Consider the following 71,452-nt stretch of genomic DNA (forward strand, 5'->3'; position numbering starts at 1 on the left):
CTGTGCGGTCAGCACAGATCTTGTTTGGAATTCTCTGTCTCCCTCTCTCTCTGCTCTTCCTCTGTTTTCTCTCTCTCCCTCAAAAACATATAAATAACTTTAAAAAAAAAAAGGAATATTTAGTATACTCAAAGTACAATAGGAAGCTTTCAGGTATTTAGAAATGGGGAGAGGAGGTGAGGGAGAGTGACAAGATCCAATTCACCTCAGTTAAGGAGACTAAGTGCTCCTCCTTAACCTGCCAGGAGACATTGTAGAGTCAAATGCTCACAAAGTAGTGAGTCTGTAGTTAGTGGAATAATGTAACATAGTGTTTATGAAAATAAAGCACATACTTGTAAATCACACATACGTACGTGCATGCACTCACACACACACACACACACACACGCACACACACACTACTATCACCTAAGGTTCATTCATACTAGTAGTAGATGAGTTCACATCAATACTCAGCAGTTCTGTGTCTTTCAATAACTGATTTTTAATACAGTGCTTGCTATTCTGCAAAATTGATAAATGGTGTTTGTAATCACCCTCTTTTATTGCCAAACCTAATTGCTCTCTTTGTTAATTATAGAACCTGGGTTCCTCCTGAGGAGAAACACTTCATCCATTTGCCAGGAAAGGCAGTAATATTTAAGCAAAATGTTGATTTGATGTTCATTGATGAACACTAGCCAGTTGATAAATCTTCAAAGAAAAATTTATACCTACATATAAGCACAATGGATTTCTGATATGCTAATAGGATCGGTCCTATGAAGAATCTCAGCAAGATAAATATACTCTGGGAGCAAATGGATTTTTTTTGAAACGACAGATTAATGGTTTTAATGACTTTTTCCAAGTCTTCCTTCCATAAATATGGTGCCTGAGAACAAGTCACCAGGTGTGTGTTTAAATTATCATTTTATGACTTAGATGAATCTTCTATTTGTTCATTAAAAAAATAATAATAAGTGTGATCCTTTATAATACCTTCCCAGGAATGTCATAACAAATTCTACAAACTTGTTGGCTTACAGCAAAAGCAATGTGTTCTCTCACAGGTCTGCAGGCCAAAGTCCAAAATCGCTGTGATAGCACGCTTTAGAGGAAAATCTTTCCCCGCCCTTCCAGCTTCTGTTGGCTCCTGACATTCCTTGGCTTGTGGCAGCATAAATCCAGTCTTTGTCTGTCTTTACATGGCCTTCGTCTCTGAGTCTGTGTGTCAAGTCTCCATCTTATAAAGACACATCACTGGATTTGGAGCCCATCCAAAATCCAAACTGACCTCATCTCAAGATCCTTAATTATATCTACAAAGATCCTGTTTTCAAATAAGGTCCCATTCATAGGTACCGGGGATAGGACTTGGATATATGTTTCTGGAGGACACAGTTGAACCCACTACACTCTTGTAAGCTCTGTAGTTAATATTATGATTGGTTACAAATGAAAGAACTCTCAACATAATAACAGCTTAAACAAGAAAAATTTATTTTTCTCCCAAGGTAAAGCTCAAGTAGGAGGAAATGTCAATATAGCTCATATATAGCCCATGTTGTTAAGAACTCAAACGGTTTCTATCTTGTTTATAATAGGATGGCCTCTCTTCTTAATTTGCCTTATGGACCAAGATAACTGCCCTATCTCCAATCATCGCTTCTGCATCCCAGACACCTAGAAGGTAAAAAAGATAAAGGGAAGAATACAACCTTTTATTTTAACAACATTTCCTGCAAATTTTTCATATCACTAGTATTTACATCTTGTTGGCCAGAATTTAGTCATATGGCAAACCTAGCTGCAAGGAAAGCTAGGAGTTCTTGTTTATTCTGGGCAGGCATTTGCTCCATTAAAATTTAAAGATTCTATTACTGAAGAAGAAGAAGAAATGGAAAATAGTATTGAAAAACACCTAAACATCTCTGTCCCAATAGTCAAATAACCTCCCAAGATTGTTTTTTTAAGAACTAAACATCCTGAATTGCTATGTTCTATAAAAAATTGGTGCCTCTATAGGATCTGAATTTACTCTAACCTCTGAAATGATCACGCTTTTACAATAGTTCCCCTTTATTTTTTATTTTTTTCCTTAGTACTACCTATTTGCTTGTTTGACCTCCATAGAATACTGTGATGTCTCTACCAAATGTACCAGTTAGAAAGTTATTACATTTATTGACGAGTGCAATAGTCGTTTCAATTGCCTTGATTGCTAATCCATTATTGAGGTAATATCCCCCTATATCTTATTGGGGTAACTGTCAAAACTGACACAAATGAAAGCAAATGATTCAAGTAATAGGGGACTGCATCCCAAAGAAAGAAACAAGTGAACTTGGGGAAAAATATATAGAAGAAGCAGCAGCTTCCATTTCAGTAGGAAATAAGCAGTTTGTTTCACCCCCAAATGTGGCAAAAGAACAACTGTTTAACAATAGAAACTTAAGGCCAGTATAGGTAATGGTGAGGGGGCATCTCATCTGAGCTGATGGAAGAAAGAAATGCTTCAGGATCTCCTAGAATGGTAACACTCAGAGTTAATTACAGACCACGGCATCAACTGGAAGAGTTAGCTTAACATAATACAAAGGGGGTGGGGGAGGAAAATCTGCTCTAGGAAATAGGATTTATTGGAATGAGATCAGAAACGACCCCCAATAAGCCAGCCAGAGTAGTGGGTTGCCCTAACTCCCTACTAGAGACCAAAAAGCTAAGACAAAGAAAACCAGAAATGAAAGAGCTGTGACGTAGGGAGACAGATTGTCAGAAGGTTCGACCAAAGATAGATTCAGTTGTGTTGGGGGGCCTGGGTGGCTCACTCGGTTCAGCATCTGACTCTTGGTTTCAACTCAGGTCATAATCTCACAGTTTTGTGAGTTCAAGCCCCTCATCAGGGTCTGCGTTGGCAGTGTGGAGCTTGCTTGGGAATCTCTGTCTCCCTCTCCTTCTTCCCCTACCCCACTTGCACTGACTCTGTCTTTCTCAAAATAAATAAATAAACTAAAAAAAAAAAAAAAAAGATTCAGAAAACTCTTGTCAGGTATTGCCAACCACAACCACAGAATAGAGTATCTTCTGGAACTTTGTCCTAAGGAGCAAGCAAGCAGAGGATATCTGCCAAGTAGTAAGTGAAGAAAACATGTCTTAATACCTTCATAGGTGGAAGTTCCAGCACAACCTGCTGGTGACATCCATTTACTAATAGTGAGGACAAGTCCCAGCGAGAGAAAAATTGACTACTACTTTCTCAAACACGTGTACTTTTGTATTTAAAGTACCATGCTAATGCCTTCATTGATCCACATCTGATAGCTCCAGTGTTAATCCTAAAAATAAGATGGTTTCTGTAATAAAACCAACAGCTAACTCATTTCAGGTCTTCAATTTTTCTGTTCCTAGTCATACAACTTGTATACACTCATCAATGAAAACAGTTTTTATTACTCCCTTGAGTTTAACTAGAGAGACAATCCTCTTATTCTGAATCATTATTAAAATGAGCAAATCCATATTTCCCATTTATAAACCTATGGAGAAAAATCCTCTGAATTCAGGCAGTAGTAGAATTCACGTGTTTCCAAAATGCTAGAGAGTGAAAGGTTTTTTTTCAAAGTCGCAATTTGGAAGGCAGATTTCATAGTCCCCAAGACATTAAAAAAGAAAAATTAGCTTAAGTAACATTCCTACCATTACCAAAAGTGGCAGAAATGGCTGTGTGATTAAAGAGAACTTTTGTCTATTGTTGGATCAGACATCCATCATCAGACCAGCTATAGGTCAGGTAATTTTTTTCTTTCCCAAATGTCCTTTTTCCCCCACATCTATAATAAGGGGAGGAAAATCCCTTACAAACACCAGAGTTCACATAAAAATCATATAAGGAAACAGGTGTGAGGGCACTTTGTGCGGCACAACGTAATATATAGATGCAAGATGTTCATATTTCAACAAAAATGAACACTTCCCTCTAGGAGTACTTTGCTCACTCTGACTCACCACAGGACCAGAGTAATTGCCAGAGTGTTGAGAGGATTTTGTTTTATGTTCATTGTTATATAGTTCGTGTTCCCATTTCATCTTTTAGGTCTTTATCTTGATTCTTTGATTTGTTTGCTGAATTTTCATTTGCTTGCTCAGGAATAAAAACCTTCTGTTTGTGATCCCTCCACGGCACAGTTTTCTCATTCCACAGCATGGAATTGTTGGTGTGTCTTTAAAGGCTCCTTTCACGGGAGGGCATGGCTTAAATAAGGAGAGACTTCAGTTGTTCTTCCCTTGCTGATTAACTTAGCAAGTCTTAGAAAGACAAGACAAGTTAATTCTGTGGATGAATAGCGGGAAGAGGAGAGCATGGATCTTCAGCCTTGCATTGTGCCTTCAAACGCTGGGAAGGATTTGAGGCACCTACTGAGACACGGGGTGTTTTCCCTCAAACAAGACCCCATCCACCCTGGCCTAAGATTTTCCCGGACACTAACAGTCACTGGGTTTTTTGAAGGACCTCAACTTGAGCACTGAACCAATAAGAAGTAAGACAAAAGAGTCAGCTAATGAGTGAAATTACCAACTTTATTGCCCATACCGACTGGGTTAGAGGACTTAGGTTACTGTGAGAACCCGAATGAGCTTGTTCATTCTCAGTGTTCAGCCTCATCCTGAAGGGACCACGAGGCTGACACACTTGCCCAGGTCACTGTCTCCACTTCTCCAAGTGGGAAGTGAAAAGAAAGAGATCAACTCCCCTCATGCTCAGGACTTTTAATAGAATAGCTCCCCACAATCAAGGAACTTTGAGTAATGGCTGTCCCTAGGCAAATGCTTCACCAGGAGGAGCAAGGAATTGGTCCAAAGGTTGGGAGTACACACAGATGACCACACTCACAGAAACAAGGAATGAGAGTAGGTACTTCTCTGGAATAAATACTAATAGCTAACATTTCCTGTGTGCTAGGAACTACTCTAAAAGCTTTAGCTAGATTACTTGATTTAATCCTCACAACAAGCTTTTCCTCTAAGGAAAGTGCCATTGTTGTCTCCATTTTACAGATGAGGACACTGAGGCACAGAGAGGCTCAGTAAGTGAATGAGAGAAAAGGAAATCATGTCCAAGTAGAAAGCTTACCAGGAGGCAAACAACATTATATCACCTCTAGAAATTCATGAACAGTCCAGCCCAGATGGAAGAGCTTCTTTTCTTCTCTGTTCAGGGTTTCTACTCCCAATACAACTGAGACTGTAAGAAAATATCTACACATAGTGGTACTCAGGAACTGGGCTGGCCTTGATGGACATGACAGGAAGGACAGGAAGAATGTTCTTCTCTCTTCAAAATGTCTCCCCCTTAGGCTGGCGTGGAACCTGCATGAAATCCCCACTGATTTCTCTGCTGGGGTTAATGCATGCAAAATCAGTTGTGAAAAAGAAGTCTGATTAAAACAGGTATAACCATGATGTATAAACTCCTGGCAATATATTCATGTGAAGGCGGGGGGTTAGCTCTAGGGAAAGAGCCCTGAGGAAATGAGGCAGGTTGAGTAAGGGTGAGAAGAAGGAAAGAGAGTTCTCAGGCTGGGGAGCTCATAGGGCTCACAGGTGTCCAGGAAGCAGGGCGAGGGCAGCAAGGCTGAAGGAATGTCAACACAAAACAGAGAATGGTCCGCCCCTCTCTCACACCTTCACTTGATTTGACTTGATGTTCCCAAGCCTTTTGAAGGGGGAGTTTTCTTATAAAATCCCTGTCACTTTCCAGAAGGCCGTTATTGCCTGTCTATATCAGAACAAGGACACTCATCTGTCCCTGAAGCTCTTCAACTATCCACTGCCACCAGCAGATACCCACTCCCCTGCGAGTCTGTGAAGTCAGGAATGATAGGACATCATTTCTATATAACATCAGTTCTATAATATCAGTTCTTCCCCCTACTGTATTAATTTCCTGTGGCTGTTATAACAATTTATCACAAACTGGGTTGCTTAAACAGAAATGTATGCTCTCATAGTTTTAGAAGCCAGAAGTCAGAAACCAAGGTGCTGGCAGGGCCGCACTCCCTCCCGAGGCTCTAGGGGAGAATCCTTCCTTGCCTTCTCCGGCTTCCGATAGCTGTCTGCATTCCTTGGCTTCCTTGGCTTCTGGTCACATCGCTCCAATCTCTGTCTCCATGTTCACATTGCCCTCACATCAAATTCTCCTCTAGGTCTTCTCCTCTTCACTCAGTCTCAGATTTTTTTTTCTGCCTTTCTGATAAAACCACCTTACTAGATTTAAGGCCTGCCCAGATAATCCAGGATGATTTCATCATCTCAAGATTTTTAATTTAAGGGGAGCGCCTGGGTGGCTCAGTCGGTTAAGCGTCCAACTTCGGCTCAGGTCATGATTTCACGGTTCGTGGGTTCAAGCGCCACATCAGCTCTGTGCTGACAGCTCAGAGCCTGGAGCCTGCTTCGGATTCTGTGTCTCCCTCTCCCCCTGCCTCTCCCCCTGCCCCTCCCCTGCCCGCGTTCCGTTTCTTTCTCTCTCAAAAATAAACATTAAAAAAAAATTTTTTTTTAACTTTTAACTTAACTACATCTGCAAAGACCCTTTTCCCAAATAAATTACCTTCACAGGTTCCAGGGATTAGGATGTAGCCATATATTTTAGGGTACTACCATTCAACCCACCATCAGAAGAACAAGTAAACAAAATGGGAACATAAATGGAGGAGTACGCTATTTTAGAACCTCACTCCACCCCAGCCATCAAGGAAAATACTAAAATGAGAGGTTGTATAGCGACGCCTCATAGAGCATACCAGAAAAGAACAATGGGTACCTGTCCCAGCAATTTTGACAGCCGGGTGTGTGATCTTAGATGATTCATTTATGCTTTCAGAGCCTCAGTTTTCTAATCCGTAAAAGAGGGGTTGTGTGGGATGTTCTTTGAGGACTCTTCCAATCTCACCATGCTCTATACAAAGTCAGTCCTACCCAAAAGGGAAAAAAAAAAAAAAAAAAAAAAAAAGGAAAGAAGGAAGAAACTTGGCAAAACTAATCTGAAGAAGCAAAGCAGACTTGTTTGCCACCAGGCATACCCGTTTTTCTTCTGTGCTGTAGGGAGACTCCGTGCCAGAAAAGCAAGCGCACGGGTTTCTGGAGACTTGGTTCCATCTGAAATTTGTGCCAACTCTATGAGATCTTGAAAAAGTCATTTAAGGGGCGCCTGGGTGGCTCAGTCGGTTGAGCGGCTGACTCGGCTCAGGTCATGATCTCACGGTCCGTGAGTTCAGGCCCCGCGTCGGGCTCTGTGCTGACAGCTCAGAGCCCGGAGCCTGTTTCAGATTCTGTGTCTCCCTCTCTCTCTGTCCCTCCCCCGCTCATGCTATGTCTCTCTCTGTCTCAAAAATAAACATTAAAAAATTTAAAAAAAAAAAGAAAAAGAAAAAGTCATTTAACCTTCCAGAACCTGTCTGGCTTTTATGGAAAATAGGAAAACTGAAAGAATGCCACGGGGAAATAGTGCAGACCCACGTGGAGAAGGTATGGAAGGCATTTAGCGGCAGCAGCCTGGTACATGTCGTTTCTTTCTGTTTGCCCTGCCCAGGGGAGAGTAAATAGATCTGATCTTAACCAAAGTTGCAAAGTGTTTGAACTTCACTTTTCACCTGCTTCCCTGCACTTTTCTTTTCCCTCTTACTGGTAACCTTTCCAGGCAAGGAATTTGTCATTTATAGATGTTTATTGATAAAACTGAAATGATTCATAACCAAAATGCCACCTGTAGCAGCCTTCCAATTATTTTGTATCTAACTGCGGAATGCAGGCCACAAGATATTTGGATGTGAGCAACCAGGTGACAGAAGACCAGGGAGCAGGAGCAGAGAAGCTGCTACTAAAGTCCTCTGACGTGAAACTCGGCCCCTCTGCTGACTCAAAAAAGGACTCTCTTCAGGTAATTTGCATGCTAGGACTGAATGCAAGTGCATGCAGACTCCCCTCTTTCTTACAAAGTCAGGCTGAAAACTAGAAACTCATTCTAATCTGCTGTGATTTAAATAAAATAATGAGAGTACATATGCTTAAGAATAAGAAGTCTATTCCATTGTCATGTTCACCTTCCCCAAATTTACTTATCGTGACTACTTCTTCTTCACCCAAGATATCAAGATGTATGATGAATGTTTTCTGAGATAAATTTGTGTTGTGTTAATATTCTATGAGGTTTTTTTTTTTAATGTTTATTTGTTTTTGAGAGAGAGAGAGAAAATGACAGGGTTGGGGCAGAGAGACAGGGAGACAGGGAGACACGGAACTCAAAGCGGGCCCCAGGCTCCATGCTGTCAGACAAAGCCTGACACAGGGCTCGAACTCACGAACTGTGAGATCATGACCTGAGCTGCAGTCGGACGCTCAACCGACTGAGCCACCCAGGCGCCCCTGTTTGAAGAGGTTTTATTGTCCAAACCTTCCCCACAGCTCTGATTCAAGAGTACAACAAATCAGATTTCTTGTTTCTTTTCATATAAATACATTTCAAAAGAAAGTGGCAAACGATACTGAATGTAATCCAGACCGGCTAATGTTCATGTGGAACATTATATTCAGAGGGAGATCATTTTTTTTCATAAAATCTAAATTTGTTGTATTTCCAATACAGTTTCAATACAGTGGCATAATTAGCCAGACCTTTTGACATAGAGTATTAAGATGAATGAAAAGGGATTAGTTTTTACCTTCCCAGGGCCAAAACAATCTAGTAGTTGGAATTAGCACGAGACGTCATCTAAAAATATTCCAACACGTCATTTTATGCTACTAAGACCATGTCACTTATTTTTTTTAATTGGTCTGAGACAAAGAGGTTTTCATTAACTCTTACCAACAGTATTCCAAAGAAGAGTCAGCTTCAAATAAAGCCATATACTTTTTTAATTATGTGTAACTGTGTCAAGGTGTTCTTGGGGAAAAAAATATATAAAGCTTCCTCATAACCCTTACTAAGAATCTTACCATGGGGACTTTGCTCTTACTTAAATTAAGAGTCAATCCTTTATTAAATATATCCTAACTGGCTATCACTATTATAGGAAAATCACCTCTGTGAATGAGGAGATTAGGGGTAGGGGAGGCAGGGAGAGTCTGAACTGAATTGTTTGTTCTGTTACAATTCAGCAACACTTCAGAGATTGCTTTGCAAAAATATAAGGTGTTACTTTAAAATTTTAAGCATTATCCTATATCAAATGTAGTGTGCAGTTAAACTTTGTGCTAGAGCTTACGGATTTTGTGAGCTCAGTAAGGAATGAGACATCTTTGATAAATAAATTAGAAGTATTTAAAGAATTTATATTTCAGTTCTCTATGAGTCAGAGAGTTTTCCCAGTTTGGTTATTACTTATCTCATTTTTTATTTGTTTTTGTAGTTAAAACTATAAGCAGATAGGACTTACAAGAAATGTTGATACATAGCATATGTATATATGTGCATAAATATTTATCCATACATTTATACAGGGTGACCTATCTAAAATCATAATGCTTTACATGGACCTCCTACTAGGAATGTTTATATATTAGTTTCTCTATATGTGAAAAACAGAATATAGACAGAGAGAATATGCTCATAATTATGTGACTGTTTTAAACTCTTTCTTAATTAAAAATGGTGAAAAATCAAATGAAACAAAGCACCAGCATAAAGTTGAGGCATTTTACTTCTAAGTGGATAGCCCTGATTTAGCTTATGACAACTTATTTGTTATAAGCTTTGTCTTAGTAAGTATAAACTCAAATATAAAGAATAAAAATCTGGCAAGAATAAAAACCTTAACAAAAGCCATTGTTGATAATAATAATGGGGGCACCTGGGTGGCTGAGTCGGTTAAGCGTCCGACTTGGTTAAGTGTCAGACTTCAAGTCATGATCTCGCAGTTGGTGAGTTCGAGCCCTGTGTCTGGCTCTGTGCTGACAACTCAGAGCCTGGAGCCTGCTTCTGATTCTGTGTCTCCTGCTCTCTCTGCCCCTCCCCCACCCACACTCTGTCTCTTTCTTTCCTTCTCAAAAATAAATAAACATTTCACAAAAATAAAAAAGGAAAAGAAAAAAAGAATGAAAACCACCATCAATGACTTCCAAAACAGTGAGATATTTTTTCAGCTCAACAGTAATGTTTATCAACTAACACCTAATAGTAAAATAAATAAATAAATAAATAAATGCGGCTATTATATCACAGACCCATTGAATATCAGTTGTTTTGAAGGTCTAATTTATGTCAATTTCATAGTTTTCAGATATCTGCTTATAATGTGAGGTAGGAAATCAGACATAATAAATCAATTAAAATCAATGAATTTTATCCAGATCAGTAATTCATCCTATTTTAGAGATAATTGAATTTTTTTCATTTCACAAAGAAATGTTTATTTTTGTTGTTTTCCCTCTATTCCTCAGCCCCACATATGTCTTTGTCCTTCACTATCTATAGGTCCTGGCCAGGTAGGCAGAAGCCAATGATCCAGTAACAAGTAGAATACAGAAATAAGTTCATAGGGGGCAGTAAATACTCTTAGACATGGTAATAAGGAGATAATTTGAGGGCCTCACTGCTTCTACCACAGCATCATGGCTCAAGTTCCTCTGCCCTGGCAGATTCCTCATTCCTCATGGGCTATACTATATGGCTCCCAAATTTGGAACTTCTGGGATGTATCCTCTTTTGAGGAACTCTCACAAATACCCTTACCTATGGGAGACTCTGGTCTACTGGTTTGGTGGTAAAGCAAAGTGACAACAGCCTTGAACCTGATCTAAACTCTCACCCCTGCCTTCCTTCAAATCCTGGGAGCCCTTTGAGGTCAGGATAAGCTCACTGATTGGCTTGTAGCTTTTCAATGAAATAATCCTTGGAGGGACCTGGAAATAATGTACTTTCCCAGTGTTTACAAACCTCCAAAAGATATGTTTAAAGGAAAAAATATAATAGCAACATTTAAGCCAAATCACAGCATTTCTTACAATACAAATGATTATAATAAAATGACTGGGGAGGTGAGACGTTAACTTAACCTGTAGTTAGAAGTAAATTTTCAATTTAAAAATGCAATACTGTTTAAATTCAATGTGGGAAACAAAAGACTCAAAAAACACTCTCCTGGGGCACCTGGGTGGCTCAGTCAGTTGAGCGTCCGACTTCAGCTCAGGTCATGATCTGCTGGCTCACGAGTTCAAGCCCCGCATCAGGCTCTGTGCTGACAGCTAGGAGCCTGCTTTGGGTTCTGTGTCTCCCCCTCTCTCTGGTTCTCTCCCACTCCCACTCAGTCTGTCTCTCTCTCTCTCTCTCTCTCTCAAAAATAAATAAACGTTAAAAAAATTCTTTAAAAAAAAAAAAAAACAGTCTCCTAAAATTAATCTGCAAACCATCCTACTCTCTAGTATGCTCTCATCTTCCCCCAACCAGGCACATCAGTATAACCATCTCTCTCGTCTTTGATTTTTCTGTGATCATTTCTATATAATTAAAAGATTTAGTCAGTCTTTTTTTTTAACTCAGCTTATGCCCATTAAAGATTTAGAAATATTGTTTCCATCATCCAGAAGTCAGCTTAACAAATGACCACAAAGTGAACCTACTAAATTAACTGAATCATCTGGTTGAACCACAATCCTAGACCCTGACTCTGCTTTTTGTTCTCATTTTAATTCATTCATTCTTTTTCCTTTCTTGATTTTTTTTTTCTCTCTCTGTTCAACACATTCCCATGTACTTGGAGAAGGTGGAGAATGAGGAAAGCATCTATGATCTGTGTGCCCTTTCTAACACATAAGAAGAAAATAAGTAAATCTTTCAAGATGAAAAACATTACTTTCATTTTTATTGACTTTTGTAGATCCTACTTGATTTTTGCAAATCAGAAACCAGTAGAATGACATTAATGCTTTGGGGAAAGAGGGAGGAGTTGTCAACGGTGGCAAAAAAAGAATAAAGAGCTATAAGAATACAGTTTTAACTCCTACAACTCACAGTACCTCTCCTGTGGGAAAGGAAGAGAATACAGAATATTCTCCATAAATGCATCCTTGAGAGAAAAGACTAGATACTTCAGGGGAGAATACGGAGGGCAAACATAAAAAATTTTAAAAAATTTTTTAAAAGTAAGAATCCTATTGCTTTTGATTCATAAATTGCCTGCAGGAAAAGGGACTTTTTCACATCTTCAGGTGGAAAAAAAAAGTTGCCATATGTGAATTTGTGTATATTTACACTCAGATAAGGACAATGATGGAAAACCATACTTGTTCCAGGATTACTCCAGCAGGACATTTAAACATCTTTCAGTGAGTCAGTGATTTTAGTTTCTTGGAAGTTGGGCTTGGGAAACACACTAAATACACCTGTCTGAACAAAAAGGTAGTTATTATAACTTCAGGAGTGACATAAACAAATGATCCAACATCCTCCCACGAGACAGTGTAAATATCAAAAGCGCTAATAAGTGGAGGCTGTCCCCTCATGACAGAAGGTGTGGTATGTGTACAATTTCAAGATAAGAATGAAATCATGGCACTTAAACAGTAACAGCACTGTTAGCTACATGTAATATTTGAAAAATATGACAACCATCTCAATCTGCTCAAGTAGCTCTCATAGTAAGGGTGAAATTTTATCAACATTGGTTAACTTATGGTGTATTAAAAAACTAGCCAGGAGATAAATTGATGGATTAAAAGATAAACTACTCACAGGCAGACAAACAGAAGGACAGATAGAGTTACAATCAAATGTGGACTTTACTCAGACGTAAAGTATTATCTTTACTCAGATAATAACTTGCCCCAAGAAGTGATGGGTCTGCTAGGAAAGCCTTGAACACAGAATTTTCTGACTTAGTTTTTAATTTAGTTCTCACAGTGTCATGCCGCATAACAGAGAAAAACTCTAAAAGACCCTAGGACACTGTTTTCTATCTGTTAAATGAGGCTAATGGTATTTTCATACAGTTTTTTGAGGGCAAAAGACATATGAAATATTTAAAAGACTCTGGAAGAGATGCCCTCTATTTTTTTTTTATGTTTATTTTTCTTTTTGATAGTGAGCGCGAGCTGGGGAAGGGCAGAGAGAGAGAGGGACAGAGGATCTGATGCAGGCTCTGTGCTGACAGCAGAGAGCCTGATGAGGGACTCGAACTCATGAATGGTGAGATCATGACCTAAGCCAAAGTCAGACCCTTGACCGACTGAGACACCCAGTCGCCCCAGAAATCCCTTCTATTAATTGGAGCTATTTGACATGACATCATTTTATTCAGTAATGGGAGTTCAGTCAATAGACAAGATATACAGAATGAATTATGAAGGGTCCTCAGGGGGCTCTTTGTTGAAAAGGGTAACTGACTATCTTTCTAGATTTCAACATAAGGTGAGAGAGGGGGGTCACCCTCTAGATCCTTTCCAATTCTTATTGTATATTGATCCTAATTTCTCTTTTTTTAACTTTTTTTTTAATTTTTTTTTTTTTTTTGAGAGAGAGAGAGACAGAGCATGAGCAGGGGAGGGGCAGAGAGAGAGAGGGAGACCCTGAATCGGAAGCAGGCTCCAGGCTCTGTGCTGACAGCACAAAGCCTGACGCGGGTCTCGAACCCATGAACCGTGAGATCCTGGACTTGAGCCAAAGTCTGACGCTTAACCAACTGAGCCAACCAGGCACCCCTGGATCCTAATTTGTCCTGCACATTTAGAGAAGTGCTAACTATGGGACCCATGGGATAGAGATGGAAAATAAGACAGTGTGTGCCCTCAAACTTTACTTTCAAAAACACCATAGAATTCTCAAGAGATTGTGTGACAGCACAGATTGAGAGCCCCTTTAAAATAGGGGTGCCTGGGTGGCTCAGTCAGTTAGGCATCCAATTCTTGATCTCAGCTCAGGTCATGATCTCCAGGTTTGTGAATTCCAGCCCTGCATCGGGCTCTGGGCCTACAGTGCGGAGCTTGCTTGGGATTCTCTCTCTCTCCCTCTCTCTCTCTCCGCCCCTCCCCTGCTCTCTGTCTTTTTCTTTCTCTCTCAATAAAAAAACAAACATTAAGAAAAAGTTTAAAATAGGGGTGCCTGGGTGGCTTAGTTGGTTAAGCGTCCGACTTCAGCTCAGGTCATGATCTCGTGGTTTGTGAGTTCAAGCCCCATGTCAGGTTCTGTGCTGACAGCTCAGAGCCTGGAGCCTGCTTCAGATTCTGTGTCTCCCTCTCTCACTGCCCCTCCCCTGCTCACATTCTGTCTGTCTGTCTGTCTGCCATTCTCTCTCTCTCAAGAATAAATAAACACTAAAAAAAATTTTTAGGGGCACCTGGGTGGCTCAGTCGGTTGAGCCTCCGACTTCGGCTCAGGTCATGATCTCATGGTCTGTGAGTTCGAGCCCCACGTCAGGCTCTGTGCCGACAGCTCAGAGCCTGGAGCCTGATTCCGATTCTGTGTCTCCCTCTCTCTCTGACCCTGCCCCATTCATGCTCTGTCCCTCTGTCTCAAAAATAAATAAACATTAAAAAAAATTTTTTTTTTAATTTTTTTAAAGAAAGTTGAAAATACACTCAACTACCATTTTTCATTATATGAACCACTCCTCATGCTACCTGACTCACATCACACAAAGAAATAAGAATTTTTGCCAGAAAACAGGAAACTGTATTGATTCTCCCATTTCTTCTTCTCCTGTGCTTCACAAAATTGGGAAGCTACACATCAACTTACATTTATCTGTCCCTTCTGGAAAAGGTCAAAATGAGCCAATTTTAAATCATTTTTGGCAATGAGACAAACTTGAATTGGGAACAACCTTTTGGATCAGTAAGTAACTGGTCTGCTGTGATGAAAGGGACCTTGTAGAAGGTTCCCTGGCATTCTTCCCTGGCTCACATTCTACCATCAACAACTAGTATACTGTCTAGCATTGCTACCAACAGACTGTGTCCTTGGGATCATTATCTTTCCCCTTTGTCTCCTGACACCCATCCACCCAGAGTTTCTTCTTCAGCACGAGAAGTCATCTTCCTTAAAATTTCAAATGACTTTACTATAATAACAAAGGCATGAGGGTGCAAACTAGACAGGTAGGTAATGATAGGTAAAATTTCATTTCTCCTTTGAGTTCAGCATGGTTTAGCACAATAACCAGATTCCTAACAGGTTTTCTACATTTTGCTCCTCACTCCATTTGCATGTTTTTACAATGTGGATGTCCTTGTCACTCAGTCCTTACTCGCATTTCTCTTTGGTTTCAAGATAAAACTACTCAAACCTCAATTTCAACATCTTATTCTCCCTGGGAGTATCTAGGAAAAAGTTCTTGTAAACTAGATTTCCGAGCTCTTATACTGGGCTTAGGTCAACCTGACAATCTGAGCATTAATTTTCCTACTGTTCAGAATGATCCCTGAATTCTCTTTTCTAGAATGACCCGCCCAGGACAAATAGTAGAGCTTGGTTTTCCTGTTCTCTTTAATTCAATCATTTCCCTTTCCTTCTCTCTAGCAGGTAAAGCATTTCTGACTTTCTCCATCCCCCATGTAATATATTTGCTTTTCTTATCTCTGCATTTTCCTCTCGTTTTTTTTTTTCAAATGTTCCACATGGACATTCTATATTTCTTTCTCCAGAGGATTCTAACCCTGTAGTTATGGTCACCACCAGTTCAGTGTACTAGTTAATATTTGGAGGTAGGCACATCTAGATTCAAATTCCGACTCTGCTACTTACCACCTGTGTGATCTAAAGTAATTTCCCACTCATTCTGCACACCAGTGGTTAGAAGCTAGATGACCTCGGGCCCACGACATAATCACTCCAAACCTCACTGCCCCCGCATTTGTAAAATGACAATTGCCTACCTCATAAGGTTGTTGTAAGGAATGAATGTGATGATCAATACAAAACCGCTTGGCATAATTGCTAAATAAACTAAGCAGCCCACAAATATTAGTTATTATCGTTATTACTAATGTAGACCCATACTGTCTACACTTTGTGGTCACTTTGTTCTCAATACAAATGCTATTATTTCTTCAGCCCAGACTTCAGCATACCTCATTAGCCAGAGGCTTTCTCTCATGGTCCATACAAAGTTTAGAGTAGAAAGCTGGGGGAGCTGGAAGGACTGCCAGACTTTTTACGCAGCCAGAGCCATTGAAACACGTCTGAATTTGAGGTGTGATGAGTCCTCACTCGTCCCAGCTCTTCTGTACGTCACAGCTTATGAACACAGCAGCTTTCACCTCCGGACACCAAAACCTAAACACTGAGATTATGATAAGTAGGAGAGCTACAACTAAAAAACACCATGGAACCAGAGACCTTCTATAAAACCACATGGTGAAGACTACAAGGGGACAATCCACGTAGTGCTTCAGGATCCCACTGTGTATGTGTTTGGGATGGGGGCAGGGGGGTGTCAGTGCTCCAATTAAAGAGAAATGCAGGATGGGAGATCTGAGCCCTGCATCAGTCACTTCACTGAATTCTGGCTTGTTTCAGCTGCAACTTCCAAGGTCCCCATCCTCCTCCATTGCTCTAAAATCCATTCCTCCAGAAATGAGAGCCCATCAGAGAGAATATCTTCTGTGAGAGAGGTGGTCCAGTTGCTGCAAACTCTTGCTAGAAATTCCAAGGAAGTTTACCAGGTATATCTATAGGGTGGTGTTGAATAAAGCATTTCAAGTACCGATTATTCTACAGGAAAGAGCTTAGCTTTTAGAGTTTGTTGTTTGTGGCAGTGGTGATGATGAAACCCAACCCACTTCCCTGAAAAGTAAAGGGAATACATAGAGTACTACAAATTATTTGTTGTAACAATCGAAATGGAAGTTATGAAGTGAAAACTGGGAGGTCTATATATTAAACTAAAAATTTTTATTTGAAAACCAAGATTATTCCGGCAGAAAGGCCATTTTAAAATCAGCACAGTAACTGGACTTTTCCTATAATGAATGTAGACTCAAACAATGATGTCTGTTAAGTGAAGTCTGTTAAAGACTTGCAAACCCTCGCAGATTATCTAAAACAAAAATAATACTATACTCCTGAATTTACAAGAGCAGTCAACCCAAAGGCTTTACCCAGTTCAGGGTGTCTCTCAATGGCTTTACTTTCTGAAATTGCTATCAGAAATTAAAAGAAATTCCGTGTAGCTACTTTTCATGGAAGTTCAGATTAGTCAAACTACATAAAATATATAAAGCCGTTTGTGTCTCAATTCCTATTATAAATGAAGTAAAACCATTGTAGACTTTGGGGGTCTTTTTCTCACTGATGATCCCAAGGTATTTATTATCCTCCCCAACACCAATAACCATGTTGACATACCCTTTCCTGCCCAATTCTGCATGTACTAAAACCATACGGTTATAAATAAAACTCCGAGTCATCACTTGCATTTGAATGAAATAATCCTGAAACGATTCTGCGTTTTACTGTGGCCTTACCTGTTTTGGTCCCTGTGGGCCTCCCACTTGAAATGATTCAGTGCCGAAGATGGCCAGAGCGGACTGAGGAATCCTGAAATTGGGGGTTCTGATTCCTGATGCAATCTCTATCCCAATCTACTGCATTAGTTCCTTCCTCTTTATTCCCAGTTTGGTAAAGAATGTAGGTGGAGATGCTGTGGGCACATTTGCACACATGTTCCAACTGATTTGGAAAAAGAATGGGCGAGAGAGGGGTATCCAAGTTAAAATCAGGCAGGCATTTCAGATTTCAAGAGACAACTGAAAAGGGAACATCTGTTAGACCCCTGAGTTGGAGGGCAGTCTGTGTTAGTTCTTCCTAACTCTGAGTGTGTGCACGTTGTGGAGCGGGTGGAGTCTTCCATCCTCAAATCTGAAAAGATTGAGAGATTTCGGAAGGCCCAGATGTGCCAAAGGTCAGAAGGATCAATACACAGACCCTACCACGGAAAGGTGGTGGGGAGAGAGGCCGATGGAAAACCGCTGCAAAAGGGAAGCCAATGAAAGGTAAGGAAGTTTCTGAATAATTAAAAAGTTAAGAAGAAGCAAACTCAGTTGCCAAGGGGGAAGGAGGTGGGGGTGGGGGGTAAAAAAATAAAAAAAAAAAGCAGTTGATGTGGTAATTAAGAATTTGGTGAGAGCCTGGGCAGGTCACCTCCTTTCTCAGATCAGAGCCCCATCAGAAATTCTTTCAAGTGTCCTTCTGCGTCGCCAAAGATGACAACAGCAAATCAATAAGTGCTTGAAATGAAAGGGGTTGTTGGCGAGCCCCCAGGCTACAGATTTCCCGCCGCCAGCCTTTTCTGAACTCCTAGCGTGCCTTTGCACCGCCTCTCTTAAGAAGAGCTACCTTTTATTCTTATTCTCAGGACGAAGGTAAGTGCTCAGTTAGCATATCTATTAAATGTCGGCTGTATTTCCAGCTCTCCGAGCGCGCTGAGAGCGCGCTGCCGCAGCTGGCCAGCCGGTCCGCTAGGCAGGAGGAGAGGGGAAGACTGGCCAGGCGGCCAGCGGGTCCACACACCTCCGGGGCTGGCCCAGCTTCTCCCAGGATTTAGCACTGCTGGGTTAGAGCTCAACAGTCTCTGCCAGAGCAAAGGGCCTGAGTGACCGCGGCCACCAGAGCGCTCCTTCTAACTCATTTATTTACAAGCAAGCACAAAATCATTACCCACAGGAAAGAACCAATGCTCCAAAATTAACGCTTGCAATCACCGGAAACTCTGTTCTGAGTTCCAGACACTGGTCTGTTACCCTTCCAATATTCATCCCTTCCCTAATATGTCTCGGTTTAACAATCTTTCCAGAGCCCAGCATCCCCGGGACGTTTTAATTAGGTAATTCATTAGTGAGTCAATACAGACATTTATACATTCTTTTAGCTCGAGTGGTTAAGTACTAATTTCGAAATGATTATAAAACACAGGAATAGGCAACGCGTAGTAATTTTAATTTATATGCAAATCAATTGGTTCATCTTAATTCCTTAAAAAAAAAAAAAAACCCAAAAAACAATTATTGTATTGTAGCATCGGGGGTATGGATCAAAGCGCCCGAATGGACAATTCCGAAACCGGACCTGGACTGGGGAGGGAAATTCTAAAACCGCCAACAAATCAATAACGTTTGAGGCAGTCAAACATCTCTAGCCATTGGTATTTACATACTCGCTTGTTGTCAGATAAGGAGCTGGGGAAATTGCTTGCCTGGGTTGAGATCATAATCCAAAGTGAAGAAAGTAAATGATAGCACGCACCCCGTCAGGGCGGGCTCTAAAATAATACTGTACCTTTCCCAAATCCTGACTCTTGGGTGAGAGTGAGTTGGCGGAGGTCATCCTAAATTTGTCCTCGGTTTTGCCCGCTTTGCTCACAAAATTGTCTGTCCTCCCTATGCTTTGATTTTTGTTCTAACAGTTGTCACCCGTCTGAAAATACTAGAGGGAGGGGTATAATTCAGAATCTCACTAAAAATTCTATGAATCCATTTAGACAACACCGCTCTTCTTATGCTGATTTGGGGGTGGGGGGGAGGGGACGCATATGTTTAATTCCCTGTGTCCTCCCACCATTAAATTAGATGACCAAAAAAGACAGAAAAAACGGCTGTGAGAAATTATCTAGTGCATTGGCTTACTGGAAGGTTATTACCTTTAGATATAGTTTAAATTTTTTGGAAAAGTTAAAAGGGGGTATTGTTCCAGAGGACAACAAAAAATTGAGATATTCTAGAACAGTGACTCTCACTGGGGATCACCGGGAGATCCACCGGAGTTGTTTACGTAAAAGTGTAACATCCTTGAAATTCACAGATACATAAGGTCAGTGTCTCCCCACCCCCGGCTCCCGGCCCAGGCGATCTGGCCCTTAAGGAGCTGGTACCTTTGATGCTACAATCTTGTTTACATCTGCCGGGCAGGGAATTGCTTGCTTTGCTCGGACGCTCCCTCCACCCCCTTCTAATTTGAAGTAATCGGAATCTAAATACAATCGCCACGGCCCACTCTTTCATTTCTGCTCTGACGAGGGAAAAACCTGAAATCCGTGTCTTAAATCAGCTCGGTGGTTTGTAGCCCCCCAGCACCCTGCCTCTCCGCTGCATGCCTAATGTATTCCCTAGTGGTTCTGAGCATTAATTAGTTGTTTAATAGGAGTATGACTAAAAATGTAAAAGAAGGATTAGGAGCGTGAAACGTATGTCCAGCTCCTTCCGCACACTCGAGGAGGGAATGAGAATCATTCTGTATCTTCTATTTCTCCAGGAGCCATTAGCATTTCCCACCAGCTGCTCACTTCAGCTGCACTGGCGCTGGGCGAGGCGAAGACCCAAAAGCTCAGCGCGATGTCTGAGGCGGCCGGGACTGGGGTTAACCAGCCCCTGGCGGACGAGACTCCAGACAGAAGGAGGGGGGTGGGGAGGGGAACGTGAGCTTCCCGGAGCCCCTTCATCCCAGCCCGGGTTTGCAAACCTCCGAATCTTGAAAGGGGGTGGGGGGTTGCACGCGCTTATCTGCGCGTCTCTCCAGCGCTGCCCCTTTCTCTTTTCCTCGTCTCTCTGCAAGTCTCTGAATCTTCCCGTCTCTGATTTTCTCACTCTTTTCCCACTTTTCCATGAGATTCCTCATCTTCGCCACCAGATGAAGGGAGGTCGTTCTGCTAGAAGCGTCTCCTAATCTCTATAAAATGAAAAGGAAAAATGGGGAGGACATTAACCCATTACTCAGGGGAGTGGGGAGACAGCAGAAACCGTTGATGGATACAGATGAAAATGTCTTTCTCAGACCACCTTCTCTGGTTTGCAGTGACTTTAGATTTCGGTTGTGGAACTTGTTGAAAGAATTTGATTTTCTTGATTCAGCCAGAGTTCAAAAACCAGAAATAAAAATTCTCAGGAACAGAGGGGAAATAAAGATAAAAACAGCACGTGAGCTGTTCCTCCTCTTTTCTCTCCCTTTAAGTAAAACGGTCTTGACTCTCCAACAGGTAGAGAGAGAAAGTTTGAGTTTTCATGGATGTTATGGGGAGGTTAGAGATGGCTTTAAAATGTAGATCTCTCAGTCAGTTTTCTTCGTGGCTGAAGAGGCTAGCCCTTTCCATAAAATGAGTCCATCTGTCGACTGTTAGCTATTTCAAAGTGAAGGGATTTAGCACTCAAAACAAATTGAGCAAGTTTGTTTGCCTGTTTTTACTGCTAACTCAAATGAATTCAAAACACGGAGTAATTCAAGAAAACACATAACACGTTCTAGACAGCCCCCAAATGCAGGGAAAGCCCAGCACCTATAGGGTGACCTGGGTTATTTTAAACGCCAAGCTTTTTAAAGATGTATGTATTTCACACATGCTCTCCCAACAAGTCATTTATTTCCCCAGAACTGAGAGAATTGGTATCCTGATTGAGGAAGAGCAATACAACTTTTGGAAGGAACTTTATTCTCTATTGAGGACAAAAGGGGAGGGCTTTTTCATGGCGCGCCTGGGCGAATTTTGTTCCTATGCAGAAATTAATATTGATGGGAAAACCAAACCGGAACCTATGACTGCTTTCCGACGCTTTCCAAAAACATACATTAACAGGACGCCCTTGAAATTGAAAACAAACTTTGTCTAGTATGCCTGGCAGAAGCCTTCACACCTGGTCTTCCAGACGAATCATATTTATAGTCCTTACACCCAAAGGCAGGACGAAGCAAAAACACCCTGCTAGCTACCAAAATACACGCCTTGCTCCAGTCAAGAAATCGGAAAATCAGGGCTTAGAAGTAAGACACACTTTCCGAATGAAAATGACGCCTCTAACTTCACGTGTTCTTCGATTTTTAAGAGCAAATGTGAATTTGAGAGTAGCTTCCCCTCCCACCCCCACCACCAAGCCTTGCAATTTAATACCATGCTCGCCAGGAACCTTAACCTCGTCATTTTAAAAAATGAGATATCCGTGACCCGGGGTGAACTTGTTGAGTGTAGGTACAGCAGAGGAAATTCTAGACTCTATGAACGCCCGAACCTCGTCCAGAGCAATCCTTTCGTGTACTCTGGTCAGGGCGCGACCGTGCCCACCTGCGCGCGGACAGCGGGTGCAGCGTGCTTGGTCCACCCGCCTTGACCTCGGGCGTGGTGTCCCGGCCGGCGGTGCTGGGCCAAGTCTCTGGGCCTTCCCCGGCTGACTTGTCTCGGTTGTCGCCTTCCCAGCCCTCTTCCCCACCATCCCCCCTCCCCGCTGGCCCCACTTTTCCAGATTACTCCTCAGTCATCCTCTCTCACCCCCACTCCGCCTACTTTCTCTCCAGCCTCCAGTGCGTCCCTCACATCACCACCACCCCCACTTCGCAATCTCTCGTTTCTGTGAACTCGTCTCTCAACCCTGCAGGCCTGAAAGAAGGTCACATACAGGCACTCTCGTACTCACACCCCACATGCCTCGCCCCAAACAAAACCCATGCACACAGTCCTTTGTTCCGTTTCTTGGGCCACTTTCCCTGGCCTTTCCTCCTTCTCCGTCCTGGTTTGCTCCCCAAGAGTACGTTTCTGTCTCCCGGACCCTCCGGTCTCCTCCCCAACCCCACCCCCACCCCACCTCTGATTTATTAGAGCTCCCGGTTCGGCGCAGATTCCTTGTTCTGCTCCATCCCACCCTCCCCTCCTATCCTCCCATCCACAGTGGGAGTGCTTGCGCCTGCTGCGCTTCTGCTCGAGTCCCAGCGCCCTGCCCGGTCCCCTAAACCCTCTTTCGCTCTCCGGGCTCTTCCTCCGGCTCCCGAGTCTCCGGCCTGCCGGCCTCACCTCCCTGCCCTGCCTCGCTTCTCGTCGCCCCTGCTCGCTCCCCCCGCGCTCGCCCGAACGCTGTGCTCGCTCCTTGAACGCCCGCCGCGCAGCCGGGCTCGGCCGCCCGCCCGCCCGCCACTGTGCAGTGGAGTTTGGTGGAATCTCTGCTGACGTCACGTCACTCCCCACACGGAGACCGAGCTGAGGGAAGAGAGAGGGATGAGAGCGAGGGAGGGGAGAGAGAGTGCGAGACCGAGCGAGAAAGCTGGAGAGGAGCAGAAAGAAACTGCCAGTGACGGCTAGGTTCCGGCGGCCGCCGCACACCCGTGGACTCCCTCGGAACTTGGCACCCTCGGGAGCCCCGCAGTCCTCTCAGGCTTGGCTTTCCGGCGCTTGCGGTGCAGCCTGCGCCTCGGATCGCTGGAAGTCTCCCCGGGAAGCGGTGGGACGCGGAGACAGCAGCTCTCTCCCGGTAGCCGGTAAGTGGAGGCCGTCTCTTTCCGCAGGGATGTGAGATAATGCGAGTTTGGAAATTTGTTCCACTTTGGAGAATCTTCACCGTAGGTGATTTGTGGTTCTTGGGGCTGCCTTCCCCCCCCACCCCGAAGTAACTCAGTTGGCAAACAGACCTCGCAAAGCCCTGTTCCTCTCGTCCCCAGTCGCAGACACTCACAATCTATGGGGTTGCTGAAGTCGAGTGGGAAGCGAGACCATGGCTGGCATTTAAAACGAGGTATCTTCCCTTAAATCTCGGTGCCAACACTGCAGGGACAAATCCTCAGGCTGAGGATTAGCATTCTCAAGATAAAGGGCAGGGTACAAAGTTTCAGCTACTGGAAGATTAGCCCCTTTCCCATTGTTACCAATTGGAAAAAAGATTCCATCTTAACTGGCAGTTAGTGACCTCTCAGGCCCAAGCGAATTACCTGGGAACCAGGCCTGGATGCCAAGCTTACACAATTACTTCGGATTATAAATCCTTTAAATTGATCACCAGTCAACTCCAATCTTGCACTTCAGGAGATACATTTTAAATGGGTAGAGAGGAGAGGACTATTTTCCAACTGTCGAGTAAGAAAAAAATTATGATTCTAAATCTGAGAAATATGGTTCTCTTTTCATTCCAATTCAATGACTTTACTTTCCTAAGTAATTCAGAAATCAAGCCACCATAGGGCAGTGTGATTTTTACTCCTTTTTGTGTGTGTATTATGTCTTAGTAAACTAAATGAAAAAAAAAAAACTTTTACTATTATGAATTAAAATAACACAGGCATTCATATATTCTAAAATATTTTTATGAAAACTAATCTGACACACAGAGATTTCCTTGCAGTTCTTAGGCCATTAACAAGAATTAAAGGTGGTTCTAATATAAGTTTGGAAGAAATTTATCTAAAATTCAAATACCAATTATGTCAAGGAAACAAAGCACCGGCACAGAATAGATGAGGATTTTTACTAGTGTAACATAAAATAAGCATACAAGGTTTTAATAATCAAACAGTCCCTAAAATTTGAATAGCTACTTCATTTATGGAATGTTTTACTTTACCTCAGCAAAACTACACTTAAATTATTCAGGTGCTTTGTTCCTCAAGTTGAGCATATTGTCTTCAAGTGTTCCTAAAGCATCAATATTAATTGGTTTAAAAGAAGGCTTAAACTGGTAAAATACAGAATTGTGTTAAGCAGTATTTTAATTTCCTTAAACGATTACCCACTGCAAATTAATTTAGTGGCTAATCTCCTTAATTTAGTTCATTTAAAACATATGTTCTTGTGCTGTTTATTTTTAAACTTTCCACTGAAGATTTTGTTACGGGGTAACAAAAAATGGAAAGGGGGGAATGTAAAAGAATTTGGAATTATTAGAATTGTATTTTTTTCCTGCGATGTCCTCTTATGGCAATCATCAGAAATTACTTTTAAGAAAATTGTTTTATTTCTCAGGCTTTTACTGCCTGCTTTGGCCAGTGTGGTTCAGTATGCTTCATTAACTATGTGGTGCTTTTTAGCATACTCACAATAGAAAACTCAAATTAGGCAAAACAAGATTGCCTGGCATATACGTTCAAACCAGGACTTGAACTTTTGGGATGAGAACAACTTCCCATCAAGAAAAGTTGCGCATCTTAATTTGTGAGATTAGTGGTGGAGGCTGGCCCCTAAATCCTGCAGCCAAATTTGCCTAGTAAGACTTGTCTTGCTTGACAGGGCAAGTTTAAGGATCAGCAGGCAGGAATTGGAGGTTATTTTTAAAAACTATCTCCCTCAGTTATTTAGATTCAGTTCGTCCAGTAGGCCTGGTAATTATATGAAGAAAAAAAAATGCAGGTCTCACGGCTCATTTTGACTGCAAAATAAATCCCCAAGTCACAAGGACACTTAGGAGTGAGCTAAGGAACACGCCTTGACCTTCTTTTCAATCCTTAGAGCAGAGTTCTTGATTTGTTTTGTATTGCTTTGTTTGGCCTTCAGCACTGGAGCTTGGGTGGGGGGGGGGGGGGAGAATGTGTAATAATTGGCTGACTTTATATTGAGCGACCCCATCTTTTTCTTTTGTATATTTCATTTCTTTAAAAAATGAAAACTATTTGCAGTTACCATCTGCAATGCTTCGGCTACCCGCTAATAATGCAGCCAGTTCAGATGTTTAAAAAAAAAAAAAAAAAAAGATTATCGAATTGATGGTGACATGCAAATTTCCCCCGAAATTATCATAAGTAAACATTTGAAGTCTGGACTAATAAAATCCCATCTGTGTTACTTCATATCGAGTTAGTAGAAAGCTGTGATAATGAATTTTGTAATATCTCACGAACAGACATCTCAATCAGGGACTAATCCTGTGATTTTACTGCAGAATCACTAAATCTGGAGCCGCCAAACTGCTACTTCTGGGTCCCCGGGCCTGCAAGGATCGGCAGAGCCCCCGCCCACGTCCCAGCTAGCGGGTGGGGGGGATCCCCTGGACACCCACGCCGAGGCGCCGGGCAGCCCCTCCTCTAAGCGGCGACCTTGGCCAGAGGCTCCCGGGGCTCGGCTTGTTCCAGCAGAGGCCAAGGAGCGGGGAAACAAGACCCAGACTAGAGCCAGACCCGCAGCTCCCTGCCCCGCCTCTGCTCTTGCGCCAAAGGGGCAACGCCCGCTCCTCCCCTCTACCCTGGACCACAGCGAAGTGGGCCCTCCCGCCGCCGGCATACCCTGGTTAGCGTGGAGAGAGGCAGGCACCGAGATCCAAAGGGCCTGGGGAACCCGAGACCTTCTTTCTTTCCTTCTGTCTTTAAAGCTGCCGCGGCTCTTCTACCCACCCGGACAGAGCCTCTCGCCACCCACCTCTCCCGGTTTGCCTGTGGCTGAAAAAGGGGGCGCGCGTTAAACGCTTGGCTCGCTGCGTTGTGGTTGGAATTTTGAAAAAGATTTGGTTTGCCGGGGTTGAATCGGGGCAGCCGTTCTCTGAGAGTTATTTCTACGTCCTCGCTGGGTAGAAAACCCTCCGGACTTTTGCCCCGTTCTCTTCTGTCTCACTCAGTCCACTTCGTTTCCCTCCTCTGCGATCTTAAATCTTAGTTTAGGGTAAATAAATGGCCGGGTGAGTATCTCCAGGGAAAAGTGTGGCTAAATATGGAAAAGTGGCTCCTGATGGATGAGAGGCCCGAAGCCAGCTCGCTCCTGGAGTACCCTAGGCCAAGAGCTTTAAGAGTCCCGTTCATTTCAGAATTACACAAAATCGAGGAAAACCGCTGTCTAGGGCAGGTACAAGTTGAGTCTGATAGTCTACAAATGTTTACTTAGCGTCTACTGACCGAAAGTCCTGTGCTGAATGGTGGTCTTCCGCACAACCTCTTACACAGAAAAGTCCTCTCCACTCACCCCCAAGTTCTGTACCTGCTAAGGTTGCCCCCGTGTTCAGACGGGCTCTTAACTCCTGACATAAACACCTTGAGAGTGGTTCCACAGCCTAAGTCCCCCCAGGACATGATGGATTTATCCGTCGAGAGCCCCTGCGCCCGTTCACCGCAACTCTGGAGGGAGATCCCCCCTCTTGGTAAACATTCAGTTGTTCTGGACCAGGGGCTAGGGTGGGGATGAGGCTGAGAAGCACGCCCGAAACCCAACCCAGAGTAGGCACTTAAGAGCGAGTTTGCAGTTGTCCGCCCTACAGGTAGCGTCCACTGAACCCTGCACGCTCGGAGACCCCGCTGCTTCTCACGACCCTCCTTCTCTTTTATTTTGCAGACAACGGGGAATGGAGACCAACTGCCGCAAACTAGTGTCGGCGTGTGTGCAATTAGGTAAGAACGCGCTTCTTCTGCCGGGGTCACTCGACGGGACACCGCACCATGCGAGGGCGGCAGGAGGGCACCGGTCCCTTGGCGAGGCGGCGGCGAGGGGCTCTTCCCGGAGAGACCAGCCGGGGCGGAAAGGGAATCAGAACCGGGACACCGGCAGCCTCTCCCGGGGGTAGGAACTGGGGGGTATGGATAGGGAGGGAGCCGCTCACCGCGTCCCGATGCCCGGGGCCTACTCCTCCCTCTGCGGGAGCCGCTGGCAGCCTGGGAGGCGCGGAAAGAGTGTGCCGCCCTGCTCCGGGTTGCCAGAGGGTCCGGGAGACGCGAGCGACCTCCGCCCTTTCCTCTAACTGGGTCTTTGCTCTTTGTCCCTCTTTCTCTTCTTCGTCCTGCCTCCTACCCCCACCCCCAACACCCTCGCTTCTTTCCACCGCGGTCCGGGGCGTCTCTCTACCCGCTTGTGGGGCGGGCGCGCGCGGCCCAGGCGTGCAGCCGGCGGCCGTTGAATGCCTCTTCTCCAAAGACTCCGAAATCAAAAAGGTCGAGTTCACAGACTCTCCCGAGAGCCGGAAAGAGGCGGCCAGCAGCAAGCTCTTCCCGCGGCAGCATCCCGGCGCCACTGGTAAGGCCGGGAGCGAAGCGCAGGCCGCGCGCAGGTCACCCGCCTCTGGGCCTCTGGGCTTCGGGTACAGCGCACCAAGGCTAGGCCGCCAGACAGGCGCGCCTGTCCCTTGACTTAGACACTTGGCCCCTGTGTGGGACGGGAAGCAGCCGTCCCAGGGACGTTAATTCCTTTCCCCAAAAGTATACTGCACTCCTGAGACCCAACACGTCTCTCTCTGGCTCTTTTTCGCTCTCTCCCTGTGGCCTCATCTCCTATGCACACCCCAACCTACCTTTGCGCCGCTAGCTGGCGTGGAAAAGTAGTCCAACAGCGACCTCTGTCGCCCGCCATGTCCCACTGCGTGTAGCACCACTCAGGGTGCTCTCCGCCCCGGCCTCTCTCAGCCTTGCCCCGCCCAGGCTTGTGGGCGCGGGGTTTGCCGCGGAAGGCATGCACCGGAGGCTTGCGTAGGGCGAAGATTCGCCTGGCCGGGAGTTGGAGGAGCTGACTAGAGCCCCGCAGAGCCTGAGGGCAGCGACTGTGCGCCGCAGCCAAGGGTGTAATGAAGTGTGCGCCCCGTCGACGCGAACCTACCTGTTGTGCAGGTTGCAAGGCCTCGGGTTTTGTTGGTGTCGTTGCTTGATTAGCTGGTTTCACTGTGGACGAGTCAAGGGGCCCTGCTGCTCAAAGGCTTGTGTAAAAGCCAGAATGTCTCCAACTCACTGCATAGGCCTTTGCTAAACGGAAACTTGCCCTTTAGAGGTGTGTGTGTGTGTGTGTGTGTGTGTGTGTGTATGCGCGCGCGCGCGCGTGTGTGCAAGCTTTCCCTTGGAATACATGAAAAATTCAAATTTAACAACTGTCCTATTCTCCGGGTTTCCCGGGCTACTGTAATAACAAGTGCCTAGCCTTAGGAAGTTGTTGACCTTTGATAGTGTGAGGAGATAAAGCTCCCCCACAGCCCTCGGCCCCTAACCCCCTCTTTCCGGATTAAAGTGTAAGGATACAAATGTAATGTGTGCCGGAGGGGGGCGAATTGGGACGCCCCGCCAAATAAACAAACCGTGTTGCTAAGAAGAAAACAAAGACCCTGCATTCGTGCTTCCCGGTAAACCTGAGAAAATTATCATTTGCATAAGTAAAACTTCTAAAATGGTCGGGAACGAAGCAGCCTGGCACTGCACACTATCGCGAGTCCTCCCGCTGGGCTAGTTAAACGCTCACTTGTCCGGGATTAACCCCATGGGGTTAAATGGGGCCGTGCAGAGATAACGTCGGGTGATTTCTGTCATTAAGATTGTGTTAAATTCTTCCTCTGTTTGATAATCGGTCGTAAAAATAAATTATTAGACCGGAGTATGTTTGGGATATGGTTAAAAATCAAGAACAGCGATGACTCCTGGAGAAATGTTTCGTGCGGGTTCCGTCTGGCCAGACTAGGGGAGCTCCCCAATCTCGCTTCGCGCGGGGCGGGCTGACAGTCGCCCAACTGAAGCTGACGTTTCCCGATGCGTTGGGAGCTGGAGAGCTGCCTAACGTCTCTTATCCCCACCCCAACCCAGGGCTCCTAGACCTCAGGAATGGTTTCTGAGGACAGGTGGTCTCCATGGGAGCCCCTCCGAGGGGAAGCTAGAGATGGGATGGGAACCTCTTAACGTGGGCAAGAAGCCGCGGTCAGCCGGGGAGTCCTTTCTGTTCCTGTCACAGTCGCCACTGGGCATCCACTTTTGATAATTAGTAGATAAATAAAGAACTAGAAATAATGAAGGACTGTTTCCTTACCCATTAACTTTCGGGCCCGGATTATTCTAGTGCACTGATCCTCCACATTGACAACAATCTGTTTTCTACCTTTTGGACAGAAGAGGAAAATTGATGCCTAAACATGTTTAATACCATTAATTAAGGAGAGGCATGCGATAGGGAGAAATGCTGAAAATCTTGATTTTATTGGCTTTTAGGGATGTAATAGACAAAAAAAAAAAAAATGTCACACATGAGTAAGCAAAACTACAGTGCCTCCAAGGAAAGTTGCCAGAGTCCCCTTTACTAAATATAAGTAAATTTAATTTATGTCATATGCAAACCCCTGGCCACAGCCTGCTTTGAAAAGAAAGATTTTTCTCCCTTTTTTGATAGCTTTTTTTTTCTTTCAGAAAGAAATAAATGTTTACAATGGCATGTCTTTTTTCAAAAGGGCCATGGTACTTTATTATTGGCACTACCCTCTCCTCAACCCCTCCAAAACACCGTGTCTTCGTTAAAGACTGAAAACAGTCCCCAAGTAGACAAGGTTAACCTCTGGAAGGCTGGGACTCTTGCGTTCCTTTCCAAGCGAATCTTTGTCCCCTTGATACCCATTGGGCTAGCCCACGGCCTGGCTCAAACCCTGAAGCAGGTGGAGTAGGAGGTCGGCTGGAGACCCCTAAATCCAGGGGTTGAGAGAGGGTAGAAAAAGGACTGGCTAGGCATCCAAGTGGAGGCGGGGAGAGTTGGCAAGTTTAGCTGTAACCCACAAAGAAGGTTCAGAGGTCTGCTGAGAATATCCCCCTAAAACAGAGATCCTGGACTTCCTTGCTTTGAGTGTCCCCCCCAAAAAAGCCTGCTTGCTGAATTCAGAAAGTTCTCTTGACCTTCAGGAAGGCGGGTGGGGGGAACCGATCCTCCCTTGTCTGTAACCCTTAAAGTTTCGGGGTGGTGGCTCTGGATTCCGGGCTGAAATCGGACAGAGCTGCCGCCCCGTGGTCGGGGTGCCTAGCTTCGGTGACCAGACTTGGGCGGGTACCTTCCCCAGAGACGCCATTAATTTTTAAGTAGCCTTGGCTAAATGGGTGAGCTGAAAGAGTCTCACCAAGGTCTCTGGTGTGTGCCGACGTCCTTCCCTTGGGAGGGGGACCCCAAGGCCCCTTGTGGCGCCCCCCGCCGAGACACACTCTCTCAGTGGCAGCTTGGCCCCAGTCTTCTTCAGAGAACCCGGGGTAACTCCCCACCGCCTTGGCGGCAGCAAACCCTTCATTCATTCAATCAGCAAATGTTTGCCGAGCACATACTACGTGGATTCCTAATGTACCCCCTGAAAGCAAATAAGCCGGTTTCCCTTCGCCGTTATGAAGCAGCTTTAATGTTAGCAAGGAACTAACTAGAGCAGGTTCAGACCATCTCCTGCAAAACGCGATGTGGTGGAACCTGTGGCAGTGCTTGGGGCCTGAGCGTTGTTAGAAAGAAAGGGGATGCTTAGAAGGGTAGAGGGCCATTGGTGAGGCCCGGGGTAAGGGACAGGGGCTTGCAGAAGGGGCAGGAGGTCCGAGGAAGAAGCCAGGAGAGAGGGGAACAGGGTTAAGGAGAGGGATTTCCATTTTCTTTTCTACCACCCCTGCCTCCCCACCCCATCCTACTCCACCCGCCACCGAGTCTAGCTTATTGTCAGCAGCTGCCTCTGCCTTTTGTGGGTTTTTTTCCCCGTCAGGGGAAATTGTACCAGTTGTGCAATAGGTAGTCACTCCCTGTGGATCCCCGCCCGCAGAGGTAGTCTTTTTACAGGTCGTGTTCCTTGCTACTGACACCAAGTGCGCTCAAAGTTTCATAAGGCTGGTTGGGTTGTTATTCCAAACCGCCTGCTGTTAATATATGCAGCAGTTGTTAGAGCGACTCGGAGGGAAAAGGAAATGTATAACGAAAGCTTATTCGTGAGCAGGAATATACTAATGGAACAATCTGATGTCTTCTTAATCCTATGTAAAAAGCTTTGTCGTCTTCCTAATATTGACTGAATGGGTAATTAATGGCTCTTCATCTAGGCGAATACCCTGTAATCCAAAGATAGGCAAAAGACAACAAGCCCAAGGTAGAAGACAAAAGGCCCAACTGTGGCCGCCACCCCCCTCCCCCACCAGGGACTCCAAATAGGAAAGTTTCTTTTCTGGAGAAAAGGGCAGAAGTGGGAGAATACAGGTACCTTTCCTAGGCTGGGCTTAACCACTGAATCTGGTCACCCAGCTCGTTTCTCCACTACTCCATTTGCCCCCACCAGTCCTCTCTGCATTTCTTCTCAGTTCCTCTAGGAAGTCACCCTCATTTGGATGCTGACCAGAACCTTTTCTTCCCCAAAGCCCCCATCTTTCATTTGGGGAAGTGATTGATGACAGAGGACCAATACACAAGGTCCTCAAAAGGCTCGGGCAGAGGATTGAACTCCTTCTGATCCAGGTGGAGACTCCTTTCTTTTACAACCTAAGGCAGAATCTGTGCAGACTTAGATAGTTGAGAGGGGTGGGAAGAAATTAATGGAAGGAGAATGAACAGCAGAATTGGGTATATGTGTTAAAGAGTGATCAGGAGCGGTGGAGTCGACTTCCTTGTGAGGATCTGACATGAAGAGTACCCAAAATTCTTCCACTATGTTTTTAACAGGATGACATTTTAATTTAAACCTTTAGAAGTAATATATTACTTGGGTTACTACGATGAGGTGGGTTCCTTTTTTTTTTTTTTGTCAGCTGACAGCTTTTAAAATATTATTTCGCTAGGGAAATAAAAGCTTCATCTCAGATTATAGGTGGGTATTTTTGGATTTATGTGATTTATGGTCACCATGACAACTAATGCTGAATGTTAGCTACCAGCATGTCTGGGAGAGGGAAGACAGAAAGAAGGGAGAGCAAGAGAAATAGAAAAGAGAAACGGACATGAGCTAGAGAGGAGAAATAGAGAAAAGAGAAAAAGGTGAGTTTTAATCCAATTTTTAAAAGTGACTTTAGTTAGTACCTTTCCAGTTCTCTCTGGACCTGGATATTAGTGTCTATCTCATTTTCATCCCCCCCCCCCACCATTGCTAAGACATATTTATACCACTCTACTTTTACTAGTTTTCTGGGATTAAACGTTCTCGGAATAAACCTGTTGTGTTAACAAACTAACGTGAAAAGGCATTGTAGCACGTGGGTTTAATGATTTCAGCAGCATCCCCCCACCCGTCCTGACTCTGCTAATCCCCGATTTTCTCTTCACCTGCCAGTGTGGGGGTACCTCTCCCACCCCGACACTGAGCACCCCCAGCTAGTTACTCCAAAGCTCAAGTGTGAGACTAAAATATGGGTGCCGTTGGCAGAGACCCAGAGAATGTAGGTGCTGCTCAGTACGTGCACAGACTTTGATTCAGAAAACAATCTGCCCCTTTTTACACACCAGCACTTTTTAAATCCATTTAGAGAATGGGGTAGGAGGGGATCAACCACAGTAACGTTTAAATGTCTGGGTGCTTCCACTTCGTGCCTGGAGCACGGGGTACAGCGAAGGGGGCCTTTCCAGATTGGTTTGTGTGCGGAGAAAAGGCAGGCAGAAGAAGAAGGAGGGGAGGAAGGGCCACTTCTTGAGCGGGGTGCAAGGTCTCCATCTGACCTCTGCGCCTTATACCACACGCGCACGCACACACACGCCTGTCACGTGGCTCTGAGCTGAGTCTGGGCCGCCTCGGCCTTGAACTGGCCTGGGCCAGAGCAAGACTCCCACCCCTCTAAGGTCTGACAGCCAGCGCAGGGAGACATCTAATGAGCGATCTTACAGGTGAGCTTTGAAGACAGATTCCACCCCACCCCCCAAAAAAAGTTGTGGATTGCTTGGTTGGATTGAAGTCCATACTTGGACCCCGCACCCCAGACTTTGGAGGCATAACCCAACCAATCTCCGCGCGAAGGCCAGAGGGGCTTTGCGCAACTAACACTAAACAGTGTGAAATTAAATAAGACCTTAAGACTGGTAATCGGTGGCAAATACCAGCAGCTCAAAACACGCCTGACCCCGTGTCACACATTTCCCTCCTCAAGGGTCTGGCTTTGCAAGAATAAGCAAAGAAAACCCAACTGAGACAATTCTTGAATGTCTTCGGACTTGAAAACCTAAACCCGCACTGGGCTTCCCTTCCCCCCACCCCTGCCCTCCGTGGGGGCCTTGCAGCACCTCCAGCTTCCCTGAACTGACCATCCTGATATTTCTCTGGATTGGAAATTTCTGTGATGGAGGCTGAAGTCATAGAGATTTCTAGAACCAGTTAAAGAAGACTGTGCAGAGGTGGGGGGTGCAGAGGTAGTGCTCAACCTGCAAAATACATAGGATTGCTTTCAACCCCTTCCTTATCTATACTACCAATATCTGTGCACCCACAATATTAAGTGGATTAAGTTTTTGTAGACTAAGTCTCCTAAATTGCCGACCATCATCACCACTGTTTTCATTGAAAAGTGTTTGTTTGTTTGGGGGTTTTTTTGTTTCTTTTGTTTTTGGGTTTGTTTTTTTGTTTGTTTGTTTTGGGGGGGGGGTTCCCATTACTCACTTGCTTTTCTCCATCTAGACTTTTCATGTTGGTGTGCTCCCACCATCCATGGAACTGGGTCTGAGAAGGGGGTCAGCCGATCTCCCATGCGTGAAGTGATAAGGAGATTAGGAGAGAGTTGAAACTCTGGTTGGAAAAATGCAAAGAAATGCCTTACTGGCTCAGTTGAGTTGGGGGGGGGAGTATATATTTCATATGTGCATTATCTAGATAGATGGTAGATAGATACATAGACATGGTTATGTTTTGTGTTTTTTTATTAATTTACTTTAACCAGATATCTCCAGATAATTGTCTTTATTCTCCACTTGACTTTGCAGTGGATAGGTACAATTTAAGATTCCTCATCCTTTTAGGCTTTTAGGCTGCCTGAAGATCACCAGCACTTCCAACCTCTACTACCCTTTAGCACTACGTTGAGCTGTCACTCGCCCTGGGGCTTTTCAGCCGCTTTGGAAGCTGCTTTGGAGACTAGGTCTTCCCGTTTGTGTATCTGCCCTGATGAGAGTTGTTAGTCAACAGAGCCACCAAGTTTAAATCAAAATTCTGTGGGTTTAATGAGAGATGAGCTTAGAAATCTATATGTTTCTGTGGAGCTCCTCAGCTCTCCTGAGTAAGGAGTTGTGAGAAACACCCAAAGCCTCCACCAAAAATTGCCTCTCCGGGGTTTGAATCTCAAAGAAACTAATACCAAGAAAGAAAGTATACTCACTGTAGTTTATCATTTGTTCATATGATGGAATTTCTTCATGAAATGAAGCTTTATGGGGGTGTTATTTTGGGGACTGGAGCTATACTGAGGTTTAAAAAAAGAAACTGGAATATGATTAGTAAACACATTGGGCAGAAAAGAGCTGAATTCATATTGACTTAGTTATAGGTCATCGGCTGGCAGTGCAATGGGAGGAAATATTTACTTTACACATACACTTTATGATCTTGGGGGAATTAGAGGAAATTCAATAAGAAAACGGCTAGAAACATTTAAAACCCTTATTTAAAAGACTTAAGCAAATTAGAGTCTTATCAGATTAAAAACCACTACAAATGTAAGAGCATTGTCTTCGGTGAAACGCTGTGGGGTCTGAGGAGATTCTCTGCCAAATCTCAGGGATAAAATGCGTCATTTAAGCACCAGATAATGAGCAGAATGTAAATTAATTTAACCTTCTTTACCAACAGGCTGCTGGTGTAATATGTATAATTTAGTGATAAGATTGCAGGACCTAATATAGCTGGATGTATGAGCCTCAGCTAATGCAGACTTGTCACATGAGGATGTGTTCTGCTCTGAGCAGGTGTATGTATGCTTGGAATGGGGTGAACTGGAATAAAAGGTTAAAACTAGAAATGCTGCTTTAAAGCTTACTATAAAGAAAATTCCTCCTTTCAGCTAAATTTTTCTTAAAGTGGGATGATACTTCTGGGGAGAAACTGAAGAACAAATGTCATTTGCTTCTTTGGATGGCTCTCGAGCATGTTTAAAATGGGGGAGGAGTTGCAGATAGGGTTTGGCAGAGAGAGCCCGGCAAAGTAGAGACACATAGGTTACAAACATAATTTGCAGTCTGCCTCATCCACTCTGCCCCAGACTGAGTAAGTTTCCCAATCTTGTGAACAAGGACAAGGAGGGAGTTTTCTGAAGATACCTCATACTGATGTTACAAATCATTGACTGTAATGTCAAACAAATACACATTCAGGGATGATAACACTAACTCCACAATAAAGCAATCACCAATGCAGAAACCCAGAAGAGATTAGTTTGTGCTCTCCCCATGACCTAAGTAAGCAAAGGACAAAAGGACTTTCAAAAGTTATTTTGAATGATACGTTTGTATTTCTTTAATTCCTTTGGAAATTATTATTATTATTATTATTATTTTTTGGAAATAGTGTTGTAAGAGTTGTATGTCCCCAAGGTGTTTCTTTTTTTCTTTTTTAAAAAATAAATGAATAAGGCTTTGGTTTTTCTGAGCTGAGTGTTCTCCTAGGCTTTTGCCCTTCGCCCCCATTCTACTGCCTCTGCCTGCTTGGACTTGAAAGATTCAGCAGCCTTGAGTTCTCTAGGAAAAGAAAATGACTTAAAAAAATATCCTTGAAAGTGGTTATTTGGCAACATTCTTAATTGTATGGAAATTCATTAAAGCACATTTTATATATAATTAGCTCAAGGTTGTTGATTCTGCAGGCTTTATGGATTTGAATCTGATTGATAATAAAGTAAACAAGAGAGTCGAATTTAAAGCGGGCTCTCTCTAGGGTTAGGACAAGCTTAATACAGTGTACAAGGAATTTGAAAGATCTTGGATATGTGTCTTAATCAACGCTAAGTAGAATGGATAAGCTTTCAGCATTTTGAAAATGCTGGGTTAGGGTTTCTATTCTATTGTGTATTTTCTGTCTGGGGTCTAATAAGCATTACAGAGAACGTGATCTGAGGCGACTTTTTATTCTTGTATAAATCCAGAGTGAACCGCCAAACAGTTGTTCGTTTAAAGTCAAGGTAATTTTCTTTTTGACGGGTCCATTTGCTTCTCGATTTCTAATGTATTAGCCGGCCTTCTCAGGGCTTTGTCTTCTTTGCAATTAAAATAAAGCTTCTTCAGATTAGCGCAGCATTCACTTGACAGGCTGTTTGGAAAATTTAAGATCGGAGAGGTGATGTGTTGCTGTTTTTCAATTTCTTCTGGTTTTAAGTAGCATGCCCCCTTTCCATACAGGGGGGATAAAAAGGCATCTCTCGATTGGAAATGGATGTAGTGAGATACAAAAAGGAAGGGGTGCGAGGCATGTTGATCCTTGTACCTTTCAGCTCTGGACCTTTCCGCTCCTTTCTCCCGAGCCTCTTACTCCCAGCCTCATCTCTCCGCCTCCCCGCCTGAACTAAAAGCAAGATCTTCTTCGGCTGGGCCGGAGCAGAATTCCCGGGAGCCGGCCGGTGTAGACTTGGTGGGCACAGTGAGGTATTAGCCCAGCCCCGCACAGCTGATAGGTGCAGACAGGGCTGTCCCTCCGCCGGGGCTCGGGGCCTTCTGATTGGTGCGGAGCCACGTCACTCCCGCTGGGCGAAGGGTCTGGGAGGAGGCGGAGGCGGGGAGCGTTGGGAGGGCCGCGGCAAAGTGACGTCTGGGCACCAGGAAGCCCGCCTCTGGTTTTAAGATGTTAGGCCAACAGGGAAGCTCGGAGCCGCAGAGCTGGTCCGTCGTTCGCCTGGGTGCCGGGAGCTGAGCTGCTGCGAGGCCGCGCTCGAGCTCGACGGCCCGAGGGGGGTGTGCGTGTGCGTGCCACGGAGGGTGCGCCCAGAGGCCCGCGTTGCTGCCGCAGCCGCTGCCGCCGCTGCGGGGGATCTAATATCAGCTACCTGTCCCTGTCACTCTTGACACTTTGCTGTCAGGGCTGCCGCGCGGGGGGCGGGCAGAGCGCGATCGCCGTTAGCTTTCCTTATTGGAGGGGTACGTGGGGGAGGGAGGGAGGGAAGAAAGGGGTCTTTGCCCACTCTTGTTTCGCTTTGGAGCTTGGAAGCCTGCTATCCAAAGACGCTCCGAGCTGCGCCCGCCTACTTACATCCCCATGTCTCCGTTTGCCCGCTGACTTTCCGCCGCCGGACCCTAAGGCTTGAGCCTTCCGAAGGAGACGGGGGCCGCTCGGTTCAAAAAGACTCAGCAGGGATTGTGCTCCCTGGCTTTGCCCGCGGCGGCCACAGCGCGGAAACTCTGCGCGTGTAGTGGAAAGCGGAGCAGGCGGCGGCGGCCACGGGGCTACGGCCGGGCGGCAGCCCAGGACTTGTAGGGCGGCGCGCTCCTTCGTCCATGAACTGCATGAAAGGCCCGCTGCACTTGGAGCACAGAGCAGTAGGGACCAAGCTGTTGGCCGCCTCCTCGTCTTCCTCCTGTCACCATCCCCAGCCGCTGGCCATGGCTTCGGTACTGGCTCCCGGTCAGACCCGCTCCCTGGACTCTTCCAAGCACAGGCTGGAGGTGCACACCATCTCTGACACCTCCAGCCCCGAGGCCGCAGGTAAGGCGCCGCGCGGCCCCGCGGACACCGGGGTCCAGCCGCCCCTCGCCGCTGGGCTCTTCCCGCCCGCAAGGAAGTCGACCCCTCCAGGGGGAGGCGTAGTGGGAGTGGTCGTCTAGTTTGCCTCCCGCAGAACTTCCGGAGCCGGGATTCTTTGGGCCCCGAGTTTCTTTCGCCCTACCTCGACCGCCCCGCCGGGGTGGGGCGAACTGCGCGAGCCATTCCCTGCCCTATTCCTATCCTGGCCTCCCTATGTTTGTTTTCTGGGTCACAAAAATCCCAGCATCTCCATTCGAAGACGTTCAGAAGCCACCACCCCCGACTCCCCAACCCAGAATCTGTTCTCTCCGCTTTCCGCTCCCGAAAAGCTCCGCTTGTTAGAAAAGTATTTCTGAAACGATGCCGCAGAAGAGGCGGTATTTCTAAAGGGTAGAGGAACTTGGGTGGGTCACCGAATCCCAAAGTCTACCTTTACTAGTCTCCTGAAACCGCATGGAGATCTGTGGGGGTCTGAAAAATGCGCGCGTGTAGGTGTCCGGAAAAAATTTGGTGTGTCTGCGCAGAAGAGTATAAATATACTTGAAAGAGGCTGTAAAAATGAATGTGCCTTCACAGTGAGATAAACATGTAAATAAAACGTGTGGCGCTGGGGGAGGGGAGGAGACGGGGCGCTCACACCCACACTCCCGTCTGCACGCCCCACAGTCGCAGCGCTCACCGCGGCCCGGAGAGGCCGCTCGCACACTCCTCCCCTGCCTGGCAGCCCATCGCTTCCGCGGCCTCTGCAGCCCGGTCCATTTGGAGTTCACGGGTAGCAGGTGGGACTTGCTGACGGGAACCTCTCTGTGTTTCGTTTTCAGAAAAAGATAAGAGCCAGCAGGGAAAGAATGAGGACGTGGGCCCCGAAGACCCGTCCAAGAAGAAGCGGCAACGGCGCCAGCGCACTCACTTCACCAGCCAGCAGCTGCAGGAACTGGAGGCCACTTTCCAGAGGAACCGCTACCCGGACATGTCCACGCGCGAAGAGATCGCCGTGTGGACCAACCTCACGGAAGCCCGAGTCCGGGTAGGACCCCTCACGGAGCCTGGGAAGGCTAGGGAGGAAGGCATTGTAGAAATGCGGGCCACTTAGAACCGGAGGGAGTGTGGAAGGCAGTCTCCCGAAAGCCACGGTGTGCCTTTGCACAGGCAGAAGGCCTCTCCGCAGCCCCAGTCGCGAGGTTACAGCTCCCCCTTACAGACCCGCGGTTGCAGGCCTAGCGCAGGCTCCGGGAGCGGCACCCGCTCACTGCCCCGCTACCCTGAATCCTTCGGAACTGGGCCGCGTGGCATTCCCCTGCATAGGGCATTGTGTTCCCGGCTTGCGGTCGCCGGAAGAGTGCTAATAAAATCCCTCCGAGGCCAGGAGCCGAGAACAGGCTCCAACCTGTGCGCCTTTTACAAGGAAAACCCACCGGAGACAAGCAAGGCTTGGCCCTCCTGGGGAAACTTTCTCCCCCCAGGCTCGCCCGGCCCTTTCTCTCTACTCGGCTCATCCTCCTTACACAGTCTTTCGGTTTTCGGCCATTCAGGTTTCTCCCACACCCTATCCCTTAGTTTTGTGATACACGGAAGCATTTTGACACACAACTACTATCCTGCTAGTCCTCTTAGAAAGAAAAAAGAAGAAAGACTTTTTGGTTTGGTTTATTTATCTTTCTCAGGAGATTGTTATTCACACCCTTCTTCCCAATGATAATAGTTTTATTTTTTAAAGGTGGGAGGGCTTACCTTTGTAGCAAATCTGTACTTTATGGATTGGCAAAAGTGCACTTAAATAAATTACCCGGTAGCAACATCCTGGTTTATGCTGGTCAGTGGAAAACTCCAAATGTGTTAGGATTCTGGAAGCAGAAACACCCATAGCAAGATCCAGAGGCTTTGCTGTTAAAAACAAAAACAAAACAATTCTGGATAGAAAAATAGAGCCTCCAGTTAAAGCAGAGATGAAAGAACAATAAGATGGCAATAATGATGAAAAGAATAAAGACCAAAATGCATTCCCAAAGCAGAGGGAAGGAAGGTACTCTCTGGGTTGCATTTGTGTAGGGTATGAGGCTTTGCTGGTGGATAAGAGCCGGGATGAAGTTGGAGATGGTTTTAGTTTAACTGCACAGAGCTAGAGCTCTGACTCTGGCCGCGTGGTTTTGCGCAAGGTCAGGCTTTGATTAGCTCTCCCGTGCATCAGGGGAACGGGCCTTGCACGTACTCTTCTTGCCTGAGCAAAGTTTACACGGCCTAGGGTAGAAATTAAAACTAATTAAAATAAAAACACAATCAGTGGGTTCTCTGGAATCCTTCTGAAAAGACCTCTCCCACCCCTCCAGCTTTCCAGGAGTCTCTCCCAAGTCCCCCGCCTCTACCACTCTGGGCTGTCGCTCCTTCTGGCTGCCTCCTTCCAGGCCCGCTGTGTGTCCAGCCAAGTGGGAGTGAAGCGTGCTTTTTTATAGCAGTCGGGTGCAAAGAGGAAGGAGGATAAAAAGGAAATCGAGAATGAAAGGGAAAAGGGGGGGAAAAGAGCGGATTAGGCGTCTGGGCCCGGCTGAGATGTGTAATGTGAAACATCACCGATGTCAGCTCTGAAATCTGGGGCCAGGCCTCGCTCCAATACACAAAAGCCGCAGTCTGCGGCGACGGGCGGGTCCGATGTGGATTGAGAGAAGGGTTGCGTCGGGGCCACCGGACGCGGGGTGGGGGCTGACGGGCCAGGCGACGGCTTGCAAAGCCAAGCAAACCCGCTGGGCCCGGCGGGAGCAGTGCTGGCAGCCGGGGCCTATACTGGAGAGGGCGGAGGATGAGTAGGAGCGGAGGAAGGGAGGGGGAGGTTGCAGAGTGACCCATTCTGGGTTCCCGGAGATTTACAAGCCAAGCTTTTGGAGTTTAGGCGACTGAAGGGGAGGCGGCCTTTTGCTTTTTAATTCGCTATTTTGCTAGGCGAGGATAGGGGTCGCCGCCTGGCGCCAGTTGTGAGAGCGAGTTCTGTGGCGTGGGGGCCGCAGGGAAGGTCTGAGACTGGAAGGAGGAGCTGTGCAAGAGAGCGCGGGCCTCTGGTGCCCTCTTAGCCACTAGTCCTCATCACTGTGTCTGTGGCTTTGGAATGGAAGCAAGTTTGCAAGGTGGCAGGGTAAGAGTTGGGCAGAAAACCTGCTGCCCCGCGTTTATTTTACTGTAAGTGAGTTTGGATCCAGAGGAGGGCCTGGGTTAGTGAACAAGCCGTCCACAGGCCGCCAGGCGTTGGACTGGGGTTTGTGGCGCAGTTCAGAGCCTGGGCCTCAGCCGGCCAGGCCTCCCTCACTTTAGACGCGGTTCAGGCAGCTCCCGCCCGCGGGACGGTGGGGGGTGGGGGAAATTATGGTGTGTGTGTGTGTGTGTGTGTGTGTGTGTGTGCGCGCGCGCGCGCGCGCTGGACATGGGTGGCCTCTGGTGCTTTCTGTGATCAAGGTTTTACTAATCCGATCTGTGGCATCTGTTTGCTCCTTTGCCGTCAACCCCCAGGTTTGGTTCAAGAATCGCCGGGCCAAATGGAGAAAGCGGGAGCGCAACCAGCAGGCTGAGCTGTGCAAGAATGGCTTTGGGCCGCAGTTCAACGGGCTTATGCAGCCCTATGACGACATGTACCCGGGCTATTCCTACAACAACTGGGCCGCCAAGGGTCTCACGTCAGCCTCCCTGTCCACCAAGAGCTTCCCTTTCTTCAACTCTATGAACGTCAACCCTCTGTCGTCGCAGAGCATGTTCTCCCCGCCCAATTCCATCTCCTCCATGAGCATGTCGTCCAGCATGGTGCCCTCAGCCGTGACCGGCGTCCCGGGCTCCAGCCTCAACAGCCTGAATAACTTGAACAACCTGAGCAGCCCGTCGCTGAATTCCGCGGTGCCGACGCCCGCCTGTCCTTACGCGCCGCCGACTCCTCCGTACGTTTACAGGGACACGTGTAACTCGAGCCTGGCCAGCCTGAGACTGAAAGCGAAGCAGCACTCCAGCTTCGGCTACGCCAGCGTGCAGAACCCGGCGTCCAACCTGAGTGCTTGCCAGTACGCCGTGGACAGGCCAGTGTGAGCCCCGCCCACAGCACCGGGATCCTAGGACCGTGCCGGATGGGGCAATGCTGCCCTTGAAAGACTGGGAATTACGCTAGAAGGTCGTGGGCACTAAAGAAAAGGAGAGAAAGAGAAGATATAAAGAGAAAAGGAAACCACTGAATTAAAGAGAGCTCCTTTGATTTCAAAGGAATTTCCTCAATGTCTGACATCTTTCACTAAAAGTATTTCCAACAGTTGCAAGGACATACACAAATGTTTGACTGGATATGACATTTTAACATTACTATAAGCTTGTTATTTTTTAAGTTTAGCATTGTTAACATTAAAATGACTGAAAGGATGTATATATATCGAAATGTCAAATTAATTTTATAAAAAGCAGTTGTTAGTACTCTCACAACAGTGTTTTTAAAGGTTAGGCTTTAAAATAAAGCATGTTATACAGAAGCGATTAGGATTTTTCGCTTGTGAGCAAAGGAATGTATATACTAAATGCCACACTGTATGTTTCTAACATATTATTATTATAAAAATGTGTGAATATCAGTTTTAGAATAGTTTCTCTGGTGGATGCAATGATGTTTCTGAAACTGCTATGTACAACCTACCCTGTGTATAACATTTCGTACAATATTATTGTTTTACTTTTCAGCAAATATGAAAAAAAAATGTGTTTTATTTCATGGGAGTAAAATATACTACGTACAAATTGGTCTGGATTCTTTCTGCCCTCCTCTGTCACCTGGCCAGGGTCTCTCAGTCGTTGCTTCCTAAACAAACCAGCTTTCCTCTGCCCGCCTAGTTAAACACACAAGGCAGCAGGCCTTATTTAAATTTGGTAGAAATAAATTATAGTCATTCATCAAAAATGAAAAAGAAAAAAGAAAAGCCACTCCCAGGGGGGAAAAAAGCTTGTAAAGTCTGGTCTTGTCTCCCAGATTTTTCTTTGGCTTAAACCCAGAGGATTCCATTATTGCTAGGAAATAATATAAGAGAGAAAGAAGAAAGGAGAAAGAAATTTAGAAAGTATGCCAGCTTTCAATGACTCTCAAATATACTCCTTTGGCGGGGGTGGGAGGGCGGTTCAACACATTCGGTAAATTGTTCTGGAGAAGCATGTGTGTATGTATACATGTACAGTTTATATACATTCCTCTCAAGAGGAATACATCTATAATAAGTTTACAAGGAAACACCTCCAGTTCAAAATATTTAGGCCTCCACGTTTATCTTTCAGGCTTAAGTAGAGAGATTCTTCATGTTATATTGCATTCTATTTCCAAATCCTTAGGAGACATTAAAAGAAACAAAGACCATTTCTAATAACTACAGCCCCTTAGTTTCCCGAAGAGCCCAGGGGGTGAGAGGTTAGAGTGGAGTTTCCTGAATCTTGTCGAGCAATATGTAGTTGAGGCAAAGGTCACGCTCCCCGTGTTTTGTTTTAAATAATATTGACCCATTAATTCTAAACCTGCTTGTTCCTGAAATTATACAGGATTATAGTTTGCAAACTGCGGGACAATGAAGCAAATCAAGATGAATTACAACCCTGGCCCTCCCTCCCATCCTCTGACATCTAAACGGGGAATGAGGTCCGTGTGAGTGTTTCAAAGAACTTTTAAGCACCCGCTCTTCCTTTGTTGGTGGTTTTCAGCTTTTTTCTTTTTAATGTGAAATTCGATTTCGTAACAAATCGTAGCAAATACGACTTAGTCCGAAGGAATTCATTACCGAGGCGCTGGGGGAGGGGGAGTGAGGGGTAAATCCTGAGGTCCTTTGCTATTCTGGTCACCGTCCTCCCCCCAGTGGGTGAGGATAAACACAACCCTAGGGAACAGGGAGTGAAAAGTAGCCCGGAGTTTTCTGGAGCCGAGAAAACCTGTGTTTTTGCGCTTAGGTTACTTGTATCTAACTGAAACTTTACCTATAAGCTTTTGAGCCTCGGACAGTGAGTCTTTGTTCTGCATAGGACTGCTGCTGCCACTTAAAGAGATCGCAGATAATGTCCCCGGTTTAAGATCAGTGCTCAATGCACATTAACTTTCTTTCTTCTTTCTTTTTTAAGCTCTGCCTCTAACCTACGGAGGGATCACGCGGCAGTGGGGGGCAGATAAAAGCCCTTTGGCCGAGGGTCACCTCCGTCCTTGTTGTTCACTTGAGAGCAGTGGAGAGGAAAACGGTCCCCACGGGCGGACTTTGGCTTCTGGAGCCGCGGAGCCCAGCGGTCCGGGCCTCCCCGAGCTCCGCCTGGTATGGGGGGAGGGGCGACGGGGGAGGGGGAGGAGGGGACTGGGAGAGGGGATTTGGGGATGGGGGCTGGAAACGCTAACGAGACCTACTGGGAGGACTTGCGTCTCCTGCAGGTCTAAGAGTGACTTGGGAGAGCGGGATAGAGGAGGCGGACCTGGGCCTAGTTTGCTGGCTGAAATAGAACTCTATTTCGAGGAAATCAATCAGTCTGCAAAAAACAAAAATGGAAGTCGAGGTTTGAGAAGAGTTGTCTCATCCCCAACTTGAGTGGTGCGGGCTTGGGGGCGGAGACTCGGGACTGAGGAGAAGCCCTTTTTCCCACCTCAGCTCCTTTCCCTGGACTTCCAGAAAGAAGAATTACCCTCCTCACCCCCCCTTCTTCCCCACACCCATCCCCGCTCGCCCGCCAACCTTTTTCTGCACCTCTTTTTCCCTTCAAGTGAGAAAAGCCTAGTTCCTGAGCCAGTGGAGTCGGTCCTCTCGCCCCTCCCGTTCCCACGAGGGTCCCCCCTTCAGCCACCGCTACTGCCACCACCTCGGTTCCACTCAATCGATTTTTGCTGCATGTCAACACTTATTACCGGTGAGTGTGAGGGTCTTTTTTCTCCTTCTCTAGGTCTCTTAATGATTTCTGAGCTAGTTGTGTATTAAAGCGCTTAAAGGAACCTTTAAGGTAATCTATAGCATGAACACCACCAGCCTCCGCTAGGGACCAAAGATGGCGAGCCGGAGGTCTGGCCCCCAGGAGCCCAGGCCTCGCAGGCCTAAGCCCTCTGCTCCCCAGAGGCTGGGGCGGGGGTGCTTGGGGCAGGAACCCCACACTGATAGTTCGCGGTCTCGGGGCTTTCCCCTCCCCCAAACAACCACCCCTCACCTGTTACTCTAACCCTTTCTCCCGCCTGCCCTCGGTTTTTAAACTTTTAAAATTCCTGAGGCCTAAAACTCTTCATTCCCCTAGTAGCGAATTCAGACTGGCGGAGACCTAGGAAAAGGTGTATGTGCCCCACGTTTGTCTCAACTTCCTTCCAGGTCCTCAATCTGAGTTTTACTGCCCGTAACTTGGTTAGAAATTTAATTTTAAAAACTATGTTGGGCAACCTGAGCCGTGTAGGCGTCTTGATTTGTAGGTAAATCCTCCCCTTCGCCCTCCCGGCCCTGCTCTTTCTTCCACCCCCCACCCCTGTCCCGCGAGGTGCTGAAACCCGGGAGTGCCTTTAGGAGTGTAACAACAACAAAAAATAATGAGAAAAAAATGAAGAGCATCTTAAAAGTCGCAGTATTCCTCGAAAGCCCCATAAATTAACCCTGTGAAAAGCAGCGAACTCTTTTAAGGAGAGTCTATAAAAACCTAGCGCGTTGTCCAAGGAGGATAACCTCACCCCCACCCCCATCCCCCCACCCTCACCCCCACCCCGCGTCGCGAATGTGACCAAACAAAGGTCTGTCCTGCAATCCACATCCTAATCCACGGGCGCCTTCGCCGCTGTCGCCGGGGCTGGCCAGCCTCCCGCCCGCCGCTCTCAGTCGACGCAGGCAACTTTGGGAGTCCCAGGCTAGCCGATGTAAATTTTTTAGGGAGGGGGAGAAAAAAGGGAGAGGGTGTAATCAGACCAGAGGCCTTTATGAATATAGAGTCCCTATTGATTGATTTATAAACCCCCCGGCAAGCAGCAGTTAATCTAAGCACAGGGGGAAAGCAAGAGACATGGCTGATTGAGAGAGGAGAGGTCTTGAAGTAAATGGGAGAAATTTGTTGTAGCAGATTTTCAGAAGGAATTTTTAAAAACTATCCTTCCTCCCCCAGCGTCCCTAATCTGACAATTGCATTTTAACTGAACTTGAGAAAGTGATAATTGAGGAAGAGATTTTTAAAAAATAATAATGGGTTAAGTAGAAATCTGATTTTAGATACATAACTAATTTTCCTTTTCAGGTTTTAGCAGACTAAAGCAGGGACATTTTACTCTCATCTTAAAAGTTTATCATCCTACTTCCCAATCCCCCCACCCCCACCCCCCACGAAGGGAGGCCTTCTCATTGTTAACTTTCTATTTGGAAAGATAGAATCCAGAATTTACTGTGTTTGGGATGCATAACTCCATTCACTTCTGAGTATTTTATGCATTTTATGTAAATGTTGATTTTAGATTTTGTTTGAAGATTAGAGAAGGCCTGGAAAACATAAAATATACCATTAAAGATGTATTTAATTCTACTTAATTGCCTTTAAAAAATCATTGCTACTTCTGTTGTAACAACGTATGAACAGTTCAGTGGCAATTGTGGAAAACAGGAGATAGTTGAGGCTTAAGTTACCTAGCCAAAAAAAGTGACTAAAAGAACTATCTAAATTCCTCTTTATAAAAACATTAAAAAAAAATTTAATGGATGTATGGTAAAGTTGTTTGGTTTTGGAAGGTTGTGTGGGGGGTTGCGTTTTTTTTCCTCTCTCTGAAGGGCTAAGAGAAGTTGAGACTCATTGATTTGGTCCTCCCTGAGCCGGGTGTGTGTCTGCACCCTCTGACTTTGATGGATCTTTCCAGACCTAGTTCTCCTGTTCTTCCTGCAAAAATGTTTAAAGTGTCCCTCACCCCAACCTTGCCCTGTCTCTTTCTCCTCCCCCCCCCCCATCTTCTCTCTCTCCTGTTTTCTTTACCCATTCTAAAGTTTTTTGTCCTTGCCTTTTTCCTGTTCTATCTATCAACTTAGAAAATGGTCCGCTGATGCTGGGACCTCATATACTAAGCAAGGCTAAGGCTTGGTTGGGGTGGTTTCCTTAGAGCCCCAGGACTCTCTACCAATGCTTCCTCTGTCCAGAAGAAGCAAGGCCTCTCTGTCTTCTGAGACAGTTTGCGGCAGGGCAGCGCGGGACCCCCTGGCACGCGGTCCTGGGCAGGAACCTCTATCCTCGTCCCTCTGGGGAGATGGAACCTAGAACTGTCTCAGCTTGAGAAGGCAGTGGGGCAGCACATGCAATGTGACGTGGATCCCAGACTAGTGGCAACCCACTTCTTGGACTCTTTCCCCGTTCGGCTTGTGTCAACAACCCCCTCAACTCCGCTTCTCTGGGTTTCGGGGTGGGGCTGCTGAACCCAGTTGAAGTTTGATGGTATCTTTCTCTGTCCTCCGGGATGGACTAGCGGGGCCTTCTCTGTCGTCACTTAACGCGGCTGCTTGCGTTTGGTTACGGACGAGTATATCTGACTGATTTCACCAGGAAGTGTGCGGGCACCGGGTAGTGGGAGGGTAGGGGACGCTGATGTGGACAGAGGTAGAGACCCTGCAGGCCATCCCCAGTGCCGAGGAAGGGGCTTTGCCGGCCAGAGCCCAAGGCTACAGATGACAGGTCACTTTGCTAGAAAATAATTATAATATCAAACAAACCAATAAAAAAAAAAAAGGAAATTAAAACCCTTCTTCTGCGGGCCTCGGGCGATGTTCATTCGCAGTGTTCTACTAACCTTAGCGTCTCCACCCCTCGCTTAAAATCCGTGAAATCTTAGGAGCCACTCTTATCTGATGAGGCAGGGTCTTGTTTGTTTCTTTGACAGAAAAAAAAAAAAAAAAAATCCCGCCTGCGGAATTCTAGGCTGCTGCTCCACGGCATGAAGCTCCCCTCCCCAGCTCGGAACCTCCTTTTCCCGTGCAGCACCCCTCCCCCCCCCACCTCTGCCCGGTCCACCTCTGAGCTCCAAGGGATGGCAGTCTGGACATCTGACCAGGACTTTCTGGACCCATGGATTCCGCGGGAGCCACGTGGCCCAACTCTCAGAAGGACCCTAGGTGCCGCCGCTCTACCTGAACTTGCCCCCAAGGGTAGCTTCGCCTTGGGCCTCACTGAAGCGCCTGAACTGTGGATCGGGGACAGCCGTGTCCTACCGCCTTCTATTGACCAGAACAGCTGCTTTATCTTAATGTTCTTTTTTAATTTTTTTTGGCCCTGCAACAAGGGGAAAAGGGCGATGGCAAGTCGTGCTGCCTCGCATTACCCTGACGATATTTTCAGAGGCACCCGGAGAAGTGGCGGCCCAGAAGGCAACCTACGCACCTCCGGGGATCCCTTTCGTGTCGCCGCACTAGTGTTTGCACGTCCCCTGGGACAACAAAACGGAATCTAATCCTCAACTGCCGCCGCGCACCCACCTCCCTCCGGCGTCCCCAACCGGCAGCGGCAGGCTGGCGAGCGTCGAAGCCCGGACGCTGGGGCAGCACAGACTCGCCCCCGGGGTCCTTCTGGGGCAAAGTGCCCGCCCTGGCGTCAGCGCGCTCGTCGCCCCCGCACGCGCCGCTCCCGGCCCCAGCAGCGGCGTCGTGGGCGGTCGGGGCCCAGCCAGAGCTCAGCCTCTTGGCTGCGCCTCGGGGACGCCTGCTGCGCCTCGGCCGCGGACCCGCTGGTTGCTCTGAAGTCTCAGAGGCGGCCTAAGGAGGCCCAGGCCGGAGCAGCGACCCCTCCCGCACCCCCGCCACTTCTCTCCTCACCCTCTCTTGGGCTTCTGTGCCTTCATTCCCGAGCGGCCATATACCTTGAGTGGGTCATTCCTGCCTGCCTCCCTAGAGCTGCCTTTCGAAGCCCTAGGGTTGAACATTAACCAGCCGGAGCTATAGAGTGGGGTAAAACGTTACATATAAAAATGAATCATCTATCCGATCCTGGGAGCGAGGACCTATAGAGAGCTCCGCGCCTGGAGCTGCCCGGCTACGTCCCCGGCCCAATGCACAGACCCTTCTGGCATCCACTTCCTAGGGACCATTGAGCCGCCCGCGGCTGAGGGTGGGTGGAGGCGGGGAGAATGGGGGTTATCGAACCTGCCGTTCTCCTTGAGTGGCCTGATGTTTAAGCTTTCTAACGCAAGCGAATTTCCTTTCCTTTTACACTTGAGGTACACAGGTCTGGAGCAGTCTTTCCTGTCTTAGAAAAGTTAGTGGGAGTACCTGAGGTTCTAGGAGGGGACGCTGCCCGCAGGGTCGAGAACCCAGGCTGGTCGGTCGACTCTGGGAATCGGCCGCCAGCCCTGGCGCTCCCGAGGGACCCTGAGAGGCAGGCTGGGCGGGTAGAGAGTGGAGCGGGAGCTGTGCAAGCCCAGGTTGGAGCCTGAGGGGAGGTGCACGGTGGGCGGCGCAAGGGGCGGGGGTGGGGAGTGGGGGGGGTCTGGCCGGGAGGCTGAGCCGGTGCGCTTGCCCCGGCCAGCTGTCCTGCTGAAATCCCAGGCTCAGGTCGCACTCCCATCCCCCCTCGCCTGGGCCCTGCCTGTTTCCGATTCTGATTTTTTTTTTTTTTAAATATAAGTACTGACTAAACCCACTTGCCCAGTCAAATACACAGAATTTATGAAAAGATAACAGCGGGGAAAGAGTTCAAGAGAGCGCACGTCCTCAGTTCTTATGCCCTCACCTGGAATCATTAGCAACCCGTGGTGCTTGGTAAATCCCTGAATAGAAAGGTGATTCCGTTTGTGTATCTCTCGCTCCCTCTGTCTAACCTCTCCATTCCCCTCTCGCCCATTCAAGAAAAGAGATAAAGTTAGGTGCTAGCAAGAGAAAGCTGTAATGTTATAGAAAGCTTTCAGGAGTTGCCAATCAACCTGCAGAGTAATTGTACTTCTTAAGATGATTGGTTTATTTCTATCCATAGTAGCTGCTTTACTCAAAATGTGGTGCCTGGCCCATAATAACCTCTGAGTAAAGATTTCTTTAACAGGTAACACCCCCTACTTCTTACCCACACCTTGGAGTCTATCTCTAACCTGTTCATTGAAGCAGCGTAATTTTTACTGAGAGCATTCACCCAAATCTTTGTACTTAGGGGTGTGAGAAAGTGGCTGTGGTGGTGTGCATGTTTGGTGTGAGCTGTGCATCATGCCATTACTCTCATGGTCATGCTTTAGCTTCTTAAAAAACTACTTCTTCTCTAGTGTGTTTATAGCCTGTACAGCAATTGTGAGAATTTCTGGCAGAAGGTAGAGACCGACAACAGTGACATTCAGGGAACAAGATTTCAGAGACTCAGCAGGCATCAAGCATGTGATGAATACCATATATTTGTATTAGTTGGATATTAGTTCCAGGAGAAATGACTTTGAGTGTAAGATGTAATTACAGAATGTTCCTCACTTCATGTAATGTCAGTGCTCTGCCTGACACACACAGTATTCTATGTGATTCCCAAAGAGCAACACAACCCCAGATTGTCATCACCCAACTGTGTGCTACCCCACTTCTCCAAGAAAAATAGAATGGACTCAACTGTTCTACCAGTTAGCTCCCCAGAGGGAATGAACATATCTAGGCAAAGAAATAAAAAGAGAGATGAGTCACACTCAGTTGGCCCACAGTGACTTACAGACACAGAGAAACATAGGTGGAAAAAGGACATTTACTTTTAAAGGTGCAGGTAGCTGGGGAAAGGGATAAGATAGAGAGTATTGCAGTGTTCACTCAAACTGTCTTCTCCCCCATCAAATTACCATGTTATCTGACACTCTCAATCTATTTGTGTCCTGGGTAACAGACAGTTTGACCAAGAGGTCATAGACGAGAGGGCTTGGGTGATTGGAAACAAGTTTGACAAGAAAGGAATCTGGGTGGGGTGCCACCGTGGAGGTGGAAAGATGAGGCCACCGTGGCTGCAGCAGCCTGGGAGCCCCAAGTCTCTGCTGGACTCTGCATTCACATGCAATGCCTCGTCAGAGACCAGAGAGGAAGAGCTATCCACACAACTTTATGGACAGGAGAAGCTTATGTCTCTCTCTTCACAGCCCTTGTCTTTACCTTCTCTTTATTTCCTGTCACCCTCATTTCCTCCTTCTCCTTTTGCTCTTTCCCACCTCAGTTGGCTGTCTCCAGAATTCTGGCTGCTCTTGGGGTTATCCTCTACCTGTCTCCTCTTTTGAATCAAGGCTTTAGATTGTAGTGTTTACAACTCCAGATATGAAAAGTTGTTTTATCCAATCAATAGCCTGCTTGTAAACTATTTGTATTCGTAAATATAGAGTGCTTGTATGAACAATAAAGGTGTCAGGGCCAATAAGTAAAACATGCAACATTGGAATATGTCTTTTCATAGCAACAGAAGGACTGCGAACATTCCTTTACAAAGCTCCATTGAAGACTGGATATCCTGGAAGGGTCAGTGAACACACTCCTTTAATCCCAGGAAGCATCACCCTTGGCATTATGACCAGCAAGGTGGTAAATCTCAGTTCAGTTTACTACTCTCAACTTGGAAGCTCCTCTTCTGCCTGAAACCACCACCTGTAGGCTTGGACACGTTCTCAAAATTATGTGTTCTAAAAGAGCAAAGATACAGTTCGGTGTGGAGTTTATGTGCTAACATGAGTTTCTTTCTGCATCTTTTCATATAAAGGTACTTGTTTTTCTTGTACTATATCCTATTGTTATTGGCTCAGCAGTATTTTTTTGGTGATTTTCCTGCCTTTTATGGTTGGAAAGCACCTTCATTGTCATCCTCCATTTTCAGATTAGAACTTAATAGAACGTTGTCTTTCTCCATAGAAGATTTGTCCCATTACCATCCTTCTTTGATTCCTTTTCCTTTGTAACTTCTTCCAACATCTCTTTTAGAGATAATTCTAAATCTCACAATTCTCTTCCTTTTTAATTTTTAAATTTCATTTCTGGGCACTTAGTGTTCCCATACCTTAAACCTCTAGATTACTCCTTTGTCAATTAACATGTGGGATGTATTACTAGGAGTTGAGATTTGGGACTTATTTTCTTTTAAGCTTTTTGTGGGAGCCTGGAACAATACTTGCTAAGTAGTAGGTGTTCAATAAATGCCTACTGATCAATTGGTAGAATTAAAACTTTTGTTCACAAAAATTAAAGTTCAAAGATTAAAATCTATAAAAATAGCATGAATTAAATCTCAGATTATTTCTAATTCATTTCTTTCTTTTTTAATGTTTATTTTTTAGAGAGAGAGTGAGAGAGCGTGAGCTGCAGAGGGTCAGAGAGAGAGGGAGACACAGAATCTGAAGCAGGCTCCAGGCTCTGAGCTGTCAGCACAGAGCCCAACGTGGGGCTTGAACTCATGAACCATGAGATCATGACCTGAGCTGAAGTCGGCGCTTAGCCAACCGAGCCACCAAGGCACCCCAACTCTAATTCATTTCTAATTTTGTCTCAACAAATCAGATATGTGAAAGAATTCCATAGTAGAAATTTCATCTTGATCTTTTTTTTATCATCACTACTATCATTTTTATTACATCAGAGCATTTTTAGGATAATGAATCAAATCATTCATCATTTTTAGGATGATAGTCAGGGCTTGTAAGATACTGGAAAAAATTTTAATGTTTCTTAATAAATAGTATGGAGAATGCGTGTGGTGAGGGAGACACTAAGGAGATGTGTATGTGGTGGTTGGCGGAGGGGGGCACATAGATGACAGATGTATCCAGCTTATAATGTCAGGAAGTAGAATCATGTTACTAGTTAAGATATTATGATCTCCAATCTTCACAATTATTTAACGCACTTAACAATTTCACTCTTTATAATAAATAGTAGAACATAGTGCTTCACGATATACAATAGACAAAGTTCTTTTTTTCATTTTTATAGTTAGAGATAAGGAACTTGAGAGATTAAGTTAAACTGTTAGTCAACCCCAGAACAACAAAAAAGTATTAACCCAATCAGACTCTCACTAACGTCATAGACCAAACAAACCACAGTTATTTTTATTTCTGCTAATTGTTGCCCCCACAAACCTCCAATATTTTTGATTAATTTATTGGTGGCAAAATATTCCCTAGATCACTTACCCTATCCACTCCCACTTGCCAACTGCTATCATAAACAATAAATACATTTCACCAGAACAGTAGGAAGATTGGCATTACCTTTGATGAGACAAATATGAAGCATTTAATAATCCTTGTTACATACAAGAAAAAAATGTTTTACCTTATTATACTAAAAAAAAGCAAACAAACATACATATGAACAAACAAATATATAAATGGGGAGGCTGAAATGGCAGAGAGTTACAATAAGGTGAGTTTTACGGTGCCTATATGGCTTTCAAAACCACCATCTCTACGTCCCTACCCTGCTGTTCTTTAGAAGAACACTCTAGACTAGATGGCTGAAGATTCAAAAAATCAAGGGGGAAGATGACTGGGAAACTATACGATGTGATAGGCAAATTACCTTTGATTGGTTCAGGCACTCTAATCATCAATTAAAAAAATGATCTATACACTCAAGAAACAATGGGCCAATATTATTCTCACAGTACTTTAAATATATATTTTCCATTATATTTTGACCTGATTTTATATATAATCTTTTCTAAATGTAACTAGAGGGTGATGCAAAAGATCTGAGTTATTGAATATTTCTAGGAGCTATGCACTGCGCTAAGCGTTTTTCACATATTATCTCAATCAGTTCTCATAACAATCCTATAAAATAGATACTGTTGGGGCGCCTGGGTGGCTCAGTCGGTTAAGCGTCCCACTTCAGCTCAGGTCACGATCTCACGGTCTGTGAGTTCGAGCCCCGCGTCGGGCTCTGGGCTGATGGCTCAGAGTCTGGAGCCTGCTTCTGATTCTGTGTCTCCCTCTCTCTCTGCCCCTTCCCCATTCATGCTCTGTCTCTTTCTGTCTCAAAAATAAATAAATGTTAAAAAAAATTAAAAAAAATAAAATAGATACTGTTATGTTTTTATTTGTCAGATGAGGAAACTGATGCTCAGAAGTGACTTGCTTCAGGATGCCTGGCCAGTGAATGGCAGGACCAGGCCTAGAGTAGGACTCAAACCAGGCACAGTCTGACAGATCAGGCCAATCTAAACAAATGGCCACTGTAAAAGAATTCTGTCTTCTGTACCACTTTCTGTTGATGTTCATTGGAAAATGTCATTCATAAAAGACATACAGATTAAGGAAATTTAATTATTAAGAGTGCTATGAAAATAATGTTGCCTAGTTAGTTTATGAAATGATCAGTGTTTGGAAAAAATGATGATTATAGTAACTGAGACCATTAAGGTAAAGTTATTCTACTCTTCTGTGTGTGTCTCAAGGCATGTTTCTCAGACTAAAGTAATAGGTATAACCTCTTAAGCTATTTTGAAGTGTGAGATTTTATTATTTTTAATTTTTTTTAAAATTCTTTATTTATATTTGAGATTGACACAGAGTGTGAGCAGGGGAGGGAAAGACAGAGAGGGAGACACAGAATGTGAAGCAGGCTCCAGACTCTGAGCTGTCAGCAAAGAGCCCAACACGGGGCTCGAATTCACAAATCATGAGATCATGACCTGAGACAAAGTCGGATGCTCAACTGACTGAGCCACCCAGATTCCCCTATTATTATTTTTAAAGTAATCTCTACCTCCAATATGGGGATTGAACTCATATCCCAACATCAAGAGTTGCATGTTCTACTGACTGAGTCAGCCAGGTTCCCTTGAACTATGACATTTTAGATATGATAGGAAACGGAGCAAACTCTTGCTAATATTAAAGAAAGAATTTACACACACACACACACACACACACACAACACACATCAGTTGGCATATGATGAAATGATTTTTCCTTCATCTTGTACGTTATGACCTGCTTCATCCTTTCTTGCCTCTCCTCACCCTCCATTGTCCCTTTCAATGCTAACTCTAGGTATCAGCTTAGATATCCCTGGAAAAGGCTTCCCTGACATCTTGGCATTGGATTAGGTCAAGGTGCCCCTTCTGTATGCTCACATACCTGTAAAAAGCATATAACACACTTCCATGAACTTAACACTTTTGAAGATTATAGGTCAGTTACTTTGTAGAATGTTTTTCAGTTTAGGGTGTGTGTGTGTGTGTGTGTGTGTGTGTGTGTGTGTGTGTGTGTGATATTTTCCTGTGATTAGATTCCAATTACATATCTTCTATGATATTCAGAAATATCACAGAAGTGATGCTGTGTTCTTAGGCACACAATGCCTGCTTAAACATAATTTCATGATGTTACATTGCTTATTTGGTTTAGGTGACATCAGCTAGCTTCTCTATTGTATTATTACATCTCCTCTCTTTGTAGTTAGTATTTCACAAGCATGAAGTGTTTCTTTACAGTGAGAAACTGAAGCCTCCTGCCAACAGCCATGTATGTGAGCTTGGAAGTGGATTCTCCAACTCTCTAGATGACTGCAGCCCTGGTCACTAACTTCACCCCAAGTCTGAGCTGCTCCGAGATTCCTGACCCTCAAAACTGAGTGAAATAAATATTTGTTGTTTCAACAAGTTAAATTTTGAGTAATTTGTTACATTGCAATATGTAACTAATCCACTACATACGGACTTGCTATCTTCCAAAAGTTTGTCACTTTTTTTTTTAATTTTTGTTTGTTTGTTTGTTTTTCTGTCACTTTTTATCTATTATAGTCCTCCCACTTCTTTGCACTTAAGGGTTCTCTCTCTCCCCCCACCCCACCATTTTAATAGCATCTGGGGGGGGGATAGAGATAAAACTATTTGATCTACCAATTTTTTTAAGTTTATTTATTTGTTTTGAGAGAAACAGAGGCAGCACAAGTGGGGGAGGGGCAGCAAAAGAGGGAGACAGAATCTCAAGTTGGCTCCATGCTGCCAGCATAGAGCCCGATGCAGGGCTCAAACCCACAAACTGTGAGATTATGACCCCAGCCTAAACCAAGAGTGGGACACTTAACCAACTGAGCTACCCAGACACCACTTGATGTGACAAAATTTTACCAGAAGTCCATGGAGGGGAATCTTAAGCACAGATTTGAAGGAGGGAAAGGATAGGACTTAGTGATGCTGTTTAACAAAAACATTTGAGTTAAAAGAAATATGAGATAAACACTCTGAGACAGAAAAATAAACTTACAGAAAATAAGAAGCAACTGAAAATGATATTTTACTTCATATTTAATAAATAAGATTCTGAGTTTTAAAAGTATAATTTAAGAATATTTCTTTTGTCTGCCCAGCACTGCTCTCCTTCTGGAAGCAGAAGTGTCTTCTTTTTGGAGGAAATGCTCTTTTCTTTACTTAAACTGTATTGTTCTAGTGGAGGCTGCCAATTATAGAAATGGTCTCTCTCTTCACAAGAGGAGGCATACGACCTAGGCCAGCCCTTTGGTCCCTCTCTGGGAGTTTTCAAGTGGGATTTAGAAAGAAGTAGTCCTTTCATAAAGAGATATCAAAAGCGAGGTTCTCAAGGGCAGAATGTTGCGGTCTCTGGTAAGACAGAAAGCTGACTCAGAGAGAAGCACAGATGACAGCTGGATGGAGAGAGAGTCTAGCCTGTCTAGAGTCCCTGTTGCTTGTTCCTTGAGGTCCGTGCCCTTCCTGAGATTTTGGTACTCAGGTCAGTATTTACTTCCTGTTTTGCCCGTCTAAAATTGGGTTTCTGTTACTTGCAGCCAAAAGAATTCTTGCTTCAATAGAGTGTCCCTTTTCCCACCCCCATAAATGTCTTCTTCCTTGAGGAGAGCAGAAGAAAGTGTTTTGGAACCACGATTTAAGATGGTTTTGGGGGATCCTCAGAGGCATCAGTGTAAGAAGAAAACTCTCATCTTCTAGTGCCCTCTGCTAACACTGCCTGTAAAGTATTGAAGTGGTGAAGGAGAGTTGGGTACACACACACACACACACACACACACACACACACCCGTTAAGTTTTTTTGCCAACACGATAATATTTATTGAAAGTCTATTATATTTCAGGCACTTTTACAAACATCTGTTCTGCATTAGTCCAAGAAACTAGATTTTTCATACGGTTCCTAATTATAGATGAGATAATACCTTTAAAGGTAAAAGATGTCAAATATTACTTTTTCCAGAAAGAAAAAGTTATGAGCAAAGACTCTCATTCTGTTCACCTTTCTAAACCTCCGCCAGGTTTAACCATTATTTGGATGTCTCTTTCGCTTTCCTAGTGAAAGGCTATCCCAAGAAACTTAAAACAAGATTTCAAATGTAAATGGTATCACAGTACTACTATTTGATTTGTTTCTGAAGACATTTTGAGAAAGATTATAAAAAATGAACAAAAACCCAAATCAACTATAACTAAATAGTGTGACTTGCCTTGAAATTCTAGCTTTATTCCTATACATTTGTTTCCTCCAAAGAAACTGACTGAAACAAGTCAGTCCAAATCTATATAAACAGACTTAAGTTTGGGAGAGCTGTGATGCTAAAGGCATTAATTCCACATTTGATTATTACTTTGAAACTTGGACAATTAGTGCTTGTCCAGTAATTTCTCATGTGTTTTCACCCCACCTTGTTCTTCCTGGGGGAAAATGGTTACAACAGTTTAGAGCTCTTTTCTGAAGAAATTTCCACACTGGCAAAGGTACCAACTTTTCACTTTCGTAGTGGGTGGTCTGGCACAGAAACTCCCCAGTGGCTGAGAATCTGGAGCCTGGCTGGGCCTCCCATAAGCTACAGTATTAAACATTTTTATATGTAATTTAAGATGTGAACTACTATAATTAAAAATAAATAATTAGGTTTTTCCCATTAGAAAATTGTAAGAAATTCTCAGTGTATTCTGTAGAGTTAAGACTGTAAGTCTGTATCAAAAATTAATCTTTTTCTTGTTCATTTAAAAAAAGTACTATCTTGATTTCTTCCTTTGTTCTTCCATTTTTTATCCTGTCTTCTATACCCTTCTAATGTTTTTCTTAATTATTAAATATATATGCATATTTAAATTACAATTCATAATGTTCTTGTGTTCTAAATAGTTCATTTATTTAATAAAAAGTTATCAAACACTTCTTCAAACACAATAGAAGATAGAAAGGTAATAATTATTTATTAAGATAAGTGCATTATACTCAACACCTTGGGAATGATGACAAATCTATGAGATCGGCATTCATTTCCACCTTACAGGTAAAGAAACTGAGATGCCAAGAGATTAGTTGATTTGCTGTAAATCATGTACCTAGAAACTGGTAAAACCAAGTTTAAATCTGGTATCATTTGATTTCTAAAGGTTTTTCTCTTGACCATACTATACTGTTTTCTTATTCACCACCCCAAATCAATGTATACTACTTACCAGCTCATTCCATGATGGTTCCAACTCAGGAACAACCACGTCTAACAAAAGTAGATTTGCTAAATACTACACATGGAATGATATAACCTATGCTCTCAGGGAGCTGAAAACATGTAAGGAGAGATAAATTATGTAAGCATATAACTGAAACCTAACTTAGAATTCAGTAGGTACCTTAGGAGTGGTACAAAGTACGTCAGACTTTCAGAAAAGAGTGAGAATACTTCTGGCTGGGAGGATTGAAGCATCATGTCTGAGATATCTTTTGATTTTTGTTTTGAAAGATGGGCAAAGCTTTAACAGAAGTGAAAGGAGAGCATTTCAGGTACAGGAAAAAGTGCAGTAGAGATTTAATGGTAGATCTGTGATGAGTTTAGTGGACAGAATAATCTACTGTGTCAAAGTAAAGGAAGTAAGACTGGAAAGCTAAATTTTATTTTATTTATTTTTTTAATATATGAAATTTATTGTCAAATTGGTTTCCATACAACACCCAGTGCTCATCCCAAAAGGTGCCCTCCTCAATACCCATCACCTCCCCTCCCCTCCCTCCCACCCCCATCAACCCTCAGTTTGTTCTCAGTTTCTAACAGTCTCTTATGCTTTGGCTCTCTCCCACTCTAACCTCTTTTTTTTTTCCTTCCCCTCCTCCATGGGTTTCTGTTAAGTTTCTCAGGATCCACATAAGAGTGAAAACATATGGTATCTGTCTTTCTCTGTATGGCTTATTTCACTTAGCATCACACTCTCCAGTTCCATCCATGTTGCTACAAAGGGCCATATTTCATTCATTCTCATTGCTACGTAGTACTCCATTGTGTATATAAGCCACAATTTCTTTATCCATTCATCAGTTGATGGACATTTAGGCTCTTTCCATAATTTGGCTATTGTTGAGAGTGCTGCTATAAACACTGGGGTACAAGGACCCCTATGCATCAGTACTCCTGTATCCCTTGGGTAAATTCCTAGCAGTGCTACTGCTGGGTCATAGGGTAGGTCTATTTTTAATTTTCTGAGGAACCTCCACACTGTTTTCCAGAGTGGCTGCACCAGTTTGCAGTCCCACCAACAGTGCAAGAGGGTTCCCGTTTCTCCACATCCTCTCCAGCATCTATAGTCTCCTGATTTGTTCATTTTGGCCACTCTGACTGGCGTGAGGTGATATCTGAGTCTGGTTTTGATTTGTATTTCCCTGATGAGGAGCGACGTTGAGCATCTTTTCATGTGCCTGTTGGCCATCCGGATGTCTTCTTTAGAGAAGTGTCTATTCATGTTTTCTGCCCATTTCTTCACTGGGTTATTTGTTTTTCGTGTGTGGAGTTTGGTGAGCTCTTTATAGATTTTGGATACTAGCCCTTTGTCCGATATGTCATTTGCAAATATCTTTCCCATTCCGTTGGTTGCCTTTTACTTTTGTTGGTTGTTTCCTTTGCTGTGCAGAAGCATTTTATCTTCATAAGGTCCCAGTAGTTCATTTTTTATTTTAATTCCCTTGCCTTTAGGGATGTGTTGAGTAAGAAATTGCTACGGCTGAGGTCAGAGAGGTCTTTTCCTGCTTTCTCCTCTAGGGTTTTGATGGTCTCCTGTCTCACATTCAGGTCCTTTATCCATTTTGAGTTTATTTTTGTGAATGTTGTGAGAAAGTGGTCTAGTTTCAACCTTCTGCATGTTGCTGTCCAGTTCTCCCAGCACCATTTGTTAAAGAGACTGTCTTTTTTCCATTGGATGTTCTTTCCTGCTTTGTCAAAGATGAGTTGGCCATACGTTTGTGGGTCTAGTTCTGGGGTTTCTATTCTATTCCATTGGTCTAGGTGTCTGTTTTTGTGCCAATACCATGCTGTCTTGATGATGACAGCTTTGTAGTAGAGGCTAAAGTCTGGGATTGTGATGCCTCCTGCTCTGGTCTTCTTCAAAATTACTTTGGCTATTCGGGGCCTTTTGTGGTTCCATATGAATTTTAGGATTGCTTGTTCTAGTTTCGAGAAGCATGCTGGTGCAATTTTGATTGGGATTGCATTGAATGTATAGATAGCTTTGGGTAGTATTGACATTTTGACAATATTTATTCTTTCAATCCATGAGCAGGGAATGTCTTTCCATTTCTTTAAATCTTCTTCAATTTCCTTCATAAGCTTTCTATAGTTTTCAGCATACAGATCCTTTACATCTTTGGTTAGATTTATCCCTAGGTATTTTATGCTTCTTGGTGCAATTGTGAATGGGATCAGTTTCTTTATTTGTCTTTCTGTTGCTTCATTGTTAGTGTATAAGAATGCAACTGATTTCTGTACATTGATTTTGTATCCTGCAACTTTGCTGAATTCATGTATCAGTTCTAGCGGACTTTTGGTGGAGTCTATCGGATTTTCCATGTATAATATGTCATCTGCAAAAAATGAAAGCTTGACTTCATATCTGCCAATTTTGATGCCTTTGATTTCCTTTTGTTGTCTGATTGCTGATGCTAGCACTTCCAACACTATGTTAAAAAACAGCGGTGAGAGTGGACATCCCTGTTGCGTGGAAAGCTAAATTTTAGCTAGAATGTGTAGGACATTGAAAATTAGACTCAGAAGTTTGGAGTTAATTGTGTAGGCACTGAATAGATGGGAGTGAGGTTTTTGAGCAGAGTAACGAATGGATAGATGCTGTGCTTTAGTAAGTTAATATCTACCCACACTGCAAGAAGAACTAAAAGGTTTAAACTGGGGTATGGTAGAGATAAAGAAAAAGGTAGAGTTGAGAAAGCTAGCCAAAAGACTACTTTGGATGAGAGGGATAAGGGAAAGGACAAATTCAACAAACTTAAAGTTTTTGAGTTTATGTGATTGACTGAATGATGAACCCATTAGCAGAAATAGGGAAATGCTATTCATTTAAAGAACAGTTTCCTAAGCAGTGTGGAGGTTCCTCAGAAAATTAAAAATAGACCTACCCTATGACGCAGCAATAGAACTGCTAGGAATTTACCCAAGGGATACAGGAGTACTGATGCATAGGGGCACTTGTACCCCTATGTTTATAGCAGCACTCTCAACAATAGCCAAATTGTGGAAAGAGCCTAAATGTCCATCAACTGATGAATGGATAAAGAAATTGTGGTTTATATACACAATGGAGTACTACATGGCAATGAGAAAGAACAAAATATGGCCCTTTGTAGCAATGTGGATGGAACTGGAGAGTGTGATGCTAAGTGAAATAAGCCATACAGAGAAAGACAGATACCATATGTTTTCACTCTTATGTGGATCCTGAGAAACTTAACAGAAACCCATGGAGGAGGGGAAGGAAAAAAAAAAAGAGGTTAGAGTGGGAGAGAGCCAAAGCATAAGAGACTCTTAAAAACTGAGAACAAACTGAGGGTTGATGGGGGGTAGGAGGGAGGGGAGGGTGGGTGATGGGTATTGAGGAGGGCACCTTTTGGGATGAGTACTGGGTGTTGTATGGAAACCAATTTGACAATAAATTTCCTATATATATAAAAAAATAAAGAACAGTTTCCTAAGTTAGGAGAAGAAGAAAAGGAATCATGGTAAGGCACATAGTGAGAAATACAGTTTTGGAATCTCAAAATTAGGAAGAACAGATTTTCCTGGTAGAGGAATTCAACAGTTGACATATTCAACCAAGATTGATCTTAGTGAAAAGGTGAATTGATAGCCATCTATCATGGTTGTAAGGCAGTCAAAAGCTTGCTCAAAACTTTTTATTTATTTGTCAACTGTATCAGAAAATCCACATTATTAGATGCCCTAAAATGGATTCGGACATTGACAACAAAAAGTCCATAAATGTTTTAGATAGTTCAACTTCTTCCTTACCAAAAATAGTTAAATTTTGATTGAATAGAGGGAGATTGAAAAAGATTCTCATCTTGGAACATTGAGGGAGGACTTCAGTAGGGTAGTTGGTACAGGCAAGAGGAACTGCGTAGCAAGAAATTTTGGAGAGGGGAATTCATGATCTGTTAATTATTTATTAACTAATTCACCAGTTAAAAAGTATTTGTTAAGGATCTATGAGCTTGGAGCATTATGCTAAGTCCAGTGGGAGAAAAAAATTACAAATACATTGTTTCTGTTCTTAAGGAGTTTAGTGAGGAAAGGATAATGAATTTATCATACCTCATAATTTTGCCAAAGGTTGATAATTTGTGCACAGTAAGCTAGCAAATCACTTATATTTTTCAGGTTTTCAAACTAGAGAATTTAAAACATTGTACTCCTCAGTTCTCACTTCTTGAGGATTTTGCCTAATTGGTCAATCTTTCAAAATATATTAGAACTCCTGATAAAGTTGTAGCTGCCCACTGTTTAGCATACTGCACAGGAAAAAATGGACCCCTATTTATATTTGACAGAAAATGAATTAAATGTATGTGTCATTTCTATAACGGTGCAGGTGAAGATATGTGTACTTATTTTATCAACTGAACATATAAATAGGCCTAGAGACATGCATAGTAACATTTTTATCAGTGAATTACATCTTTAAAATTCCATAATCTATCATACTTATCAATAATTCAAAGCTGTGGAATGTTGATATGGCAGAATTAAAATTCAAAAAAGATCTGAAACAGTTGGAATACAGAATTGAAACTACAGTTGGAGCTTAATGATAGATATAGGTAATTTTTGGATTAGAAAATCAATAAATGTAGGGGCGCCTGGATGGCTCAGTTGGTTAAGCGACCGACTTCAGCTCAAGTCATGATCTCGCAGCTTGTGAGTTTGAGCCCGACGTCGGGCTCTGTGCTGACAGCTCAGAGCCTGGAGCCTGCTCCGATTTTGTGTCTCCCTCTCTCTCTGCCCCTCCCCTGCTCACACTCTGTGTCTATCTCTCAATAATAAATAAATGTTAAAAATTTTTTTTAAATCAATAAATGCCAAAATGGATGAAGCTGGCTTAATAGAAACTCCTAAAAATTAAATTATCAAAGATTTTAGTGGATGCAGTAGCCAGCCTTCATGATGAACCCAATGATTCTAGGCTCCTATAATTGCCATCTTCTTGCAGTCCCCTCCCACAATGAATAAAATTAACCTACATAGCTAACAGGATATTTGTGGAAATGATGATATGTGTCTTCCAAGGCTAGAAAACAAGGATAGTTTTAATATAGTGGCAGAAAGTTAAGTAACACTGTCACCTGAAGTGATGTGGGAACTAGAAAATATATCTAACACATTGGATGACCTAGTTAAGGAATTTTCAATCACAGTGTTCAAGGTGCTGCTTGATTTCTTCTTGCTGTTTATAATCAAATATGAGTATTGAGAGGGAAAAGCTAAAGGCAGGGCTGTTAAGCAAAATAATAATAATAATAATAATAATAATAATAATAATAACAACAATAAAAATAGCCAAGACTTGTTAGTCTTGGAAATTGCCAGCTTCTCAAGATGGGAAACTGCTAAAACGAAATCATTTCTTCCTCTTCGTCTTCTTCTTCTCCTTCTCCTTCTCCTTCTCCTTCTCCTTCCTGTTTGTTTGTTTTAATTTACTTAAGTAATTGCTACACCCAAAATGGGACTTGAACTCATGACTTGGAGATCAAGGTTGACTGCTCTTCCAACTGAGCCATCCAGACACCCCCAAAGAAATGGTTTCTGAGCAAAGATCAAGTCCAGGCACTTCCAGGCAATTGTGGAAAAATTGAGGGTAAGGTTGTAAAATTCTTTGCTAAGATCTTAGAAAGATCTAAGGTTATGCCTCAAGACAGCCATCCAGTCAGACATGAGGGCTTCTAGATTAAGTCCCTAGAAATCTCAGTGATCTCAGTCCTTCAGTAATCTCAGCAGAAACCCTAAGTAGAGAAGGGCTATCTCAAATACATCTGCAGGTGTGGCTTTTGATAATCGAGTAAGCGCCAGGAAGATTCATAGGAGACTCACAAAAATTTTAAAAGTATTTAATTGTTAGAAACATTAGCACCTTGGACTGAAAAGAAGACAGATAGAATAAAAGGAAAAAAAAAAAAAAGATTTGGACCTGAAAACTATGGACAGAAGCCAGACTCAGAAAATTACACAGCTACAAACCTAGGCTACCTTTCATAAAAAAATAAATTGACCCAGAAGGCAGAACCAAAAGCCTAAATGTCAGATTCAAGAGTCATGGAAAATCATTCCCAGGAAGCAATAGGAGTAAGTTCTAGTGAAGGAACTTCTAATATTTGCCTAGCTGGACTACAGAATTACTATGGACCAGTGATTCCTGTATTCCTCATTTCCCCCCCTTTGAACAGGAACATCTAGAGTGGTTATCCTATTCCTTCCTCACCACTGTATGTTGAGTGTGTGTCCGCAGGGAGTGGCGGGGGCTGGGGGGAGGCAGATATCTTATTTCTTTAGTACACAGCTCTTTAGATCAAGGAACTGTTTGCAAAGAGCTATGCTCAAGGAACCACACCCAGAAAGCCTCATCCACATCTGGGCCTGGTTGACAAGATTCTAGACTTTGAGATGATGCTATGATGGGATGAGACTTTTGGTGGACTTGAGAAGGTGACAGTATAATTTACCTGTGAAAAGGAGTTTAGTCTTTGGGGGATAGAAGATGGAGTCTAGTGTCAGCCTCTGATATAACCTCCAAATAATCCTTGCTTCCTGACATTTATGCCTCTGTGTAGTCCCCTCCCACACTGGGTAGGGCTAACCTGTGTAATCATTAGTATATCATGAAAATGACAAGGTAGCTTTCAAGACTAGAACATAAAAGATACTGTAACTTCTGCCTTGCTCTCTCTTGGATCACTCACTCTGGGGAAGTCAGATATCATGTCATATCATGTCATGAGGACCCTCAAGCATCTGACCCTAAGGACAGATAGCTCCATGTGGTAAGGAACTGAGCCCTCGTGAACTTCACTGCCATATAAGCGAGCCATCTCACAAGCAGATCCTCCAGCCCCAGCCAAATTTTCAGAGGATTTTAGTCCTACCTGAGATTTTTAACTGTAATCTCATGAGAGACATTGCACCAAAACTACCAGTTAAGCTACTCTCAAACTCCTGAGCCACAGAAATTAAGACAATAAACGTTGTTATCTTCGGCCACTAAGTTTTTTTTTTTTTAAGGTTTTATTTTTAAATAATCTTACAACACTCAAAATGGGGCTTAAACTTTCAACCCTGAGATCGAGAGTTGTATGCTCCACCAACTGAGCCAGCCAGGGGCCCCATTCAGCCACTAAGTTTTGAGGTAATTTTTATGTGGCAACAGATAACTAATGCAGTGAACTACAACCTTGTTTTGAGACAGTAATATGAAATGACTGCTTAAAAATGTTACGTGTTTTTTGACCTCATCAATGAAATAAAGTTTTCATACCAACCATGGCAATAGTCCATTTCTAGACTTGTATTCATTTTTAATACTGTATATAGTCTGAGTCACATACCTTGAAAGACATTGCGAAAGTCCCTGAGAGTACTAACGGACTATCAGGATAGTGCAAACAACAAAATATAACATAAAGAGGATCTGAGAACAACTGGTGATACCTTGAATAGACTTAGACGTGACACAGCATCTGTACATGTGTTTAAAGCAGTAGCATGGGAAACATGTAATAGATATACCTTGCATAGACTGTGTTTCTTCAAAGGGGAGAAAGGGAACAAAAGGCTAATAATTATAAAATGGTAGATTTTATTTATTTAATTATTTATTTATAAATGTTCATTTATCTATTTAGAGAGAGAGCATGAGCATAGGAGAGGCAGAGAGAATCCCAAGCATGCTTCACTCTGACAGCATGGAGTCCGACTCAGGGCTCAATCTCATGAATGATGAGATCACGACCTGAGCTGAAATCCAGAGTCGGATGCTTAACCGACTGAGCTACCCAGGCTCCCCTAGAACAGTAGATTTTAAATAGCATATGAAAGCATTTTTTTGGTGCTTCTAATTCTCTAAAAAAAATAATGATTTCCTCATTGGAAGAGGTGAAACACGGGCTAGATTATCACCTATAGAAAAATGCAGTACAGAAAAATCCTGGGCTAAAATGTTGGATAAACTTTGCAAAATGGTTCGAAGGCTGCTTTCCTGCCTTATCTAAAATACATTTGTTCAGTTACCTGCAATAAATAACAGATTTTTAGTAATTCCCTTACATGAACCTCCAAAGTCTTACAGAAGTTTTGTCACAGATGACACAGTGGGCATGTTGCAGATCCGTGAAAAGTAATTAGTGTTTTCCCAATTACATGACCATCTAGAAACAAAGCAGAAAGACAATGTAAGAGTAAAGATACCTCTTGTTCTCCTTATTTTGTGTGAAGATTAAAAAAAAAAAAAAAAGACTTCTCTGGGATAGATTTATTATCTGAAACTAAGGTTCAGATCCAGGGGCGCCTAGGTGGCTCAGTTGGTTAAGCGACTTTTGGCTTGGGCTCAGGTCATGATCTCATGGTTTCATTAGTTCGGACCCCTAATCGGGCTCTGTGCTGATCGTGTGGGGCCTGCTTGGGATTCTCCCTCTCTCTCTCTCTCTCTCTCTCTCTCTCTCTCTGCCTCTCCCCTGCTCACACTGTCTCTGTCTCTCTCAGAATGAATAAATTAAAAAAAAAAGTTCAGATCCAGCTTTGGCCTCATTTTAAATGAGATTAGAATGATTTATAAGATTTAAAGTCAACTTACGTATCATAAAATAAAAAGAATTAGATAAGCATAAATCATTTTCTCCATTGGGAGTCATTTCATTGTGTGTTGTTTGAGATTCACCTAGAGGGTCCATTACATGCCATACATGTAAGGGTTAAGCTTTTAATCAGCTAAACAAAGTCTTATAATTGCTGATGACAGAGTTGGGGGAAAAAATGGAGATTTCTTAATTCTTTTTTTTTACCATAATTTATTGTCAAATTGGCCAACATACAGTGTGTAAAGTGTGCTCTTGGTTTTTGGGGTAGATTCCCGTGGTTCATTGCTTACATACAACACCCAGTGCTCATCCCAAAGAGTGCCCTCCTCAATGCCCGAGGTTTCTTAATTCTTAATGTAATACTCACAGAGCTATATTATTATTTTTTCTTGAAAAATAAAAATACAATTACACAGAAGATGAGCTAGTGTCCTCATCCTTAAAAATATCTTTGGAATTATTGCTATGATAATATTCACAATTATAAAAACAATATGTCTGTAATACTTTACTAACTAGATAATTGTGTCTAATGTAATAATATTTTTTGAATAGAAATGTGGAAAACAAAACCATAATATTTTACCAATTATCTCTGAAGTTATGAAAGAAGTCTTTCTCAGTTTTACCATCTACAAATTGGGATTGATACTTATGAACAACATATAAGAATGTTATACAAACATTGATTTATCTATTGTGCTTTGAAGATGAAGATTCTCATAATGGTGAAATATTCTTAAAGAACAGTTTCATTTCTCAAATGTATTAACACAGTAACCACATTTCTACTAGAATAATGTATATTAAAATGCCAACCTTAAGTCTGAAATAAACTTTTTTTTTTTTTATGTTACACAGACTCAGTGTTCTGAGCTCTTTCCCAAGAATGTAAAAGCCCATTTGTAAGTTGCTGTCTTAGAAAAATCTTATGTTCAAGGTCTTTTCTTATCATTGTTCTCCCAGGCTAAGCCTCCTAAGTTATTTTTCTACCATCGTTATTTTCATATTATGGTACCAGTTAGATTAAACAGAAAAATATATAAGGCAAAGTAGTCATAAATACATCAACATTCACACATGAATACTTGCCTTTCAAAATGTTAGTTAATATGCCAAGAGTTTTAGATTGTAGTTTAAAGTTATTAAGTTCTTCACTTTATAACTGAGGGGGAATGACTGCTTTTTCACTTCTTACAAAATATGTCCCCAGTCTATGAGTCTTCACCAGTCCCGGGGATTCTCTGGGATTAACATTTATCAACTGAAAATATACAAAAAGCAAAGGGCCAACTCTTTCCAAATAGGTATAAATTTGTTTTCCTTGCATTGGTAAAATGAAGTAATCTTAATTATTATTAAGGAGAAGGGAGAACACTTATTTTCAACACATGCTGCAATTAAATTCAGTTTCCTGAAAAACTGAATTGGTCTGGGTTTAGAATCTGGAAAAGTTATAAGAAAGTATATTTCCGGTAATGATAGGAGTATCCACTTTTAATATTGGATAGCTATTTATATGTGTCAATATTAAATATTTAAAATTCTGAAAGTTTAATGTATTTGGTTTCACTCTCAGAAAGGCTGATGGCTTTTTATTTCTAAAGCCACTGTTAAACTATGTTGAAGGTTTAGTTTTAAGGACATTATGGCTTGGTCAGAATGTCTCAGAATATGGAGTATAATTTTTTATTGATATTTTCTTATTTTCTATAATGGGAGCTCACCTCATATAACTTTAAAAAGAAAATTAATTTCACTTATTTTTGATGAAATTAATTCTAAAATGTAGAATGAATGGATTCCTATTTTCTCAGCTCTCTATAAATTATATGCCAATAACAAAATATCTCATTGCTATTGGGATATAGAATATTTATGAAAGTTCAATATTCCTGTTCTTTAAGTCATAGCTTAAAGTGAATTTTTCAGTGTTTGACTTCAAAAAAAATTAATCCATTCTCAACTTGTGTCATCCTTAGCCATAATCTATTTCAATTATCATTCTTCCTTAGTGACTCTGATATTTACACTTTCATTTATTGCATGATAATATTTGAAATGATGCCATCAGTACACCTTCATATTTTAGAATATAATTTCATGCATACTTTGACACATTATTATAGTTCATAAAAGCCTATGGTTAACCCAGTACATTATAACACTGTAGAAACACACTATTTTAGATGGTGCAGTGGGAAAGAGAGATTCAGTGTGGAAAACACTGATCATTACCAGGAATTCATTCATCACCTATCCTTTTTCTTTATTCTTAAGTAGAAACAAGATCAAAATCATCAATGCAACAGCACAAGTATTAGGATGGCATTTTTGGGGAGAAGTGTTTTAGGGAAAAGAGTTCAGGGAATGCAGTTTGGAACATCTGGCCCATCTGCATACAAATAAATAGTAGTAAATACTTGGAGCTGCCAGAGTTGACAATTTATATTCTAAACATGCCTTACATGTTGGAAGACTCTAAAACTTTTCTTTAAACTTTGAGCTCCTATGATGGTTTTCCAGAGATTTAAAAAGAAAAAAAAAAAAAAAAAGGAAGACATGCCACTCCTTTCAGTAAAAGACTTTAGCTTTTTAAATACATAGTTTTCATTTGAAACATAAATATAATTAAATTATTGTGGAAATTTTTATTTTAAAAGGATCAGTATTTGTGAGCTAACTTGGATCTTACTCTCATTTACGTTTGTATCCCCAATCCTAACAGTATTCAGTACCAGGTAGAAATTCACTAAATAGTATTGAATGAAATATTTCAAAAATAAAACTACATTTTAAGAATATAGCATCTTTGATATTATTAAAATACGGAATTCAATGATAACAGTAAAGTTTATCTTATCTTCAAGGGGCAAATCTATATCATTAAAAATCAACATTTAACAGGCAATCAAGACGAAAACACTTAGGCACAATTGTATAAATACTACTTGTTAATTCCACATTAATTGTTGCTTAAAGATGCTTTTCTGGCTAAAATCCAAAGTATTAAATATAGCAAATAGGAAGCAAATCTAAATGAATTGAGGTTAAGTCACAAATAGCCAAACTATAGAAATGTGTAGCAGAAGTGTGAATTGGTCTCAACATCTGTCACTTGTGTTGCTAACTAGAATAAGTTAGCTTTATTTCATTGACTCTGGAGTTTATTTGCATTTATACCAGACACTTGGAAACCAGCTCTTAAACTGTGATTGGTGATAATGGATAAGATACTGTGCCAATTTAGTAGGCAGTAATTTCTTGTCTAAAAGTATAAATGTGTGAAAATTAAAACAGAATGGGGATGCTGATAGATGTTCAGCTTCCGTATTACTATCTTGGACTTAGTCTGTTTCCAAATTCTCTTTTCTTCTCAGATGTTTGAAGAAAACTTCCAAATAACCCTTGAAATGACAGTACGTCTTTACTGAGATCTCTCTCCTGAATTCAGCATATTTTTATTCTTAAGTTATGTTGAGTATCCAGATCCACTCTAGGACCACTGACTATATAGAGCTAAGTAATACTAATTTACTAAAAAGAATTGCTCCCTCTAGTGAATTCACAATATTACTTCGCTTTTTGGCACTGCTGCTGCGTGTAATTTAATAAATGATATAAATGATGATGACTATTAGGTTGATGATAGTGGTCTGGCCTTCTTTTGTGATATTAAATTTTCATGTTTTCTGTGCTTGAATATAAGGAAGTTTTATAACGATTGATTGGAGCTGCTGGCTGGATATTTTAGAACATGACATTAAAAAAACCGGGCACTGAAAAAAACAATTTTCTTCTAAAACTCTTCAGATTACTTTTGAAACACATTTGGTACCATGTTATTTGACGGCTATGGCCCTGTTGGCATTAGCAAAGTAAAGAGGGGGAATTAAAGCAGTTGTCCTAATAATTAAAAGTTGGTCCAGGTGGAAATAAGTTTAACTGGAAATCTAAGTCTAGATACAATGCTTATCTTTGCTCTGGTTGTCGTATACCTCAGAAAAGTAATACACTATTAACCTTATTTCTCTCTACTAGTCAGATATGCTGTGTAAGTAATGATACAGATATTAAAATATTTGAAATTTTTTGGAGTGTCATTTAAATTTCCATTACAGTACCTGAATATAAAGTAAGTTAGCTGCGCGGCTATGAACGGAAAAACATTCTTTAACTCCCAATCTATTAATGCAGATCTTGCTTTCAGGAAGGAGGAATTAAAATAGAGAAGGTGTCCAAAAGTGACTATATTTATACAACTGATTCATTTAAATGTAACAATAATGATTGAACAAAACAAACGAAATCAGTCAAGACTCACTTTTTTCTTCAAAAACAGGATTCCATCTGCTGGGGAATTTGAGTTACCTGGATAATTATTTCTGTACTGGACCACTTTGCCTTTGCAAAGCCTTTTCACAATG

General features: G+C 43.5%; 1 protein-coding gene and 1 long non-coding RNA gene across 5 annotated transcripts; both read left to right on the forward strand.

Annotated features, from left to right (window-relative positions):
- The first annotated feature begins 22,661 nt into the window (after positions 1-22,661).
- PITX2 (paired like homeodomain 2) lies at positions 22,662-42,782 on the forward strand. 3 transcript variants are annotated; one of them, XM_027062602.2, is made up of 5 exons: positions 22,662-23,203; positions 26,967-27,022; positions 27,504-27,641; positions 38,832-39,037; positions 41,506-42,782. In XM_027062602.2, exons 2-5 carry the CDS (start codon positions 26,977-26,979, stop codon positions 42,067-42,069), a joined length of 954 nt encoding a protein of 317 aa, XP_026918403.1. In that variant the 5' UTR covers positions 22,662-23,203; positions 26,967-26,976; the 3' UTR covers positions 42,070-42,782. The 3 variants fall into 3 exon arrangements, with proteins under 3 accessions (XP_026918403.1, XP_014917927.1, XP_014917926.1); XM_015062441.3 differs by lacking the exon at positions 27,504-27,641 and having other exon boundaries at positions 22,858-23,203; positions 41,506-42,780; XM_015062440.3 differs by lacking the exons at positions 22,662-23,203; positions 26,967-27,022; positions 27,504-27,641 and adding an exon at positions 36,806-37,971 and having other exon boundaries at positions 41,506-42,780.
- A 986-nt stretch (positions 42,783-43,768) lies between these two features.
- Positions 43,769-58,919, forward strand: LOC113600223 (uncharacterized). Of its 2 annotated transcripts, XR_008296193.1 has the most exons (4): positions 43,769-44,303; positions 44,744-44,886; positions 51,367-51,666; positions 55,399-58,919. It is a non-coding gene; the product is annotated as an uncharacterized LOC113600223 (long non-coding RNA). The 2 variants fall into 2 exon arrangements; XR_003421191.2 differs by lacking the exon at positions 51,367-51,666 and having other exon boundaries at positions 43,954-44,303.
- The last annotated feature ends 12,533 nt before the right edge of the window (positions 58,920-71,452 follow it).

Source organism: Acinonyx jubatus, chromosome B1, assembly GCF_027475565.1.
Source record: "Acinonyx jubatus isolate Ajub_Pintada_27869175 chromosome B1, VMU_Ajub_asm_v1.0, whole genome shotgun sequence".
In the NCBI taxonomy this organism is placed as follows: Eukaryota; Metazoa; Chordata; class Mammalia; order Carnivora; family Felidae; genus Acinonyx; species Acinonyx jubatus.

What these genes read in the sequence shown, in the direction of transcription:
- PITX2 (XM_015062440.3), top strand. Translation starts at nt 37,764, where the DNA reads ATGAACTGCATGAAAGGCCCGCTGCACTTGGAGCACAGAGCAGTAGGG. An exon ending in CTCCAGCCCCGAGGCCGCAG is followed by an intron (nt 37,972 to 38,831) that starts GTAAGGCGCCGC and finishes TTTCGTTTTCAG; the next exon opens with AAAAAGATAAGAGCCAGCAG. An exon ending in TCACGGAAGCCCGAGTCCGG is followed by an intron (nt 39,038 to 41,505) that starts GTAGGACCCCTC and finishes GTCAACCCCCAG; the next exon opens with GTTTGGTTCAAGAATCGCCG.